Here is a 60,948-nt window from a genome sequence, read left to right as displayed (position 1 = left end):
GAATATGTCTGGACAAAGGGCGTGAATAACTGTAAATTATCTAAATGCGCGTTAATATCCTTGTTTCGTTGACGTTTTTTAAAATATCAATTTACCGAAACCTCCAGATCTATTGCTCTATATTACTTTTTAACGACCTTTTCATTTATCGACCTTACATGTAATCGTTTTTATTACAAAACTTGTTTCTAAGTTGGTATTTTTCAAACTGTGTCAATTAAATGGAATCATCGGGATTTTTATTTTAAAAAGGTCATCGTGTTCGGAATAACGAACACTTCTGTTCGGAATTACGAACATATGTTCGGAATTAGAAACAGTTGGATGTCCGCATGCTTTGTAAATAATTTCTTTTTGGTTGGACCATTATATAATTCTTTATTGGACTAAAGTATATCATATGCACATATCTAGTTGATTATTGTCTCCCTTTGATTGAAAGTGATCGTAATTCCGAACATCATTATAAGTGGCTTAAGTGTTCGGAAATAGGTACACCCGCTCTTCCAAGAAAATAAACGCATTCCGCTTCGCATAGTGAGTCATCGTGATTACGCTGTCTTTTTCCTGGAGGTGTCCGATATAACCCAGGTTTACTCTTATATGTAAAACAAACCTTAAAGTTAAAACAGTAAATGTGCTGTGTCTTTATGTCCGACATTAATGCGTTAAAGCCATCAACAGGATCACATGACCCGCACGTAAATGGTCTTTTCCATTATTAGTAAACACGGTTACACGGTGAAGATGCATATCGGTAGCCTCTCTGTGAAATGCTGCCTCTCTGTTCATTCTTGGCTTAAAACCCGTAAACACATTTGTGCATACATAGAGGTGGTCCATGAGTTGAAGCGTATATCCAGCTACAGGTTCACAGTATTCAGCAGGTCCAAACACTTACCACAAACTCTATCGAAGATGGAATGATGGCGAGGTTGGTGGAACAATCGTGCATACATACAACGAAAGCGAAAGTAGGCATTTTTTACGTAAAATTGAAGAAAATTATTTCATAGCTGACATATTAGGGAAAAGCTATGTTAAAAAGTCATCAAAGTGGCATTTATGCACGATTGCAGAGAGGCAGCCAAGAATGAACAGAGAGGCAGCATTTTGACGGAGAGGCCACCGATATGCATCTACACCGTGGGTTACGTTATATCCTAAAAGAATTGATTTCGGATAATTACCATTCTCCTAGCAGAGTTGTTGTTCGTGCCTCAAATGAACCGCAGTGTAAAAGTGGATAATTACGTGAAACTAAATCGATAAAATCATATATTGGTTGGATAAGCGATATAATTTTTATGTTGTTTTTACGTAGACCCATATGGTTTATACAAACGTTCATGATACGTCGACTATCTCCGGAATCCACCGTAAGATAGGATTTAAACAATAAATCGTCTGCTGATCCAGAGTGTCGGTCTGAAGTGTACATTTCGCTTGTTGTGAAACGAAAATAACGGGACGATTGAACTTTACCGGTACGCAACACTTAACATCAAACAGCGTACCCTAACCCTTAACACCTAACACATAACAACTAACGCAACATCTTATAGTCCTTTTTATCCTATATATTTCCTTAGTATCGGGGCTACCGCCCCCAAACCCCCGCTTTGTCAATAGTGGTAAACAACTGCGTACCGGTAAAGTTCAATCTAGCCAAAATAACGATGAGTCATCATATTGCAGGTTACATAAGTATGAAAAGTCTTCGGTGACCCTCGCTAAAATACATATAATTATGTAATAACTAATGGGAATTTTATTTTTCGCGGACTTTCACTTTCCGCGAAAAACCAATACCAGTAAAGAGTACGGAATCAACATTTTCGCGGAACTTAACAATTTTTCCGTCGGAACAATTGGCCATTTCCGTCGGAACAATTGGCCAACTGTTCCGGATTTCAAAACAAACATCCGAGGCTATTAAAGAAGTACAAATTGTTCACATAAAAACGAGAGCTTGGATGATATATGGTTAGTTGCAGAGCACATTTGTTCGCAAGTGAGGTCAGACCATTATAACGCCGCAGGTAAGATAAATAGCTTTTTTATGTCCCCCACCACTATAGTGGGGGACATATTGTTTTTGTCCTGTCTGTTGGTCTGTCTGTCTGTTGGTTTGGTCAAACTTTAACATTTGCCATAACTTTTGCATTATTGAAGATAGCAACTTCATATTTGGCATGCATGTGTATCTCATGGAGCTGCACATTTTGAGTGGTGGAAGGTCAATGTCATCCTTCAAGGTCAAAGGTCAAAAAATAAAGTCAAAGCGGCGCAGAAGGGGACAAAGTGTTTCTGACAAACACATTTCTTGTTATAAATGTCGAAATTTCCTTTAACATTTGTATCTTGATTTATTGAGTATTACGAGTTGAATAACGTTGTATGATATTGCTATGTTTGTCAAATTAATTTACCCTCGTATTGTTAGTTCGCTTTAAATGGTAAAGGATATGAGCCGAGGAGAAGGGGTTTAATTCATGTGAGTAAAATGTGTTCCAAGATTGGCTTGTGGAGTCCGCACAGAATAATAAGGGACGGCACCATCTGCTTGAATGTTTTTTTTTCTTTTAATGGAGTCTCTTCTTAGCGAAAATCCAGTGTAATCGGAAAGTGTTATCCATGATTAGCATGGGATGCTGGGACTACATCATACGAATATGCATTAGACCCATTTCCCCCAGAGCGAGGCTCATATGTTACATAAAAGAAATGAAACAAATAGTCTAGACCATTCTGGTTTAAATGACGCAATATTTACGTAAGATCTAGTCAATTCAAATCAACATTATTTGTTTTGACTACGTTGTTGAAGTGTTAACTTAAATTTGAACGGTTAGTTTGGACTTGCATTCGTATATCGATCAGTTTCTGGTACTTAATTTATCTGTTAGAAGGGATCTTTTCACGGTTTGGTAAATTGACAAAATTAAAAAAAAGTTGTTTCAGATTCGCAAATTTTCGTTTTAGTTATGATGTTTGTGAGGAAACAGTATTACTGAACGTTTACCATAGTCCAATATAGCCATTATATGTATCTTTTGACGATTTGAAAACCTAAAAATTATAAAGCGTTGTAACGCGAAACGATTGAATAATTTGGAGAGTTCGGTTGTTGTCGTTTAAATTTACGAAACTACGAAGAATGCTTATATAAGGTATAAAATACTTAAATTGCGTTTACCCGGCGGAATAGCCGAGAGGGCTAATGCGTTTTTACTTCAGACTAACTCCAGGACTTCGGGGGTCACTGGTTCGAGTCCTGGTACCGGCTACTTTTTTTCCTTTTTAATTTTATTCTTGAATTTTACTGGAGCTTTCAAGATCCAATGTTTACATTTATCAATATAAAGCATTTAATGACAAACTTCAAAATATGCCAAAATAAGTGAAAAGGCCCCTTTAAGATGTTTCATTTATGTGTCATTCATAATTGTCTGATTTTATAATTGTCTGATTTAATCATTATTTAATACTTAAAACAATAAAGATACGCCGTCATGTGTCCTTACTAAGAAAACCGTCGATTTATATGTCGAACTTTACATTGACAACAAGTGGTATACGACTACGTCACTTCCGTTCTTAACAAAAACGTCGACTCACGAAGTTCGAAAATTCGGCATAGTTATCGGCTGTATACGCGCTGAATACGTTGGTTTAATCGTTTAATGGCATGGATATGCATGAACACATTACAATGTCACAAAAAATGGTATATTTAATGTTTTTTAAAACCTCGACCGTTGAACTTTAAAGTCGTTGGGCCCATAGGCAGTAGCCTACTCTGCCTAATGGGTAATCCGGGAATTGATACGGATGTCTACCTTGTAATCAGGAAGTCCCTGGTTCGATAATCAGCTGGACGGCGATATCAGGACTGGATAGTGTTTCTCTAAACCAAAATTTTCAATACAATAAAGCTTACATAAATATGGTAAAACGTATGAACTCTTTTTCTCAATTCAACATATCACAATAAATAGGCGGTATAGACGCGGATCGAAACGTCGCACGTCCCAACCCCACCCCCGAAAAATATAGATAAAATAAATATGGCAAAAGTATACAAAAATGCCTCTATTTCTTTCAAATGTTAACCAAATTTAATCTTTTTTTCTGAATTAAGAATTCAGAACGTCATTGTAGGGTGAAATATATACTCTTTTAGCCGAATTTCGGTTCCAAATGAGCCAAAAAAATCACTGTATTTATTTGTTTAATATGAGGGGGTGTAAGTGAGACGCTCTTACGTATTGAGTTCAGTTGGTTCAGTTGGTTTGTTTTTGAACGGTGAGTAATTGATTAATTATGCGCACCTGTAATGAAATTCGAATGCTGACAAATTAGTATGTGTTATTAAAATGAAGTTGATCACGATGGAAGATATTCATATAGTGAATTTACGACATCCCATTTAGAACGGGCAATGATGTTCTATTAATATGCATATCTATATATATATATATTAGAAGAAACACGATTTAAATATCTGCGTCAATAGCTGCAGCTATACTTTAAGTTGAAAGATAGGGGTTTTATAATATATTTTATTGCGTGTTACCAATGCCCCATGGTTGAATGATTCAAGCAAGGTACTTTTACGCCTTTGGCACCTGGCTCTTTGTCTAGCCTACCTATATGACACACCTGGCTCTATGACTAGCCTACCTATATGACACACCTGGCTCTATGACTAGCCTACCTATATGACACACATGGCTCTACGACTAGCCTACCTAAATGGCACACCTGGCTCTACGACTAGCCTACCTATATGACACACCTGGCTCTACGACTAGCCTACCTATATGACACACCTGGCTCTACGACTAGCCTACCTATATGACACACCTGGCTCTATGACTAGCCTACCTAAATGGCACACCTGGCTCTACGACTAGCCTACCTATATGACACACCTGGCTCTATGACTGACCTACCTATATGACACACCTGGCTCTATGACTAGCCTACCTATATGACACACCTGGCTCTACGACTAGCCTACCTAAATGACACTACTGGCTCTACGACTAGCCTACCTAAATGACACTACTGGCTCTACGACTAGCCTACCTATATGACACACCTGGCTCTATGACTAGCCTACCTATATGACACACCTGGCTCTATGACTAGCCTACCTATATGGCACACCTGGCTCACGACTAGCATACCTATATGACACACCTGGCTCTATGACTAGCCTACCTATATGACACACCTGGCTCTATGACTAGCCTACCTATATGGCACACCTGGCTCACGATTAGCCTACCTATATGACACACCTGGCTCTATGACTAGCCTACCTATATGACACACCTGGCTCTACGACTAGCCTACCTATATGAACACCTGGCTCTATGACTAGCCTACCTAAATGGCACACCTGGCTCTACGACTAGCCTACCTATATGACACACCTGGCTCTACGACTAGCCTACCTATATGACACACCTGGCTCTACGACTAGCCTACCTATATGACACACCTGGCTCTATGACTAGCCTACCTAAATGGCACACCTGGCTCTACGACTAGCCTACCTATATGACACACCTGGCTCTATGACTGACCTACCTATATGACACACCTGGCTCTATGACTAGCCTACCTATATGACACACCTGGCTCTACGACTAGCCTACCTAAATGACACTACTGGCTCTACGACTAGCCTACCTATATGACACACCTGGCTCTATGACTAGCCTACCTATATGACACACCTGGCTCTATGACTAGCCTACCTATATGGCACACCTGGCTCACGACTAGCATACCTATATGACACACCTGGCTCTATGACTAGCCTACCTATATGACACACCTGGCTCTATGACTAGCCTACCTATATGACACACCTGGCTCTACGACTAGCCTACCTAAATGACACTACTGGCTCTACGACTAGCCTACCTATATGACACACCTGGCTCTATGACTAGCCTACCTATATGACACACCTGGCTCTATGACTAGCCTACCTATATGGCACACCTGGCTCACGATTAGCCTACCTATATGACACACCTGGCTCTATGACTAGCCTACCTATATGACACACCTGGCTCTACGACTAGCCTACCTAAATGACACTACTTGCTCTACGACTAGCCTACCTATATGACACACCTGGCTCTATGACTGACCTACCTATATGACACACCTGGCTCTATGACTAGCCTACCTATATGACACACCTGGCTCTACGACTAGCCTACCTAAATGACACTACTGGCTCTACGACTAGCCTACCTATATGACACACCTGGCTCTATGACTAGCCTACCTATATGACACACCTGGCTCTATGACTAGCCTACCTATATGGCACACCTGGCTCTATGACTAGCCTACCTATATGGCACACCTGGCTCTATGACTAGCCTACCTATATGACACACCTGGGTCTATGACTAGCCTACCTATATGACACACCTGGCTCTACGAATAGCCTACCTATATGACACACCTGGCTCTACGACTAGCCTACCTATATGACACACCTGGCTCTATGACTAGCCTACCTATATGATACACCTGGCTCTATGAATAGCCTGTCTACTAGTATATGACACACCTGGCTCTATGACTAGCCTACCTAAATGACACACCTGGCTCTACGACTAGCTTACCTATATGGCACACCTGCATCTATGACTAGCCTACCTATATTACACACCTGGCTCTTTGACTTGCCTACCTATATAAAACACCTTGCTCTATGACTAGCCTACCTATATAACACACCTGACTCTATGACTAACCCACCTATATGACACATCTGGCTCTTAGACTAGCCTATCTATATGACACACCTGGCTTTACGACTAGCCCACCTATATGACACACCTGGCTCTACGACTAGCCTACCTATATGACACACCTGACTCTATGACTAGCCTACCTAGTTGACACACCTGGCTCTATGACTAGCCTACCTATATGACACACCTGGCTCTACGACTAGCTTACCTATTTGACACACCTGGCTCTATGACTAGCCTACCTATGTAATACACCTGGCTCTATGACTAGCCTACCTATATGACACACCTGGCTCTACGACTAGCCTACCTATATGACACACCTGACTCTATGACTAGCCTACCTATTTGACACACCTGGCTCTATTACAAGCCTACTTATATGGCACACCTGACTCTATGACTAGCCTTCCTATATGACACACCTGACTCTATGACTAGCCTACCTATTTGACACACCTGACTCCATGACAAGCCTACCTATTTGACACACCTGGCTCTATTACTAGCCTACCTATATGACACACCTGACTCTATGACTAGCCTAACTATTTGACACACCTGGCTCTACGACTAGCCTACCTATATAACACACCTGGCTCTATGACAAGCCTACCTATATGGCACATCTGGCTCTACGACTAGCCTACCTTTATGGCACACCTGGCTCTATGACTAGCATACATATATGACACACCTGGCTCTATGACTAGCCTACCTATATGACACACCTGGCTCTATGACTAGCATACATATATGACACACCTGGCTCTATGACTAGCCTACCTATATGACACACCTGGCTCTATGACTAGCCTACCTATATGACACACCTGGCTCTATGACTAGCCTACCTATATGACACACCTAGCTCTATGACTAGCCTACCTATATGAAACACCTCTAAGACTTTCCCACCTGTATGACGAACCTGGCTCTATGACTAGCCTACATATATGGCACACCTGGCTCTACGACTAGCCTACCTATATGGCACACCTGGCTCTACGACTAGCCTGCCTATATGACACACCTGGCTCTACGACTAGCCTACCTATATGGCACATCTGGCTCTACGACTAGCCTACCTTTATGACACATCTGGCTCGATGACTGACCTACCTATATGGCACACCTGGCTCTATGACTAGCCCACCTATATGGCACACCTGGCTCTATGAATAGCCTACCTATATGACACACCTCGCTCTATTACGAGCCTACCTGTATGACACACCTCGCTCTATTACTAGCCTACCTAAATGACACACCTGGCTCTATGACAAGCCTACCTATATGACACACCTGACTCTATGACTAGCCTACCTAAATTGCACTCCTTACTATATGGCTAGCATATAGCCTACCTATATAACACACCTGGCTCTATGACTAGCCTACCTATATGGCACACCTGGCTCTATTGCAAACTTAGCTCGATGGCACACCTGGCTCTATGGCAAACCTTTCACAACTGATAATTTTCTTTCCATAGTTGTATCACCTTATTCTTGTTTTAGAGGTCAATCTGTAACGAATATGAATTTCCTGAAAACAGTAGGAAGAAGCCTCGGATTGGGACTGAGCGAGAAACCATCCTACACGGTGGTGGAATCAAAAGATGTACGTATGTATGCCGTCCAAACTATTGGACATATAAATTCCGAAGTTCATAGCTAAAACACATACATGTAAAGCTTATTTCTGCAGTTATAGATGACTCATATCAAATGAAATTCTCGTAAAATGTAAGTCAAACTTATACTCGCAACAAACTTCAGCACTTTGAATCGAAGGGGAAGAAATGTCCTCGTTCTTTATCTGTAAAACCCCAATAACAACGATTTGTATATCTAATGCCATGGTTGTTTCTAATTTTCGTATAGGCAATTGAATTAATCATTATAAATCGCATTATGGACAGTAGAAATCCTACTAATAGGGCTCTTATCGACATTCATATTGTGGATAATACATGTATATAGAAATTAAATTGTTTGAACAACGTGGGCATTCGACGATTATTGACTGGTTGCCAGGGTTACGAGGAGCGGAAGTATGCGGCCGCCAAGTGGGTGAGCACCACGGTGGAGGGTATGTCCGTGAATGGCGCGGGAAACACAGGCTTTTGGCGGTTATTCAACTACATCGCGGGGGCAAACGAGCTGGGTGAGAATAAACAGTCGATTTCCTTGTGAAAAAGATGGGTTGATTTCGAATGTTTCACTGGAGGGGGGGGGGGGGGGCTTAACGGAAGCTTACGGGTAAACACAAAATTGAAATTTATGTAAAATTTGACCAGTAGGGATTGCACGGAAAACAATTCTCGCTAACAAGGGCTGTGGTTTAAACATGGATCGGATTGAACATAGAGGCATTAAACCGCTGAACTGCCATTTTGTTTTATTCTAACAACACAAGATATTATCTTTAAACATACTAAAATCGCACTTAACTTGTTCAGGGCATGCAAAGAATTTCGTGTACTTTATCCTTACGCATAATGATTCTATGAAAGTGCGGTTGATAAGTTCAATGGGTTTCATCATTTAAAATGCCTCATACTTGATTCATGACAAGTCTTTTGCGTAATATGTACAATACAATTTTATCCAGTGCGATGGTATTATTTCCAGTGCTGTTTTGTTAACTTCTCAATAGAAAGACGAGTTTGTAAGTTACACAAACTCATTAAAAATATGTATTTTTACATGTTTATTTGTATTATTATTCAGGAACCAAGGTAGATATGACGGCGCCCGTTGCAACCCGCGTAGTCCCGGGGGCCGGGCCTAATTGCGAGAGCACGTTCACCGTGTCATTTTACGTTCCGCCGAAACACCAGGAGTCACCGCCGGCACCCACGGGCAACGATGTGTTCATCGAATCCTTCCCGGAAATGACGGTTTACGCCAGCAGTTTCGGAGGTTTCGCTGACGACGAGAAGTGGATCGAACATGCACGGGTTTTGTCCGAAAAGCTGAAGCATAACAATATTCACCAAGAGTTTTATTTCACCGCTAGGTACGACAGCCCCTTTAAGTTGTTTAACCGACTGAACGAGGTCTGGTTCGTGAAAAAGGATTAATGAGTCATGGCGGACCAAGAAGTAAAATAAGGCGAAACGGAAGTATATCGCAAAAACATGTGTCACATCGAGATATTTCTCGGGCGGGAGAAGCATTGTTTGAGTAAAATACGTCGTAAGCTGTCTTGGACCGAAGACTCAAATATTGATTTCAAATACCGTTACTTGGATATTAAAGATGTTCTATTATTCAGTATATCACTTTGTGCATCACAAAAAGGTCACACTTCATAAAACCTACTGTTAAATTTGACTTTTCCGCGAATACGCTTGACTTGTTAATATACTGTTGATACATATTGATTATTTCTTCCTTAAACTTTGCTTTGTGGTACATACAATTTTGACATATGCATTGAACAAATGCAATGATGTATGGTTAATATTGTTGTTATATCTGGATAAATTAAATATGTATTCATTCTAATTTCTCTTGTATATGCATTTTCTTCGCTACGTCAAGCAAATTTTACAAAATTATTTTTACCACTCTTGAGGCAACAATTATGTTTTAATTTTGATAAAAATTTGGTGATAATGTTCATTTTGGCAATACATCCCCGGAAGGCTGCATTCTAAAGTGGATCATATGTATAAAACTATGTCACAAGGAAAACTGTTAGAAAAACCGTGAAGTCAATCTAGTGTCAAGCTGGATGACTCGAGCTTGATGAAACTTGGTCAGATTGTAGTCAGGCCAACCGTGAAGTCAATCTAGTGTCAAGCAGGATGACTCGAGCTTGATGAAACTTGGTCAGATTGTAGTCAGGCCAACCGTGAAGTCAATCTAGTGTCAAGCAGGATGACTCGAGCTTTATGAAACTTGGTCAGATTGTTGTCAGGCCAACCGTGAAGTCAATCTAGTGTCAAGCAGGATGACTCGAGCCTGATGAAACTTGGTCAGATTGTAATCAGGCTAACCGTGAAGTCAATCTAGTGTCAAGCTTGATGACTCGAGCTTGATGAAACTTGGTCAGATTGTATTCAGGCCAACCGTGAAGTCAATCTAGTGTCAAGCTTGATGACTCGAGCTTGATGAAACTTGGTAAGATTGTTGTCAGGCCAACCTTGAAGTCAATCTAGTGTCAAGCAGGATGACTCGAGCTTGATGAAACTTGGTCAGATTGTAGTCAGGCCAACCGTGAAGTCAATCTAGTGTCAAGCAGGATGACTCGAGCTTGATGAAACTTGGTCAGATTGTTGTCAGGCCAACCGTGAAGTCAATCTAGTGTCAAGCTTGATGACTCGAGCTTGATGAAACTTGGTCAGATTGTTGTCAGGCCAACCGTGAAGTCAATCTAGTGTCACGCAGGATGACTCGAGTTTGATGAAACTTGGTCAGATTGTTGTCAGGCCAACCGTGAAGTCAATCTAGTGTCACGCAGGATGACTCGAGCTTGATGAAACTTGGTCAGATTGTTATCAGGCCAACCGTGAAGTCAATCGAGTGTCAAGCTTGATGACTCAAGCTTGATGAAACTTGGTCAGATTGTTGTCAGGCCAATATCTATGCTAGTCCTGGAGTACCGGGTAGATTCGTTTAAAAGCTAGGTCACCAGGTCATATATTTAATATGATTTAATCTTGATGAAACTTGGTCAGCATTTTTATCCAGATATTATGAATACCATGTTTGAATCTGGGTTAAGTTTGATTATCGTGTCAGGTCTGCGGTTTTTAGTGTCCTTGAACTGTTCAGGGCCACCATGGGCCTCTTGTACTTATTCCAGAACGCACGAATATTTCGTTCTGCTGTCAGATCATCATTTTAGCAGAATAATACTGGATGAGTATAGATAATGAATACTGCGTTGCTAAAATAGCATCAACGTCTAAAACCGTTCTAAGAGTTGGATAGAAATTGCTATACAAAAACAAAATAGTCGAAAAAACACGCTCTTAAGAAGTTCATGTTCATGACGGTAGTAAATGTATCGTCTTTAAACAAAATCATTATTTTCACCCAAGCACGCGGGCGCGCTGGACGTCTACTTGACACGCCGTATCTTCATCTCTGATTTCTTGAGCACGTAAATCTGCCAGTCCTTGAAGGAGCCATAGACAATGCCCTGCTCTCCGGGCACGCCCCACTTGCCGTTCAGGTTGCTCTTGAAGCAGGCCGAGTACCAGTAGCCGCCATGATGTTTCTCGGCGCACTTAACGCTGTCAGTGCCGTCGTTGTCCTGGTCGGCCGTGGAGAACTTGTGGCCGTCGTGGTCGAACTTGAGCGAGTCTCCTGAAAAGAAAGACGCCATCAATCACATCAACGCCCTTTTTCAATCAATGTACCGTAAACAGCAAAAATACAATTATTTGAATTACATGAACACTGAATGTGCGAAGTTAGTAATTACGCAAGTGATTTAGCTACTAGTATTCAAATAGCGTTGTAAGGCAGATTTGTTTCCTTAAACATTGCATTTTGTCGGAGATTGACCTTATCATCCGTACTATTAAAACGTTAATTGTTTCTTTATCCGTGAGGGTATACTGCTCGTACAGGGCATCTTAAGTGCATAAGTAGTAATTACTGGTATGCAGGGGATCGAACTTTATGCCTACTACTTACATTACTCATACTGAAATATTGTCTTCACAAAACGTTACAACGACGCCGAAACAGCTGCAGATGTGTCAAGTATAGGTCGAAGCTTCAGGTAAAATAGAAAAATTTCGTATTGCTTTTACCGAACCTTTCCCCCAGTCCAGTTATTTTACCTTACCTTACCCGCGGTTTCGTTGTTTCACCGAACTTTACCCGCGATCCCGTTGTTTTACTAAAACCTTACCCGCGTTCCGTTGTTTTACCGAACCTTACCCGCGGTCCCGTTGTAGCCGTCCACGTGCAGGGTGTATTTGCTGGCACTGTCGCCCACGGAGAACGAGCTGTAGTGGGCGAACTTAGAGACGCCCTTGAAGTCCTCTAGTTCCACTCGCAACTCGTAGTGTCCCTGCCGCGTGAGGGCGCTGATATGGCGGTTGCCTAGGAGAAGATGACGTCAGTAGTATGGCGAATTGTGAACGATATGATATTTGTCACAATGGTGGGAATTAGATCTGCCGCGTGAGGGCGCTCATGTTACGGTTGCCTGACGAATTATGGCATTATTCAGTCTGAATAGCTTCAATAAGGAAAGTTTTGCTTAATAGAGTCTTTTTATTTAAGATTATAATCAACAATAAGTATCTAGCACTACAAGGCTGCCTCAGTAAGTTTTTCGATGTGAGTGTTCATAATATTGAAGATCAGTTGAGTGCTCCTTATATCGCAAGTAACACCTTAGTTAAAGCCAGTCAGGAAGCATACCTAGATAGAATTCTCCAGTGAGGTTACCGAAGCCCTGTTCATACTCAGCATATGATTTGTAGAAGTCCTGTGATCCGTCCTGACGCCGCTGGATCACCTGAAAAACGTATTGGACACACGTTAATCGATTCTATGAGATAACTGAATTATTTTCCGAACTAAACGACACGCATATGTAAGTGTATGACAATTCATTACGTGATCAAGTGTAAACGGCATATCTTGTACACGAGTATATAATCTATGAACTCTTCAGAGTCTTATAATTGCAATGCACGCGTATGTCAAGGAAATATAAACATAACAAAGCATTCCCTAGTTTGCATCTGAATTTTTTAAATGGCTAGAATTACCATCAAAGCATTTAATCGTTCCGTAAAAATACAGAATAAAGTTTCATCAGCGATCAATGCGTTACCAGCCAGCCACCACCGTCAGTCGTCATGTCGCAGTAAACCGGAAGTTTCGACTCTCCGTTCGGCTTCACCACATAGACGCCCGAGGTGCTGTTTCCTTGCTCCTTCACATCCACGCAGTCAATGGGATCCGCGGGACCTGCAATGCATGGCGCAAATAAAAAGTATCGCTGTTCATTCGAGATTCAGGGTAACTCTTAACGAGCGATTTTTGGTATAGTTGTCTCAACTATAAAAAAACAGGGAAATTTAATTACAGTACATCGTTTGAATAAACAAGAGACCATGATTGCCCTAAAGAGCATAATGTGGACCATTGTTCGCAAACTTTACCTGGGGACTTTGTTTACTTGACCGAGATTATATGTTTTATAACGATTTTGTCATAAATATGGCTTCGGTAGTGCCAATATGTTTTATCTAAGATTCGATGACCTAGCTTTCGGACACACTCGAGTCAAATTCGATCTTGGTCTATATATTGTTAAAATAAAAATTCTGACAAAGTTTTATAAAGATTGAGCCATTAATGCATGAGGTTTTCAGAGAAGCAAAAATTTGTCCTAAGATATAACCTGGTGACCTAGTTGTTTAAAGCAGAAGATACAAACAAGTATTTGGCCGATAAAATCTCAATATAACAATTCTGACGAATTTCATCAAGATAAATTGGCCTTTAGAGTGGTAACGAGCTGAAGATTGATAAATTTGATATCACACGACATACGACGACTTACGCCGGGCATAGACTGACAATTGCTCAACCTGAATACTTCTTGCTCAGGCGGATTAAAAAGGGACGGTATATTATGTATTGGCATGCGAAAACGTTTCGAGTTACTAGTACTATAAAAATATTAAATTACATGTATGGCAACGAATTTTATGTTACAAACACCAAGGATTTTGAAATTATATTTATTGTGTACTTCGTTGGGCTGATTATATGTGTGTGTGTTGTAACGATATCTTTGAATCATGTTCCATAAAGAACACTTAATGGAGTAAAATGAGACCCAGTACGCTTGTATTGTTATAGGCCCATGTCTATTTAACCCATTTATGCCTAGCGTCTAGAAAGAAGGCCTTGGCAAATAGCGTAGACCTAGATGAGACGCCGCATAATTGCTTAAAGGAATTTCTGTAAGACCTATTTTAAATATAGAAATAAATATACTAGACATCCATAATTTTAGAAATAAATTGATCCAATTAAGAAGGATGGAATAGTCCACTAGGCATAAATGGGCTAACAAATATGTGGAGCAGCTCAGACTCGTACCTTGTATGGCTGTTGCGCCTCCTATCACTCTGCAGACGTCACTGATACTCATGGTCTGTTGGGTTAGCAACGTGCTGTGAATGGCGGCAACCTAGCAAAGAGCCGATGGTTGCATAAAAATATATGAGTCTCGCTCAGGGAAAATGGAGCTTAATGCATGTTCATTAAGTGTCATCCCAGATTAGCCTTTTCAGTTCAAACAGACTTATCAAGGACTACACTCCGCTGTTATGACATTTTTTGTTTAATACAAATATCTTCGAAGCAAAAATCCCTTTTAGGCGGAAAATGTAGTCCAAAATAGGCCTGTGCGGACTGCAAATGTAAATATGTGGCGACACGCACGTAGATCTGTACGGATCCCAGGTCGGACAACAAAAAGCCTATACAGATTGCACTCTATGAACTCGAATATTATTCTAAATTTGACACTGTTTATTGTGTGCCCCCTTTCAACGCTACAGATTAAATGCACAGCTAAATTCATGTATAAACATTTAAATAGTTACGATAAAATAATTACTACTGAAAAATGGTAAATAGAAGTAATGATTTAGTTTACATGTTACAAGTACCATTGTTCCGTTTATAACTACATTCTCGTGCAATAATTATTCAACCAAATACATAACAAAGCATCGTTTGGGATCATGACTATAAGCACTGACCTGGTTCTGTAACCCTAGCAACATATTCTTCAGTTCGTCCACGGAAGAGGCCTGTGTAGTCTGGGCTGCCATCGGCCGCAGCAGAAGACCAACAAAACACAGCAGTACGGTCCGCATGTCGTAATGAAAAACACAACCTTAGAAATAAAAAAAAATATGTAAAAAAAACTTGGATGTTTTGTTTTTTTCGCTTATTTTTTTGAAAATTTATTCTTCGACTCAATTGCTCCGTATATGTGTAAATGTGAAGAGAGTTTATGGTCTTTATCGGTATCTGTCACAGAAAGGTTCGTTCATTCTTTTGTTTCTATGGACCGGTGCGATATTTAACCCACAGGGTGACAAGATAACCACCTTCAAATGTGCTGGTGGTCCATTTATGTCAGTTCACAGACCTGACGAGATTAAATGCAGACGTGAAATTGTTTGTTTTAGCATGGAACAGTGTGTGATTACATTTTTATCACGAATATTAACACTCAACTTTGTATATTGTGACAAGATAATCAACGAAAGTTCACCAGCCTTTTTATGATATAATATACACACTCAACAATCGGAAACATAAAATGCAACTTGTTCAGTCATCGTTTATACACTTCAAGTCGGTGGAATCTCTGCTCACGTTTATATACAGTAGTCACGTGTTGGCCCCTTAAAGCTATCCCATACTCACACTTGTAATATCCCAACGCCTGAACGCATTTACGTACTATTTTAAAATAGTTATGTTATCCATTCTTGCTAGACACTGTGCAGTTGTAAGACATACCAAGAAAAATGTACTAATTCGTGGAGTGCCTTTTATCAAGAATACAGAGTTTATTGTGTTCTATCTTGTGAGGACACAAGTTGCTCACGGAACACATACGCACAGCATTTGTATCAGAGTCAAGTAATGCACACCTTTATACGTGACACTAATGTCTAATTGCCTTCCTGTGCATAAAAATCCATGCTAGTAAAATCTTAATTATGAATGTTCGAAGTAAAAATGGTGCATTTCTCCAACAAATAAATGTGTGTTCAATACACGTCCCGATGGTTACAATACACAATTATCCACATGTATATGTCTAACGGAATGCCACAATCAATGAAAATAATGCCACAATTAATGAAAAAGAATGGTATTGCATATTTGAGTTACCTTTTTTAATAACTAATGATGTAAAGGTTCAGTGGTTCCAATACAGAATAATATAGATGATACTTTGGACAAATAGTCTTTTGAATAAAAGGAAAATTACTGATGATCCATTATGTTCTTTTTGCAAACGAAGAGGAAAATTGAGAACACTTATTCTGGCAATTGCATCTATCTAAAGGAATTATAAATGAAAAGTTACCTGGACAATCTTTTCCTTACATTTATAAGAAAAAAAATCCTATATTTAACAAAATCTGCTATAGATAAATAATGTTATTTTGTTTATAAAGCTATACTTAATAAACTTATAAATGCATTCCAAGCATAGCAGATGCCAAGAAATACATCAAGTACGAATATGATAACTTCTATCAATTTCAAACATTTAATGTCATTATCTCACAAACTTGGAATTTAAACTTATGATTGGTGTTTGGTTTGGTGTTGTTTTAAGAACCTTTTACAAATATTATTCATAGCGTACCGTTACTTAAATGCAATAAAACGCATTACCTTTGTGTCATAAAATTAATCATACATACCTTCTATAGTTGCTCTATTTTTCTAGAATTTTCTTTGCCTTTTACATCTGTCATTACAATTTATACATCATCGATTGTTTATATGCATTGAAAAATGTCTACATAGTTACATTATTTATCGTATTATATAAACCTTTGCTTGACGTTTTTCACATTCATCTTTGTCGTGGGCATCAGGGAAGAACAATACACACAAAACAAATTGTGTTTCACATGTTGCTAAATATTTTAATAACACACTTGCAATTTTATGCAGAATCAGCTGCCAGATAACACTCAGAAAGAGGCTTGTGAATTATTTCATTTTGTATCGAAGTTTTCATTTTTTTCTCGGCAGGGGGCGACTTCTTACAGAGTACGCAATTAAATACTGGAAATGGCACTTAAAGCGGGTATATACGATTTAGTCAAATATTTATGAATTTATATAAACTGTGTAAAAAACTTATTATATATATATTTCAATATAAATTAACATAAAAGTTAAGAAGAACATGTGTCAAAAAATGCGAAATAAGCCAGATATTTAATTCTGAAATTGAAAACGGCTGTACAGCCGAATTCGCCAGCATGTATACCATACATGTACGATGTGCATCTAAACTTAGTTTAACGGTTTATTTGAAATTCTGCAACGGTATCTATTCATACGACACACGAACACTATCTCCGATCCTAATACAAAGACGAATGCTTCGGTTATTGTAGGAAAATATGTACGTCACTATCGGCTCGGGGCACTAATTTGTCTTTGCTGCATTTTATGAAATTCGGCTTTAATGTATAATTTTTCTTGCCTATTTTGTGTTATTGTAACATATTTTATCAATATATTACAATTAAACACATATAAAAAATCGTATATACCCGCTTTAATAAAAGTACAAAAAGCAATAGTTTCAATTTGTCTGAAGATGTTAGGAACAAATTAATATTCAAAGAATCGTTGTTGACCACTCATTGAGAGAGAAGGTACACAATAAATACTGGACATGGCATCAATCGTTTCAAGAGAGTGAGAGGAGAGAACAAATAGGGTGAACAAGTTTAAGTTATTATTTCTGAATTTAGTAGATATTATCAACTAACATAAGAATTAAAATCTGCACATTTAAAAACAAGAAATCCAGGTAATATGCAGAGGTAATATTTAAGGTTACTGGTATGTCGTGCTTGAAGAAGAAACGTCATCTTGTATTTCAACTGTTGACACGAGGAAATACCAACAAAAACACGTTGTTGCATATTTATTTCAGTTATTCAAATAACTAACAGATCAAAAAGTGCCATTTTATATCAACATATATAAAAAGTACATCTAACTCTGTTTTCAGAAAAGACATGTTTTTTAAATAAACCATGATTCTAAGTCTCAAACAATCTGTTCCCACTCATAAAATCAATTACAAATTATAATAAACACAATTCTATATACATACAGTTATACTGTAACATAACACATTTACAAGAACATTCAGCATAAAAACACATGCAATGTCAGTGTAACACTCCACAAACTCTGAGGGCATTAGACTTCATACTAGATGGACAGCTGTGATACTTTTTTGTTTTGTCCTCAACTTTAAAAGAGGTGTCTAAAATGTCAAGTTATCAGTCAAAACTAAAAAGGGTGCCTTACAAATCATTATTAGAAAATTAAACATAGTGCTGGTGTTAACAACATTACAAGCCTATTAAGATAACTCAAAATTAACTCATTGAAGTTCCTTTTCAACAAGACAAAACTAATAATTTCCTTTAATCCTTCAACAAACTCCTATTGTCCCTCACAGACCAGATCAGCTCTTGCTATTGGTCCATCACGAATCATACAGGGTTAGGTCTTGACACCTATTTTACCTTTGACAGAGCAGAAAAGTATTTCATGCTCCCTATACACTATAGCCATTGTTCTTGGTATTGATGACATCTGCTGTTCTTGAATACAGTAGGTGATATCTTCGGCACAAGGTTTGTTGAACCATCACATCACGGTCCTTCGTAACAGCAATTCTAACATGTCAATGTATCAAGACCAGAAAGTAACAAATCCTACAGTGATAGATGTGTGTTCATTCCAGTTCGCTGTATCTTGCAAAAAGTGTTTTCTTCAGTGCAGACTTGTAGTTATCAGTGTCCTCAATCTGCACCTTGGCCCCTCGCATCCCTAGTCCAGCACTCTGACTCCTTCTTTCAGCCTGAATGTCAGAATTAACTTATTAAACTAAATGGAACCTTGCTCTGGTCAAACGGACTTAATGCATGTGTGTAGTGTTGTTCTTGATTAGAGCTGTAACGATTCACCCATCGTTCGATTCGATTTCGATACCAAATGGTCCGATTCGATTATTTTCGATTCCATTCAAATTAAACTATTTGCTGCTTATTTTGCAAACTGTTTCATGTTTGGTTTGTCAAGGGCATGAATTAATATATTTGGTATTTGTTATTAACTACCTGTTGAGTTATTCTTAAATAACACCAAACGCACAATGTATCGTATGTGTTTAACAGAAAAAACAACAAAAAACCCATGTAAGTATATAAACAACTTCCAGTTGACTTCTTAACAGAATGCACCCAATTTAGTAAAACACACCATGTATTGAGGGAAAAAATGAGATCAAAACATCACATGGGTATAATTAAGTAACAGTAACTTTCTGTTATCAAAATGTAGGTTATTCAAATCACATCTGAAATATCAACCAAGCGTTTTCTCTTTAAATGTTGCTTCAAATTTGTAGTGCTTCCAGATTTAGGGTAACTTACGTCGATAAAACACATCAGAACCTTCGCCAAATCCGAAATGATCCCATACTTTTAATTTTGACGGTGCGTCTTTCAGCATGGTTGAAGAAGTAATTTTACCGGCTGATGTAAAGCTCAGCATGATATTCATTCATTTATTGGATGCCATATTGGCTATTGACAAGACGTATTACAAATGGCAAGAAAGTTTAGACGACGGATTTGAAAAGTAAGGTTTAAAATGCGGATCAATTGGGATTGCAGTGAATCGAATCTAAATTTGCTGTATTGGTATCGAAAACGAATCGGCAGCGTTGAACCGTTTTTTTTAACATTCAACCGAATCGTTACAGCTAAATTCTTGATTAACCTAAGAAGTTCACACAGACTTGGACATTTTCATTGAAAGGAAGTTTGTTTTTAAGCAAAAAATCCAGTTTAGGCAAAGCGTCGTTCCTGATTAGCCTATGTGGACTGTACAGGCTTATCTGGAATGTCACTTAACCCACATGCATTAAGCAAAGTTCTTCCTGAACAAGTCTCTTTATAGACATATAAGAAAACAATTGTTATTACATGTATTATATTGTGGTTATCTCAGCCATCTGTCCGTCCGTCCGTCCTGGCCACTATCTCCTCCTACACTATAAGCACTAGAACCTTGAAACTTACACACATGGTAGCTATGAGCATATGTGCGACCTTGCAGTATTTGGAATTTTGATCTGACCTCTGGGTCAAAAGTTATGGGGGTTGGGGTGGGGCCAGGTCAGAGATTTTCACTCATTTTTTAATGTTATTTTACATTAACTTCTTCATTTCTTCACCCATTTACTTCAAATTGATACTGAACATCTCTTATGACACAATACGGTCAATCTCAACTATGTATGGCCCCATTACCAACCCTGGGGCGCCCCCGCCCACATAGACAACGCCCACCCAAAATTGCCTTTTACTATAACTTCTAAATTTCTACACTGATTTACTTCAAAGTGATACTGAACATTTCTTATGACAAAACAGTCAATCTCAATTATGCATGGCCCCATAACCAACCCTGGGGCGCACTTGCCCACATAAAAACCACGCCCTCCCAAAATTGCCTTTTACTATAAATTCTTCATTTCTACACCGACTTACTTCAAATTGATACTGAACATATCTTATGACAAAACGGTCAATCTCAACTATGCATGGTCCCATTATCAACCCTGGGGTGCCCCCTGGGTCAAACATGCGGCGTGGGGATACGCGTCGGCCTCTGCCGCGCCATTTCCAGTTTACTTAGATTTGACCATCATTTTTGGTTAAAGCATTATTTCATTAAACATTAAGAACCATACGCTGTAATATTGATACAAAACATTCGCTGATTCATAAACTTCTAATTGAAACAAACTTTAATTTGAAATGGTATTTTAAAAATCTGTCGAACACAATTAACTCTGCCATTTTAATTATTAATTTATCAATGCACTAATTATACACACACAACAATACAATTATATTACCTAGAAGTATTCTCAAAATTTAACTGTGGGTTTACTTAAGAATTGTGCAAGTAGCAGTACAACAGTGTCCTGATGGGGTTCATTATCAACTTAACATAAAACCTGTCACACAGAACACAAGGGCTCTACAGGATACTACATACCTCTATAGGGCTGACAATGCCCTGTCCCCCCTTGCCCAGTCCCTGGCCTGCAGACCAGCCCATCTTCTGTAGCAGCTTGTTGCCAATATTGTCCTCTGTAATACCTGCCCTCGTGGGCTGCTCCACCCTACAATGTTAATGTACACAACCTTATGAAACTTTCTCACTTCAAAAACACCAACTGCTAGATGAACAAGATAGACCGAGCCAGTAAGATCGTCCTAACATAAACCCAGTGACATGAAGTGATGCACATGTTTTTTACTCGTACTTATGATCCATTTGTATTACATTCATAGGGCCATTGAGAAAAAAACATGTACAAATGTCAAATAATTAACAGGATGATTGCTCAAAAGATAAAATTAAGACTTGATTGTTTTCCTCAAGACAACTTATTTCCTATAAAGCTTTCAGTAACCATTACACCATATATTGCTTACTTCTTATATTTTAAACTAAAGCAGAACAAGACTATTGCCAAGCAATATGGTCCCCTACCGGTGAAACTCCACCATTTCCAGCAATATTTCTAGTCTACTTGTTGCCAGAGCAACCAGAATTCTTGACTTAGGAACAAAATGAAATAACGTGCATAATCTCCATTTTGCCATCTATCCATGTTTCAAGTTTCAAAAAGAAATATGAAAAGGCTAATCTGGGATTGGAATTACACCCATGCATTAAGCCCAGTTTGTTTTAGTAGGAGGCTCATATCATAGTAATTGATAACAATGGCGTACGGTTCAGCGGGTGGTGGTGGTCGTTTCTTAGCGGGTGGGGCCTGGGATCCTATCTTCTCTCGTCTCTCCTTTGCCCTGTCCCTATACTGCATACCCGAGGTGCCTCCTGGGGACGACTGGCCACGACTTTGACGGAGCTTCTCAAGATTTTGCTGAAAAACAAATGAAAATTATATATCTGTTTTATTGTGTACATGTGCTTGATGTCAGTATTCTACCATTGAACATAATTGAACCTTCTTTTTTTGCATTAACCTAGATTAAGCCTGTTGTGATATATATAATATACTTTAAATCATTACTGTACCACAAAATGTATATGGATCAAATAAATACAAATGTGAACATCAATTGTTTTTTAACACTAGTTACTTATACATTGACTGCAACAGACCTATTCTTACTTTTGTGTGTTGTGACGAAATATTATGTGCATTTACATGTTCATGTCCTAGCAATTAGTTAAATTGATTGGTTTTCACCACTCAACCAGCATTTTCAATGCATTTCCTAACGGCATATAGACTCAATAAAAAATCACATCTTCTACAAGTCCTTGGCCCATACCTTGTTCATGCATATTCAAAGACAAAATTCCTATATTCTGTTGATCTTTTCCCCATACCTTATGCAGGTCTGACATCTGTGAGTGCCTCATGAGCAGGTCGGTGCTGTGGAACTGTCTCTTACACAGCAGACAGGCCATCTTGTTGGTGTCCAGCAGTTTGGTCTCATCCAGGGCCCCTGACCCCCCGTCCTCCTCTTCCTCGTCGTCTGAGTCCCCTCCATACGAGGCCACCAGGCCCAGACGGGACTTCTCACCTGCCTTCATCGACTCACTGCCTCCCTGGGGGTACGAAATGGACAAGACTCTTCAATATTGATTGGCCAAAAGGTTTATCAATATTCATATTCATTATAAAATATTTGACAATATACAATCAGTATTTAAAGCCAATTTTAACAATAAAATACTCTAAATTGGTCAATACAAATTTTAGATTGTTATCAAGTATGACTATTAATGTATGACTTATATAATGTTACTCTAACCAACTATATACTCAACAAGTCAAATGAAACAAGTTCTAACACCTTAGATTTTAACAAGAACACCGCATAACGGGTGCCAGCTCTGCTGCTAAAGCTTGTCAGAAAAAATATTTTTTTTTTAGAGGTCACAGTGACCTTTACCTTTGACCTAGTGACCCCAAATGGGTGTGGCGTAGTAGAACTCATCAAGGTGCATCTACATAAGAAGTTTCAAAGTTGTAGGTGGAAGCACTTTGATTTTAGAGGCAATGTAAAGGTTTTTGTTAAAGTTTTATATTAGAGGTCACAGTGACCTTGACCTTTGACCTAGTGACCCAAAAATGGATGTGGCATGTAGAACTCATCACAGTGATTTTTTTTGTTTTTATTTGTTACAGCCGGTGCCATTTGAATTGGGAAAATTAGCGCGATAAACTGTGAAATTGGGAAATATAACGCAATAAACCATGATATTGGGAAAAATTAAGCATTAAAATATTATTATAAGTAACATAATTAATATTGTTTTTAAGAGCATGTTCAAAGGGTTTTCTAGCCATTTTGGGAAAAGGAGTCTAATCAAACTGGGATTTTTTTTAAATCAATAAAAGTGGCAAATTTGGGAATTATTTATGACAAAAAAGACTAAATTAAAGTGTATATTTTGTAGGATGTTTAAAAAAATAAAGTTGAGATCTAGAGTTGAGAAATCATAATTAAGTAATAAGAGACTTAAAAAAAAAAAAAAATTTTTTTGGGGGGGGGGGGGGGGGGGGGGGGGGGGAAATTGGGCTTTTTTTGGGAAATTTTGGTCAGATTTTTGGGAAAAAAACATGGAAATTTGCGATTGGGAAGCAGCTGAAAATCGGTGGTAATTTTTGGCAAAAAAAAATCACTGCATCAAGGTGCAACTACATATAAAGTTTCAAAGTTGTAGGTGGAAGAACTTTGATTTTAGAGCCTATGTTAAAGTTTGATATTAGAGGTCACAGTGACCTTGACCTTTGACCTAGTGACCCAAAAATGGGTGTGGCATGTAGAACTCATCAAGGTGCATCTACATATGAAGTTTCAAAGTTGTAGGTGGAAGCACTTTGATTTTAGAGCCAATGTTAAGGTTTTAGCAGGACGCCTACGGCGGACAAGCTGGCTATGACAATAGCTCGGGTTTTCTCCGAAAACAGCCTCGCTACAAATATTAAACCCATACCACTCAGATACACATTTTGACCCATTCCAAGTCCGTTTTCTTAAAAGATTCAAATTTTAAGGCTCAAGTTCCAACCCTAAGCTATTGATCAGCAGCAAAAGCACAACACCTGAACTGTTCTGGTTTTATGCTGGTTGCCATTTTTATTTTGGTTAAACAATACTGACATGGAAAGGCAATACAAAAGTTTCAGAAAAACCACCCAGCAACTGTCCAATACTTACAATTGGGGGAGGAGGAGGCATGAGTTTCTTGTCCTCAGGGAAACTTTGTTTCTGTAAACATGAAAATTATTAAAGTTTTTTTTTTAACTTGCTACAAACAAGAAAGACAAAATAATTTTAGACCTTAACATGTACAGGCATCGTAAAATGCAAGACAACATAAAATATCTTTTTTCTTTTTCTTACAGGGACATTTTTGTCTCTAACATCAATACAAATTTAGTAGATTGGAAGAATAAACCACCAAAAGAAAATAGGGTGATTAATGGATTCCTATTTTTAAAACACAGTGCTTATTTATTTTCATTCCCAGTATCAATTTACTTGTGTTTGTATGTTCGCTTTCGCTTTCACTTACTTGAACTTATGTCATGAATACCACTGTCAATTTACATGTGTTTGTATACTCACTTTCACTTACAGACATAGTCCTCCTTAAGCCATTTTTACATAAATCAAGTAAATAGTATTTGTTACAATCCAATTAGTTTCATTCATTGCCCGTCAGTGCACTTACAGCTTTTTCCAGGATGGCAAAGCCTGCGTCAGCTGCCGCAGACTCCTTTCTGCCCATGAGATTCTGCATGTTGATCTTCCTGGAGCCGTCCTTCAATGCCTCCTTCTGGGCGTTCATGGACTTGGCCCACTTCTCCATGTCCTATAGAACAGGGGTCAGAATCTCTCATCCAGGGACAATATCAGCCTCATTATAAGAACATTTGGCTTCATGCATGTACTTTAAGTATTGTCCCTCATAAGCCTGTGCAGTCCCAAAACAACAAGATATGTGTTTGTCAGAAACACAATGTCCCCTGCACCGCTTTGAAGCTATATATTTGACCTTTGACCTTTCACCACACAAAATGTGCAGCTCCATGAGATACACATGGATGCCAAATATCAAGTTGCTATCTTCAATATTGCAAAAGTTATTGCAAAAGGTTAAAGTTGGAGCAAACAAACAAACAATCCAACCAACCAACAGACAGGGCAAAAGCAATATGTCACTATAGTGGTGGGGGACACAAATATCCAGTTTATGTGGATGACGTTGCCCTGATTCATTAAGCCCAGTTTTTCCAGAGCAATGCACATATTCACATACCACTTTTGGGAACAACAAACTCTTTAGGGCAAAATAATGTTTACATCTAGTTATTTATGCTTTCATATTTTGTACTTAAGCCAAATATTAACTGAAATACTGATATGTGTATACAGTCCAACCCCTCTTAAGCAGCCAGTCAAGGGAAACGGCCAAATTGGCTGCTTAAGCGGGGTGGACTCTTAAGAGGGGGTTGGGTCATAGGGAGTCTGGAGTTAATGAGTGCATGCCCAACTGTTCAATTTTTGTACAAACAAAATAGTAAATATGTGTACATGTACTGAACATTGTATAGACTTAAAATATTGTTATTTCTTCCTTTCTAAAATCAGCTATAAAACAACATTTTCATTCAAAAAAATATTCTATTCATCTTTCTAATCATCATCAATATCATCATCATCAGAATCAAGTCAATGAAAAAGAATCATTCTCATGATTCATTGTTTACAAAATGCGCGTTGTATGGCCCCAATGCACTTAAGATAGGAACAGTTGTGAATCAGTTATGCGTGAATAACTCCCGTGTAACTATCAATCGATATTTAATTGGTTTGTTGCAGTTTTATGGCTTTGTAATACCTACCGCACGAATTGGTCCCGACAGTGATATCCTCCACGATAAAATTGTGGCCAGTTACTTAAGAGACTGATAATAACAACCGGGTGTAATCCTCCTGGTAATCGTGCTTTTCATGCATATTTTAAAAACATTTTTTCGCCGCGTAAAGGGTTTTATCACAATCAATATTGAAATCATTGTAAATATAAAACAAATATAAATGTTTTGTTTAATTCCCAAATGAGAATAAAAATTTGTAATCCAAAACACTCTCCCAATTGTTTTATGATAACGAGACGTTTACAAATTCCAGCATCAACAAGATGTGTTTGTGAAACACTATGTCCCCGTATATGACGTTTGACCTTGACCACTCAAAATGTGCAGCTCCATAGGATACACATGCATGTCAAATATAAAATTGCTAGCTTCAATATTGCAGAAGTGACATTACATGAGCAATTTTGACCAATATATTTTACCTTGAAGGATGACCTTGACCTTTCACCACTCAAAATGTGCAGCACCATGAGATACACATGCATGGCAAATATAAAGTTGCTATCTTCAATATTGCAAAAGTACTCATCAAATGAGCGATTTTGGCCACATATATTTGACCTCTGACCTTAATGGATGACCTTGACCTTTCACCACTCAAAATGTGCAGCTCCATGAGATACACATGCATGCCAAATATCAAGTTGCTATCTTCAATATTGCAAAAGTACTCATCAAATGAGCGATTTTGGCCACATATATTTGACCTCTGACCTTGAAGGATGACCTTGACCTTTCACCACTCAAAATGTGCAGCTCCATGAGATACACATGCATGCCAAATATCAAGTTGCTATCTTTAATATTGAAATATTGCAAAAGTGTACATTAAATGAGCGATTTTGACCCATATATTTGACCTTTGACCTTGAAGGATGACCTTGATCTTGACCTATCACCACTCAAAATGTGCAGCTTCATGAGATACATATGCATGCCAAATATCAAGTTGCTATCTTCAATATTGCAAAAGTTATTGCAAATGTTAATGTCAGCGCAAACCAACAGACCAACCAACCAACAGACCAACCAACCAACAGACAGGGCAAAAACCAATATGTCCCCCACTACTATAGTGGGGGACATAAGAATGTCCTCATGTATTTCCTTTGTCCCGACAAAAGCGCGCGAAAATTATGCACCAATGTACAATGTCATGCCATACCCATGGAAAGCGTGCGTGTATTGATTTTTGGATAAAAACTTTGTAGCACAGAGAACATGTAGATCAGTTGATTTTGGTTAAAGGTTCTGTTGTTCTTTTTAACTTTTAATTAGCCGATAATTGTCATAAATGTGTGCTTGAAATAGAATGATTCAACAGCTACAAATAATAAATTATAAATTAAGAATCTCTTATCTAGTAATAAAAGGTGATATTCGCACGTGCGGAAACAAAAAGATCAAACGGTCGCATATTGCTTTTAACCCGATAATAGCCGCTAATAAATTGCAATTCGAAATTGTCTGTCAAAATGTTTATCACACATCATGCATCAGTACTACAGAGCCTAAACCGCAGACTGGAAGTATGTATCGATTTTTTCGCCGTTGCATCTGTGTTATTTTGCCAATGTTCATGACTGACTTACTCGCATGTGACCACTCATATGGGGGAAATTTAACATTTGGGATGCAAAATTGCTGGCCGCTGGCCGGAAAAACGGGGTTACCGCTTAAGAGGGGTGCATTATATAATGTTTATCGACTGTCGCGGCACAGACTGGCCGCCTACACGGGGCAACCAGCTATGAGGGGCGACCGAAAGTAGGGGTTGGACTGTATGTACAGATCTTCCTTCCTATGCTGATAACAGCTATGGGACATTTTCAAATGTTTCTGTACAAAGCACTTGATAAAAAGCATTTTGTAAAACATCAATTGTGGTTAAGACCTTGCGAAAACTAATGTACCTTAAGAAAAGCAACTAATGCAGTCTAAAGACCGACCTTCTGTCAACAAGCTAATAATCCAAATTTAATTTTCACTGCCTTCTTCAAAAGGAGCCTTAATAATAAAACAAATATTTCCATCATAGTGAGCAAAACTAACACAAGCTCTACATGGAAAATATTTGACCAGGCTTTAATTCTTGGCATAATACATAACAACTTTTTTCATTATCTTGTTCCAGGCATTTATAACAAAACAGCAAAAAAGCTTATTTGCCGACTAGCCCAGTGGCTGACCTTTGCTATTTTCTTGGCGACCTTGACCTTCTCCTTCTCTTTTTTTCCCTCCTTCTTGCCACCCTCGCCAGGCTTGCCATCGCCTGTGTCCTGTCCGTCTGTGGGGGCTGGCAGGTAGGTGGCTTGCTCAGCATCCCAGTACATGAACTGCTGGCTAATACTGTTGTAGTAATACTGAAACAACAACAGGGGCAGCCCATTGGTTTTTGGGTTAAATTTTAGTGCGTTTTTAAGCCCCATTCCCAATGCCAAAAAGTATAATATTCCCTTACATTCCCAAAAGAAGGTGTCCGAAAACCAATAGATACATAATAAATAATTTTAAAATGCAAAATGTAATAAATTACCCTATGAAGCTCTATGGGTTGAACCTTAGTAAATATAATATTAAACACTAATTCTGAAGTATTTTTTATTTAAAACAAGATGTGTTTGTGAAACACTATGTCCCCAATATATTTGACCTTTGACCTTGAAGGATGACCTTGACTTTTCACCACTCAAAATGTGCAGCTCCATGAGATACACATGCAGTTTGTTTTTTTGTTTTTTACCTTTGACCTTGATGGATAACATTGACCTTAACCTTTCACCACTCAAAATGTGCAGCTCCATGAGATAAACATGCATGTCTTTTTTCTTTTTTTTTTACCTTTTACCTTGAAGGATGACCTTGACCTTTTACCACTCAAAATGTGCAGCTCCATGAGAAAAAAAACACCGGACAGACAGATGGACACACGGACAGACAAAGCGGCAACTATATTGGGGGAGCATAAAAATGAGCGATTTGGCCACATATATTTGACCTCTGACCTTGAAGGATGACATTGACCTTTCACCACTCAAAATGTGCGGCTCCATGAGATACACATGCATGCCAAATATCAAGTTGCTATATTCAATATTGCAAAAGTATTCATAAATGAGCGATTTTGACTACATATATTTGACCTCTTACCTTTAAGGATGACCTTGACCTTTCACCACTCAAAATGTGCAGCTGCATGAGATACACATTCATGCCAAATATCTAGTTGCTATCTTGAATATTGAAAAAGTTATTGCAAATGTTTAAGTTGGAGCAAACAGACCAACAGACAAACGTACAGATCAACAGACAGGGCAAAAACAATATGTCTCCCACTATAGTGGGTGGGGGACATAAAAAGACCAATTTCCAAATAAAAGTAAAAACAATACAATATTTCCCAATACCCATGGGGCCCCAGCGCCATTCCCAAAATGGTGATTTTAAAAACAAAACTACTTCATCAATCATTCATCCAATGCAGTGCTTGCAGTCAGTCGGGGTTTCACCATGTACACAGGGGGCTACACACATTTCACACAAAATAAAAAAACATACCAAAGCAACTTTAACATTTACTCGCTGTTTTCAACTTGATATTTTTATTTAAAAACAAAGGGCACATCACAAACTTAGACCCTGACAAAAGGCAATGAGAATTGTAATCCTAACAATTGTGTTCAGCATGACAGAGATTTCCCATTCAACTTAACTTCAAAGTAACTCAAAAGTACCGTCATATTCCATTTATGCACAAACCAATTACATTATTCTTCCCTAATCTTCCCCATTCAGGCTAATAAAACATTAAAAAAAAACAATAACTTTCTGACCACAATATGTTCAAACATAACTTCAACACGAGCCTACCTGTGAGTTTGCATCATAGTAGAGCCCTGTGACAGGGTCATAGTAGTAACCAGACGACTCGTCAAACTGGTACAGGGATACATCAGGGGTGGCTGAAAACAGAGGCAGAAACTAAAGAAGTGCAAAAGGAAACTCATTTACAGGAGAGATTACACTGAAATACTCTGCCAATATTTGACTCGATCTCACACAAAAACTTGTTGTTTCTACTGCCATATGGCAAAATATATCATGTTCATTCTCTAAATTTGCCCAAAGAAAAAATTCAACAGGTCATGGTACAATAATTAATAACTACACAATAAAAGCAGTTCCCGACAACAGCAGCCCTTATTCTTTTACTTTTAACAACAAAACACTTTGAAAACAACTTTCATCTAAACCCACGGAACACTAGGAGAGCTATACTCACGATATTTCACGCCTTCACTGCCCTCTGACCCTGGAAGCGGGTACTGGTCCCCAGTCTTCTGCTTCCAGGCCTGAGCTTGATGGGCCAGCCTCTCCTCTGAGGACATCTCAGCTATCTTCTGTTGCTGTTGTACCTGCCGTGAACCAGAACACACACTCTCCGACATGAAAACATTTCTCAGATGATCAGCTTGTTGATGCTTAATTTAAAGTAATAGTATTCTATCCATGTTCACTTTTGCATTTATTTGACTAAGTGAAATCTGTTGATGTACTTACAGAACAGTGTTACAAGGGCAAACAGAAGGAATGGAAACGCACATCCATCCATAGTACAAAGTATTCTAGTATTTTGTAAATCATAAAATCCAAGTAATAACAAGCAAAATCGTTGACTTGATATCCCCCGCCAATATGCTTCTGGACACAAAAGTGTTATATTTTGACACTCGGCTAAAAAAGCATTTTTTTAAGATACAAAGGGCCATAACTCTGTTATTAACAGATGGTGTATAATGCCATTTGGCCTGCATCATCCTCTTATCCATATATATATATACTCATACCAAGTTTCAATGAAATCCGCCAAAGTTCTTCCAAGATATGGCTCCGGACACAAAAGTGCCGGACGAACGGACAGAAAGACGGATGGATGGAAGGACGGACGGACAACGCCAAAACAATATCCCTCCACCTATGGCGGGGGATAATAAAAATACTGAACTTGCTGTTTCATTATAATTAATGATGGATAGAAACTTTATAAATACTAAAAACTTTGCCCCATGTACTTAAACTGTCCTAGGCATGAGTCAAGAAGACTTGAGAGTCTTAAAGAAGCTGACATTGTGCATTGAATTGCAGACCTAACAATGTTTATCCAGCATACAGTATGTCTGTGACGTGTGAGCTGCATACCTGTTTCTGATAGTGTTTTGCAGCCTGTGCCTGCTGTATGGCTGCCTGTGCAACTGCTGCTGCTGTATTGGTAGTGTCTGAAGGTAACACATCAATAGATCACACTGATTCCAGGAGCAAAGACTTAACATGCACACAACCAGGCAGTATTAATTCATCGCAGTAGTATAAAAGGTATTTATAAGTATTGACTTATTATCATTATGGACTTAATTGACTTTTCACAACTACAAAACTAAAAACATTAACTCAATATAATTGTTTAACTACAAAACTTAGCAACATGTTTTTTTTAAATTAAATACACCCTTCCGAAATCCTAATGCTCTTTACCAGGTTTAGCCCCAGAGACTGCAGGCGGGACGCTAGCTGCTGTGGCATCCTCCCCTGCATAGTAAGTGGAGTAGTCATAGCCCGACTGATCGTAGCCCGAGTAGTCATATCCCTGGTAGTACTCCCCAGCCTCCTGCTCCCAGCTCTAGCAGGAAAACGTAGCACACATTCAGTTATTAGAGCTGTGGGTCTGTGAACACTGGGCTTTATGCATGTGCTTTAACTGTCCTCCAAATTAAGTATGTGCAGTCCACAAGTTAATTAGGGACAACACTTTCTGATTTAAGTCATTTTTCATTCAAAGGAAGTCTCTTCTAAGCGAAAATTCCATTTAGGCTGACCATGTGTTCCCTGATTTATCTCTGCCAGCAGCACAAGCTTATGCTGATATGGGGCAACAATTTAGCCCAGTTTTCCCATAACAAGGCTATTTGAGTCTTACACTAATTTCTAGGGATGGCAAAATTATTCGAATAATCGAATATTCGATTGAATGGTCAGCATTCGAATAATAAAAATGATATTCGCATATTCGCATTTTTTTTCCAAACGTAATTTCACCAATATTTAATGAACTGCGAACCGCTTACTAAAAAGCAACCGAAATCACTTGGGAGTAACATGTTTGAAGTGACATTCTTCGTGTCAAACTGATAACGCGGCTCGTATCAGTGTTGATTGCGCAATGCAATTTACACGCTCTGAGAAAGGCCCCGACTGTTGTTTGCCAATGGGGTGCCAATTCACGGTTTCAATTGACTGGCGAATAATAATTAAGTTTTGTGATCACAGTATGTACAGCCATTAAAATGTGTGAATTACTCAAAAGTAACAGATGATATAAATTAAACAATCATCAAGGAATCATAATTCAAATCTGAAAATGCCACCAGCCCCTTCTGCAGTATGGAATACTTTACACGGTCTGTGGATAAGAAGACCGCAACGTGTAATGTGTGTAAACTTAGTTTTACATATGCGCGGTCTGCTACAAATCTGTGGAATCATTAAAAAATAAAATTCTATGACACGATGTTTTTCATTCTATTTGTGCCCGATCACAGTATCGGTCATAGTATTAGTCGACAGTAAGGGTATCACGTTTAAACGATGGCGTTTCGTGTTTTGCTCAAACACGTTTACAAAAACAATAAACGTTTAAACGACAGCCAATGTTAACAGAATTCATTTAATTCATTACATTACGATGTTGCAAAACTCATTAAAAGCTGCTGAAAAAGACTCGTTTTTGTATCACGTGCGCCAGATGGCCCTTATTCACAGTACCGTAGACATAACAATATACCTGTACGACCTAGACGTCTTGAATATTTAACCCGCATCGGCACGAAGTGCTCGGGAAAAGTTTCCCGCTATTTCTTGCATGATCATGCCCCTAATCGTCTTGAACATTCAACGCGCGTCGGCATGAAGTGCATGAGGAAAATTTCCCGCAGTTTATTCATCGGCATTCATTTTTAATTTAATGAACAGATACTCGTTTTAATGTACATCTTGTTAAGTAAAACTTTAAAAACAATTAACACCGGTGCACTCTTATTGAAGAAATGTGGGTTAAATATTAATTCATCTTTGTTACAAAATATAACGGCATGTAAGTAGAAAACGCGTAACCCAATGGTTAGAAAACGACGAGAACAGTTGGTTTTAATATGACGTCATTGTGCAACTGGGATATGAACTAAATATAACTTCCGGAAATAATCACTACTTTCAGTTTGGAAATGTGATGGCACTGATGCTTTTAAAACGGACGTATGGATACCGTTTGAACGGTATCGTTTCGTTTATTTCATTTCGTTTAAACGTTTAGAAAAATCTGTAAACGTGATACCCTTAGTCGACAGCGATACAATTATTCGATAGCAACGTTAATAAACAGCCGCGTATTTAGCAAACGGATATAACTTACAAACCAATGGAAATTATTACATAACAAGGTTAAATCAATCCAGCCGTTTTATGCGAATATTCGATTGAATGAATTTGCGAACATTCCAATACCGATATTGGTATTCGATGCCATCCCTACTAATTTCATAAAGTAGTTTTTTAATAACTGATATACTTCCTTGTTTAGGATAATTTTGTGGAATTGATCACAACAGTTAATGAAAAGAAAGTTATTTCCAAAAACAAATTATACAGTGTAGTTGTACTTTTCAAATGAAATCGACCAAATCAAACAAATAAGCAGCATTGTGGTGAAACCTGGCTTAATAAGTGTGCGTAAAGTGTCATCCAAAATTAAGTTAATCTGTGACGCTACTTTCTGCAGTTGCATTAAGCCCATTTGTCCATAGACCAGTTCAATTCTAGGACTTCCTCTGTAACAAATCTTATTAAAATCAGTCATTAACATTATATTTATATTAATGATCATACACAAAACTATACACAAACGGCAAACAGTATATATTTTATTTGATCTTATTGCTACCTTTTTTACAACCTGGCATTTTCAATTACTAATACAATCAAACTACCATGAAGGAAAAAGGATAAATCATCCATACCTGTTGTAAAGCTGCTATTGTGGCAATCCTGAAAAGTGTAAATGGTATGGCAAATGCATATTATGTTCACAAGATTATTTTTTTTAGATCAGTTCAACTTCATGTTTGACAACAATCTTATTTGAAAATGGTTATATTTACTTGTGAGTCTTGTTAACACTAAACAATTTAATGCACTCAAAGCAATGTAAAAATCACCAATGAAAAAACACACATGTTGACAAAAAAGGGTGTTTTGACAATGGATACTATTAAACATGACAAACAAAATTTAGCAATTCACTCAGTGTGCTTACAAGAACATCTTTAGTTTTATTTCTATTAGAAAGTTGAGCTGAGTGCTCCTAAAATTACTACTATTAGCATCTCGTTGTGGGAATACTGAGTTTTATGCATGTGTGGGAAGTGTTGTCACTTTTTAGCCTGTGCATTATCAGGGATGACACTTTCCATTTTAACAGGATGTTTCTATAGAAAACTTAAGAGACTTAAATTAAACAAAGAATTCCATAAAGACGGAAAGTGTTGTCCCTGATTAGCGTAAAGAACAGGTTTATCTGGAAAGATACTTTACGCACATTAATGAAACTCCGTTTTTACAGAACAAGGCTCATTATTTCCTTCATCACAACTTACGATGTTGTGAAGGTGTTCTTAGCAAAAGTCACAAGCACTTGTTTGCCGTCCACTTCCAGCTGTGGAATCATGTTCTTCAATGTCTCCAGAACCATCACAGACTCTGCCACTGACAGAAGTTCTATAAAGGCAAAGCCCTTTGAGATCTGTGTGCTAGGGTCCCTCACAACCTGCCAACAGACCAGTATGCATTAAGTGGTGGAAGAAGAAAAGAAGATGTCATTCTTAATCAACCAAGAGTTTCTGTTATAAGCCATAATTTACAACAGTTTATCTTAATATATGCATCATTTAACCAAGTTGTAACATAAACTTTTAAAGCTTTTTGCTTTATTTCTTTTTTTTGGGTGGGTGGGGGGGATAAAATGATTACATGATGACATTGCAGAAATCATAAAAGATCATGAAATAGGTAAACTGCAAAACAACATCAGCAGCTTTGTTCTACACTACAATTTAACACAGTTCAATACATCCCAACCCCTGCCTGTTGTGTGATTGGCCCAGCTATACCTGTATATTTTTGCATGTGATCTGGATGTGTGGGTTGAGTGCTGTAAGCAGGCTCTCCTCACTGGTCAGGGCATCCAGGCCTCGAAACAGCAGGGCTGTAAGAGGCGCACAAAGGGTTACCACGCGTTATCATGATAACATGACATAAATGAAAATGGTATATAGCAGTTAAATCAATGGTAACCAGCTCTCTAAAGTCACAACACAATATGGCTATCATAACTAACATCATTTATAAACTTGTATGAAAGGAATAGTTCAAGACATATTTGGCCATGATTATCATTTTTCTAAGCAGCTGTCTATTTAATGTTTGAATGTGCAGATTTCTATAACTCTTAGCAGGGTGTATCACAAGTAATACAGCCACTTACTGTTACAAGGGTTTGTTCCAACATGATCATACCCATCCAACTGCTGTTTATCTGATTCTGCAAAAGAGAAAGTCCAAGTACAATTTGGTCTTTCATATAGTGAATGCCAAACCTTGTCAGGTCATAAATCATCTCTTCCAAACTCTCATCTTGATCATAACCGCCCCCCTCTCCCCCAAAAAAATATTTAAAGAAAAAATGACCAGAAAAAGAGGTCAAGCGCACATCTCTTCTTAGTATAAACAAGTTGTAAGTCAAGACGAAAAACCTCCCATCAACCATAAGCAAAACCCTTCCCTAGCTTTCTATGACTATGGGACTTGTGATCAGGTTGTTCCTAAAAGATGATGCTCAGGAAATCTGTTATATATGAAGATGTTACCATTTTTTGATGCAGTAGAGAAGTATAATTTTAAGAAATATGTTGGTCTAATACTGGTACATTTAAAATTTCAAAATTTTAGACCGGCAAAAAGTTTGTGTAATAAAAGGAATCAAACCAGTTCTTTCACTTTGGGACATCCAATCTAATGTGTTTTTGTTAATAAAATGGATACATCCATGAGTAATTTATTTTGTAACATGAATATCAATTGAAATATGTATGAAAATGTAGAGTGTAATTACTGACATCCTATGGGATCTGCATTAGGGCTCATATTTCTTGACAATTAAAGACCGACTTCGGATTTTTGACAATTAGAAAAAACAGCTCATTTCACGTATAACAAAAAACACTTTGTCATCCCAGTTGATATCATTTATCTTACCATATCTGGACATATGACACTTGAAACAGTAATCTCGCCTCTTGAAATTATGAACACCGCACTGTAAGGTACAAACATTTACACAATAAATCTTGATTTTGTATTGAGACCATCAACCTACATAATGCCTTCATTCCGAAATGAACCAAATTTTTGCACTTAGCACTTTAAGAAGCTGTTATTACTTGTGAATTATTTAAAAGACAATGTGTACATCACTTTTTATTTTAACTTTGAACTTATTGCATATAACTTTTTTTTTAATCAGCACCCTCTTAAATTTGATGGTCAATATCAAGGGACCAATTTTCAGAAGACAAACTAACATCTAACATGACAACAGGGCACAAACCTTAACACAAGTCCAGTCCATTCTGAAGTTCTGCTGTTTATCTTTGGTGTCCTTTGGCGTGCTGTAGTTCATCATACAGGTGTACTGGTTCTGCAGCACCAGTTTACCCTGCAATCAACAACAGCGTGTCACTCAAGAGTGTCCAAGTAATCATTGCCAATGAAAACTGTGAAGAAATACCACCAAGAGGCTACCAGGTTGATTGATTGTTCAAAATGCAGTATATAATATAATGATACAAGCATTCAATAATAGTCAGTGTGTCATTTCCCTCCCACATGTGCCCAATACACACAGGACCTGACAAAATCCAAGAGAAAACAAAATCAAGCATTGAAATTACAACCTTTTTCAGATGCCACAGAATTACAAGAAAATTCACTACAGCAATGACTGAACTGAATTTTCTAATTTCTAACAAAAAAACACCTTTAACCAAAAGTAAGTTTAGGTTCATTTATCTTTCTATCCTTTCCCGTGGGTATGTGTCTGGTGCACAAATGAATAGTAAAAACATGTAACTCTTAGGCGATAAATAAATGCAACATAAGAGTCAACATGTTGACTTTCACTTAAAATACCATCCAATTTTTTCTCCCAAACCTGACCCGAACTGTCTTTGGCTTTGACAACAATGTCACACACTTTCATATGTTTACTGTACCGTAGTTCTCAGGACATTAACATTATGTGTGAGTATGGTTTGATGTGAAAACCTGATTGCTATCCATCCAGCGTAGGGCATCGTCTCTATTATGAAACTCGACGAATGCAAAGCCTCTGGATGCACCTGTACATAATATCAATGGGTCATATTAAACAACATGGTTCACGAGTGACAAACAGCAATGACAGAAACACAGTCGCGCAAGCTCGCAATTTAACAAAACAAATTTCAAAGCACATCTTCTGTGTATTGACCTCTTCTGTCATTGCGTACTAAACCTATGTACCTCACTGACTGTTTTGCTATACTCTTACTTACCTAGAACCATGTGGAATTGTGTGCATGTCATGGCATGTTCATTCAAGCAAATCAACAATTATTTTTATGATAAATAAAAATACCTGCTTGAAAGACAAATTTATAAGGTAAGGATTTAAATTCTGGTCGAATTATGAACCAATCTTTTAAACACATAGTACCTGTTTGACTTATGCTTACTAAGCCTTACTTGGGAACGTATTAAAATAACACAAACATGTTCCAATACTTACACAATTTAACAAGACTTTTGCCACGCTCCACCATTATCAGATTTTTAAAAATATTTGTTGCCATAGCAACCAGAATTGTTGACGTAGGAACAAAATGAAATGATGTGCATAATGTCCATATTGCCATCTATTCATGTTTCAAGTTTCATGAAAAAAATATGAAGAACTTTTAAAGTTAACCCAGGATCCAGAAAAGTGTGACTGACAGACTCACAGAGGCACACAGCGCAAACTATAAGTCCCCTCAGGTGAAACCGGTAGGGGACAAAAATGGTGTTTATACCTATTTGTACACGTAGCTTATGTATGTTAACATTGATCATTTCAACAGAATAAAACATTGTAGAAAATAAATTATTTTAGTCGCAGGAAGAACGCTTATTCACCACTGATTTCTTAACAATGAAAATATTTGCTTTCTGGTATCGTGTACATTATGTAACGCAAAACATTAAAACCACGAACACATGAAAATGTCTCTTTGAATATAATGCCAAATATAAACCCAAATGTCAATAAATTGCAAATGGATATTTCAGTGAGGTACGTTTATATCCTAACCCATGCATGTCTGAAAACTTCTGTCAAACCAAAATGATGTGTCAGGGCAATGATCACACACACACACGATTTCTTCGGTGGTCAGAACAGAATACACACCTGAACTTTTCCTCATCAGTCTTACATCTCTGATGGGTGCACCAAACATCTGCAGTTCTGCCTTGATCTGAAATAACAAGACACTTTTGGATGAAACAGAGTAATGGTTAAAACATGTCATGAATCACTTGAATTTCAAGAATGTTACTGAGAAATATTTTTGAAAAGAAAATGATTAAAACTGAATTTTACCATGAAAGCTATTATTAATTACTAAAGCTTAAATTAAAACAAACCTTGTGTAACAATCATAAATTTTTTCAAACACTTAATTATGTAAGAAAATGATTCCAATTACAGAAAAATAAAGAAGTTATGCTTCCCAGAAAGAGCTCAGTAATAATTGCAGTAGAAATCAGATGTTAAGAAGCCGCCACTTTATTTAATAGGCTTAACAAAATTTGGACAAGTCAAATATACAAAAGAATGATATTTAGTTGGGCTTGAAGAATCTTCCCATGATTTCTATGATTAAATAAGATAAATTGCAAACAGCAGTTCAAACTGCATTAATTACTTATATTACTGCTCCAAACCAAGTAAATGAATACAATAATCTGAGCAGGCCCAGTTCAAAATTTACCAGAGCAAGCATTCTATCTAGAGATAGTATTCTATCACCAAATTACGAATTTATGCTAGCGATTAAGATACAAGTTTTTATAGAATATTCTTCTAAACAAAAATCAAGTCTAGGAGGAACATGTCTTTCAAGATGCATTAAGCCTATGCATAAAACCTGTTTTTTATCAGAGAGGAGCAAATATTTTAATGTGTGAACTGGCTACACAAGACTGAATGTAGATTCTTACATCCTGCACATCAATAAGTTCAGGGAGGCCTCTCAGCATGATGGTGTTGGTCGGACTGTCAGTGAGCCACTTCTCCCCTGCACGATCATCCCTCATTTCACGGTACTCTCTGTCTCTCTGCAACGCACCAGTACAATAGTTATCAACTTTAAATCTACTTGGTTATTTCTTTATCTGTCCTCGACACACAGCAACTTGACAATAATTTTATTTTCTATTTCAAACGCAGAAGGACAATGACAGGGAATAATCTAGAATTTACTATTTATGGGTCCCTGAACTCGCAGACTTTAGACCAATAAGTCCCAGGCCAAAATAAATGAGTCCACCTTGAAAAAGAATGGGTCCCAAATTTTGATAGATACCAAGTAGTGAAGAAAATGAGTCTAAATCACACTAGCTCAAATACTATATTTTGCAATAAACTTTTATTAATCTCAAAAACATGTTGAAACCAAAAAAGCAAATTCAGGGTCATCACTATCTTGTTTGCCTTCACATAGGCTATAAAATTATCTGTTACATGAATGTAACCTGTTACAACATTTCAACTTGATTCAAATCGATGATAATATTATTGTTAACGTCCGAATTGCGAGCCGTTGGCCTACCATTATTAAAGTTTAGAGTTGTTTGTTTTGGATTTAGCTTCAACAACTTATTTCGGAGGCATTTTTTCTGTATTATTTATGACTAAGTTACAAAAAGTTAAAGCAGGTTTTCATCCAGGGACTCTAGAAAATATCATAACACACTCTATTTAAATGGTCGATTCTAATTGGTTTGTATTATACAGCAGCGGCTTGACTAGAGCCAATCAAAAGACTTGTTGCAGTCTTCAAGCCTCATTTGGTTAAACTCAGCGTTCATCGCTACACTTTAGACTCATACCCAAGATGGTTCGTACCTATCGTGATTCGCATATGCTTTAACGGATTCGTTTGAGCAATGCGTCTGAGTAGACGCACATATTTCAAAAACTATGCGTCTATTTCGATATTTGTGCGTCATAGACGTGGGACGCACATGTAGATTATTCCCTGCAATGAATATTTTTCTATCTATTCAATATGTGAACGCTAAACTACAGAAAGGTTGAAAATAGTTCTTTCTATCTGAAACACACAAGTTGAACACAATTACAACATCCTTCAAGTAGTCAAAAGTAGCCACAGATGTCTGAAATACAAAGAGGCATTAGTCAATTGTTGTTTATAATGCCATATGCCAGTGGTTTGAAAATATATAAATTAGCCATGCTTTGTGGAAACCCGGCTTATTACACGTGCATTAAATGATAGCCCAAATTAGACGGTAGGTACAGGCTAATCTGGAACGATACTTTGCAAAGAAGCATAAAGCCCAGTTTTCAATGACTGCTGCTCAAATATGTTTGAATGTCACACCGCCGACAGTGTCTGACATGTGAATCTTACATCGTGTCTTTCATGATCTCTGTCTCTGCTCACTCTGTCACGAGACCTCTCTCTTTCATAACCACCACTACCGTGTCTCAAATCTCTCCGACGGCTGGAGCGATTCCTCCTCTGAAGTCTGAAAAAAATGTTGATAATTGATACAAACTCATTCACTATGATGGAAAAATCTACATGCAATAAAAATCAAGAAATAAGCAAACAAATAACACAACAAAACAGGATTGTTTTTAAAGATAATTTGTGAGATAATAGTTCGAGCAAATAATCATACCAAGATGATATTGGGGAACAAAACATATCCAAAATACATGTTATTTTCATGGAGAAAAACCCTCTTAAAGGCTCTATAAAGGTGAAGATCTGTAATTATTTACCGATTTTTAAATATTTTTTTCATATTTTCATTATAAAGGTTATCAAAAAACAATATATATATATATGCTATTGGACATTACCATAAAAAATGAGCAATACAACTAGTTTTGAGCTCAAAATAAAGCGTCCTCCAAGTAAATTGTGTTTACAAACAATCAGTTTATTTACATCGCTGTTTACTCGGAAAAGAGAAAGTGGAAGTGATTCAGGTCACCAAAAATATAACTATGATTTTTAACGTTTTCCGATATCACCCACAAAGAAGGTCTCTTCTAAATGGTTAAAACGTTTGTAGTGATCTAATAAGTTACTTTCTGATGGTTAAAAGTTGTTTAAAATAGAATTAAAATTGAATTTTCTTTCGGCTATTTTTAGCATATGCCACCGCTCTGAGGCTACACATCACGTTAGTTGCAAAAATGTAAACATTTCTTCCAATTATGAAACGGGTTTATCTTCCATAAATATTGAAAACGTTGTACCTGAGCTGTTTTATTAGCAGTTTTAATGCAAGAGTAACTGAAATCCGGTAAAAATCAGAGCAGTTGATATGCATAATAATTGGATTTGTCACCTTTACAGGGGTTCTGAAATATGCTGTCCGAGTTGTCCGAGTCGTCAATTTCCCCTTCCGGACAAGCAGTTTTTGAAAGCTGACTTGTCCGGGGACAAGTAAAATTTCCGTGGTAATTTTTATTCGAGAACGAAACTACTCTATTTTCCGAAAATCAAAAACGAAAGTTTATATAAATAGCTTATGATTAATCTGCGGACTGGCACACTTTTTCAACTGGAGGTAGGTTATTTTCCAATAATAATTATTTAATGTAGTAAACCAGTCTTGGAGTATATATAGCAACAGCCAATCACGCATAAGAAAACAAGTTTAATAGAGAAACTAGCACACATGTGTATAGCAACAGCCAATCACGCATTAGATAACACTTTTCGTACATTGCAAATGGCCGCATACATGTTCTAACGACCTGCATTCGATTTTTATATAATAAAACCACTTCAACGCCAAGCCATGACGCTAATCAGACCAATGATAAAATCAGTTCGGCGTCGGAAAAGAAGAGAAAAGCCAAGTATGAATATGATAAACATACGACGCCAAGCGGAAACAAGAATTTGTTGAGGTTTGGCTAATTGATATTCCTTGGCTTGAAAATGTTGCCGATGTGTGTAAATGTTAACTTTGGAAGGAGTTTCCTTTATTAGTGGATAATATTTATTAATTATATACTTATAATTAACGGAGATTATTTTATTTCAAGTGAATTGTCTAGTCATGTTGAGATTATTAAATATCCAAGATGGTATCATGTGTGACTTAAACGTGATCTTATTTTATGCACATCTTGCTTGTATTTTTTGTTCATGTGAATTTTCTAGTTAACTGTTTAAAATTTAAAATAGAAGTTAACAAAAGTGTATGCTTGTATTATTTGCTTAATAAGTAATGACCTTTTCCTATATCTATCTTAAAAGTACGGACAAGTACTTCTTTGGTACGGAAAGTGAATTTGTGGGTCCAACTTGTCCGTGGACAAGTAGACTTAAAATATTTCAGAACCCCTGCTTTATAGAGCCTTTAAACAAAATGCAGTGCATGCCTGTACCTGTCTCTCTCTTCCTGTGTGCCATTTCTGTCTCCATGGCTTTCATATGACCCATAACTGTCCTCAGAACCATATTGATCCTGCTCAGTGTATTCATTGCCATAGGCGCCCTCAGTGAAGTCAGACTGGTTGCTGTAGTCATAGTCACCAACTGAGCTTCCACCACCCCTTGAATATGGGTCCTGGTAGTTGCCATAATCTGACTGCTCATAAGGGTTTGGATAATCCATATCCATCATTCTGAAATATCATAAAGAAGAAAATTGTAGTAAAAGTCACATCATCTTTAAATAGCAAAGCAAATTTGTTATATATTCCTAGGTTTGTCTGCATCAGGGCTCGACATTAACTGTAGTCCGACTGTCTGGGACAAATTGTTAGTCCGGACAAGTAAATAAGGAATTTGCTAGTCCGACAGGACAAGTGGGCGTTATAATGTAAATACTTAAATGCCTTTAAATACGTTATTTACGTGGAGGTACCTCAAAACTTTTTCGATTTTATTTTGTTTACGTTTGAACGACAAAGCGCCAGATATTCCAATATTTCCATGTGATACTACACCGTACTGTTCACAAGGGAAGCAACCCTTATTATTTTTCTTTGCCAATATAACAAGAATATTCTCCCTTGTATATATACATCACTTTGAACATTTTCTGCTTTATGGTGGCAAAACACAAGTTTTTGTCAGGCATTAAGGCTTTGTATAATGTTTAAAAATCAATATCTTGAGTTTTCCTGTATTCTTGTCAGTTCTTTTTGTATTGAAATTGCCTACAATTATGTTAACATGTATTTTGAACGATTAAAGTCTTTATGATTTGAGCATTTTGTATTATTTCATTATTTTGCAAAGTACTGAGCAGAATAAGATATAATGGTCAGGACAAGTTGCGTTTTGTTCAGGACAAGTGAAATTTTGGTCTACTTGTCTGACCGGACAAGAGGCTTCACAATGTCGAGCCCTGCTGCATGCAAATGACGAAATCATAATTTGTTTAAATTATCCAGTTTGAGGAAGAGGAGGAAGAATATTCTGATGATGAAGAACGACGTCTATTTCTGTTTCTGATCGGACTGGTGCCCGGTTCCATGGACCAGTGACCGGACCGGTCCCCGGTGGACTTGACCGGTCCCCGTGACAGATGACCAGACCGGTCCCCAGTGCCATGGACTGGTCAGGGGTTTCGCTGTCCATCGCCATTGTCTCTGCTTTTTTCTTTTGTAATTATGACTGCTTGACGTCAGCAAGGGGCCCCGTGTGTTATCGGTAACAATCAATGGTAATATAAACAATAGAGATATTTATTATGCAACTGTCATAACAACAGCACTATAACACATCCCCATCAATAAACCGGGGTATTACTGTGAAACAGATAGTTGACAACACCATATTGATTGCTATTTTCACAACACAAAAATATATTGACACATTTTTTCGGAAATGGCTGATTTTGGACACTGATTTTTTTAGTGCGTATTTTTAATTGGATTTTCAATTTTTACCGATAAATTATAACCAAACTAGGGAGTGCATATCATGCACGAGGGCAAATTATATTCGTGGATTTACGGTAACTGTTTAACAATTTGAAGTGACAATAGATGCTTTATTTTTTGATGTTTTATATTTCTTTTACCCTTTCAAATGATGTACATTGGTGCGATTCGATGTTAAAATAATAAATTTTGAAACATTTATGCAGCATACTGTTTAATACATTGATGTTAAAATTATTATATTATTTTGGTTATCTGTGTTGTTTATCAAGTTGAAAAAATGTTATTTATATACAAATAAAGCTTATTAAGACAAGGTATGACTTATGAAGGCACTTGTTTTTTATGTAATAACATACTTTTTAAAGTGATAATATAGTCAATGACATTAATGTAGTAAAGTTTCTTTAAATGATTGTTCTTATTAATAAGGTTGGAAAAAGCGACAGCTTTCGCGCCGCGAAAAAGTGGCGACAACTTTTTTTGGGCCAGTGAAACCCATGACTGGTGACAGCTGAACCAACCAAACTCTATCAAACAAACAAATGCCCAAGATATCTAAGTATGCAGCATATTTGAACAGAAATGTTTATTTTGAGGCAGAAGAGTGAATATATAATAAAACAAGGTTGACGGATGAATAGAATCGAAACAATGGGTATTGGACTCAGGGAATAATCTAGAATTTACTATGGGTCCCTGAACTCGCAGATTTTAGACCAATACCGTAAATCTACGAATATAATACGCACTTTTTTACCTGCCGATTTTTTCTTCAAGTAGGGGGTGCGTATAATATACGAGTTTAGAGCAGAACAAAATTTTTCCTGTGCAAATTTTCAACTTACCGTATTTTACCATGTATAGCGCGCTCCCATGTATAACGCGCATGCGATTTTTTAAAGCAAAAATGGAGAAAAAAAAAGAATTCAAGATCAAAAACCTGAAAATTGGGCCGAAAATGGCCGCCATTCTTATATTGCGCAATCATTTAATCTGAGTTTTTCGGGTGCTTAATGTTTTGTTTTAAAGTAGGGAGCGTTTATACGATCAGGAGCATGGGTTGCAAAGCACTATATTTTCGACAATTTTTAAGATTATTCTCTCGAGAACACCGTATATGTCCTTATTGTCGCGCACTGCGCGTGTTTTTTCAAGACCCCTGCGCGTTAAATTCGAACCACTATTACCTATTCCTCACATTTGAACAGTGTAACATTTTCATTACCTGCCGCTCACAACATCGTATGACATAGTCTTCTGCAGACCCGCAACATCGCAATGTCCAATTTTACGCAAATCGTCCGTGGATCCCATTTTATTTTTCATCGACTTAAATATTTCCCCATTAAGAGATGCTCCCGATTTAATCCAGTTTGACCCGGTATTTCGCGCCGTCACTGCGTCTAGTTGATCGGTATTTATAGTGAGTCAAACAATACACCCGAACGCTCAATTCCATACAGTTGGTGTTATCGGCGTAAAGCCATTAGACAAATATCATTTGTTTGTCTCTATTGAAAGAAACTAAAATGAGTCTATATCTCTATTGTTGGTTTGTAACCTACGTAGTATACTCGCACGGTAGCATATTTATGCAGAGATCGGAAAATCATTGATAAATGTATTCGTCGTTTCAATGCTTAGGGCCGAGAAATTTCGGCAAATCGGAACTCAACTAACGTATAACACTTGCTCAATTAACCGTTTAACTCCACCTCCGTTCTCTGCAAAAAGGTTCGAAGGCGGAGCTTTGCACGTGCTATTATTTAATTGGACATTTGCCATTGAGGAACAAACACACGATTGGTTCGGCATGTTGATTGCTAGACAAAGGAAGCCAATTTTGTCGGCGAGAAACTTGTCGCTTTATTGCTTCAGACAGGAAGCGGCTTTCCTTTGATGACGTCAAACTGTCAATTCACATACAGTGCAAATTTTCGGAATTGCTAACATTAAAATTTGGATTAAATTATCAAAATAAAGCAAAAGCGAAGTTGAGAAATATGATTGAAATAATTAGCGTCAGTTCAAATAAGACGTTTTGCGTTGTAAATCAACGAGTTTTCAACAAAAACTTAAACAAACAATACCGCGACGACGCGGGGATTGATATACCTCGATTTTTTTAATGAACAATCAATAAAGAAGTGTGAAAACACCAACAAAGACATTTTTCATCTTTTAATTTTTGTCAAAACTGTTACTTCCCCGTTAATTCCTACCCTTTCCCGCTTTTTGTTGTTTCGACAACGGCCCTTTCAGTCTATAACATTATAGGGTGTAGTTTTCTGCAATAAAAAAATGGCGGCAATTGTGAAGATTTACGATTACGAAATGGATTTTTTGCAATTTAGCAACCAGGAAAGCGTTGTGTCAATGTATTACGCGCACTGAATTTTTATTTTAAAATTTGAAGGTAAAAAACTGCGCGCTATGCATGGTAAAATACGGTAATCGCTGTTATTCGCTTCGCGGCAGCCATTTTGAATTACACTGTTACATCAAAGGGGGGCAACTGTGCTTATGGAAATTGTCCTGGCTACACCGTTTATTACTATACATGCTAACCAACTATCGGTATATTAGATTTATAATAATAATAGTTATTATTTTATTATTATAACTATAATTGTTCTGAATATTGTCAAATGGAATTAAATGTTATAATAAACAGCGTTTCTGTTGTTTCTTTTGCAATTATGACTGCTTGACCCAGGTGTCAGCAGGTGGCCCGTGTACGTGTTATCGGTAAAGTACGTGCATCTTACACTGCCAAGGAAAAGCTAGCTGCTATTTCCTATGCAGAGGCACATGGCAACAGAGCAGCCGGACGTGAGTTTGGCTGTAATGAAGCCTGTGTTCGTCTGTGGCGCAAGCAAAAACCCAGTCTGCTTCGCCAGAAAAAAAACCAACGGGCTGAGCGAGGGCAGTCAGCCAAGTTCCCTCAACTAGAATTGAGGCTTCTTGATTTTGTCAACGACCGGCGTCGACAAGGGATATCCGTGTCAACCATGGAACTGGGCTTCGAAGCCAGAAAACTCGCCAAAGGGATGGAAGGGACGGAAACATTCAAGGCCTCACGCATGTGGGTGTGGAGATTCATGCAGCGCCACAGCCTTTCAGTACGACGGCGCACCCACATAGGACAGAAGCTGCCAGAAGATTATGAAGACAAACTGATTGAATTTCAGCGTTACATCATCCGACAACGAAAGCTGCTTAACTTCCCATTGAGCCAGATTGGCAATGCCGATCAAACGCCACTGACGTTTGATTTACCAACAAATACTAGTGTATCAGCAAAAGGGCAGAAGTCGGTCTCGATAACAACAACGGGTAACGAAAAAAAACGCTTCACCGTTATGCTGGCCTGTACAGCTGACGGGGGCAAGTTACCGCCCTATGTCGTTTTCAAACGCAAGACCATGCCCAAAGGCCTCAAGTGGCCGAAGGGCGTAGAAGTGCGGGTACATGCGAAAGGATGGATGGACACCAACCTTGTCCATGACTGGATTAAGACTGTGTGGGGCCGTCGTCCAGGTGGTTTCTCTCGGCGTTCCCTACTTGTACTCGATGCCTTCAGGGCACATAAGTCAGATGATGTAAAGACGTCACTATTGTCCGAATACAAGACACATCTGGCCGTCATACCCGGAGGGATGACCTGCATGCTGCAGCCACTAGACGTCGGCGTCAACAAACCCATGAAACAAATGCTGCAGTTGAAGTGGAATGAGTGGTACTGCAGCGGTCCACAGTCATACACTGCCGGGGGGCGACGAAGAAAGCCGGAACTGGAGGAGATCTGCCAGTGGATAGTTGACTGCTGGCAGCAACTAGATCCTGCAATCATCCAGCGTGCTTTTAAGAAGTGCTGCATCAGCAACAGTCTTGATGGCACAGAGGACGTACTTTTCGAGGATCACGTTGCCACCAGATCCCCAGTTTCGGACCTCGCCGCAGATGAAGAGAACGATCCAACCGGAGAGGAGAATTACTACACGGATGTTGATCCGCCGCAAGGCATGTCATCGGAAGAAATTGCCCGCTTTTTCGAAAGCGACGATGACGAGAGCGATTTCGAGGGATTCGATGAAAGTGACCTCTGATCGACTCGTCACTCGAAACAACAAAACAGCCCTTTTCAGGGCACCCATTTATCTAAGAAAGAATGGTCTTAAAATTGTCAAATTTTTATCAAATCAACCATAAATTATATTTGCGTAAATAAAACAATCAACGGTAATATAAACCGCAACGATATCTATTGATATGACACATGAACACTTATATGGTACCATTTTAGTGTTTGTGTGTCGTATGAATATATACTCGCGGGAAATAAAAATGGAATTAATTGTGTTACAAGTAAAGAATTTTGTATCTGCAAAAATGTATGACTGTAATCATATCAAATCATCCATAAATTATATTTGCGTAAATAAATCAATCAGCGGTAATATAAACAATAGACATAGATATTAATTATGCAATTACCACGACAACGGCCCGATAACACATCACGATCAATATGCCGAGGTATAACTGTGGGACAGATTGTCGATTGCTATTTCCACAACACAAAAATATATCGAAACATGTTTTCGGAAATGACAGCGTAATGGTCGATTTCGGACACGATTTTTTTGTGCGTATTATATTCGGATTTTCAATTTTTACCCATGAATTTGGACCAAAATCGGGGGTGCGTATTGTACACGATGGCGTATTATATTCGTGGATTTACGGTAAGTCCCAGGCCAAAATTAATGAGTCCACCTTAAAAAAGAATGGGTCCCAAATTTTGAAAGATACCAAGTAGTGAAGAAAATGAGTCTAAATCACACTAGCTCAAATACTATATTTTGCAATAAACTTTTATTAATCTCAAAAACAAGGTCGCCGTGGTGTAATGGATATGGTGTCCGCCTAGCGACTGGGAGGTCACGGGTTCGATCCCCGCTGTGGGAGCGTTCTTTCGATTTCCCATGTAGACACCAAGTACTGGTTCTAGGCCCAGGAAACGGACTCGAGAGCATTTCAAATAAGTAGGAATTACTTTCTATGCAATCGAGCTAAAATAAATAGGTTTACACTAAACTAATCTCAAAAACATGTTGAAACCAAGAAAGCAAACTCAGGGTCATCACTATCTTGTTTGCCTTCACATAGGCTATAAAATTATCTGTTACATGAATGTAACCTGTTACAACATTTCAACTTGATTCAAATCGATGATAATATTATTGTTAACATCCGAATTGCGAGCTTGATAATATTATTGTAAATGTCTGAATTGCGAGCCGTTAGCCTACCATTATTAAAGTTTAGAGTTGTTTGTTTTGGATTTAGCTTCAACACCTTATTTCGGAGGCATTTTATCTGTATTATGTATGACTAAGTTACAAAAAGTTAAAGCAGGTTTTTATCCAGGGTCTCTAGAAAATATCATAACACACTCTATTTAAATGGCCGATTCTAATTGGTTTGTACAAGCCTCATTTGGTTACACTCAGAGTTCATCGCTACACTTTAGACTCATACCCAGGGATTTCAAGAAATTTTAAAAACCAGGAGTCAATGATCCCTGGACTGAAATTTTGAGGAGTCAAATTGAAAAATGCTGGGGTCAATTTTGAAGCGCGTTAATTGTGTTTTTGTCTGTATTATTCAATTTTTTAGATAAAAATATGCTCTAAGAGTAACATACCGTATTTTACCACGTATAGCGCGCAGTTTTTTACCTTCAAATTTCAAAATAAAAATTCAGTGCGCGTAATACATTGACACAACACTTTCCTGGTTGCTAAATTGCGAAAAATCCATTTCGAAATCGTTAATCTTCACAATTGCCGCCATTTTTTTTACTATTGCAGAAAAACTACACCCTACAATGTTATAGACTGAAGGGGCCGTTGTCGAAACAACAAATAGCGGGAAGGGTAGGTATGAACGGCAAAAATTAAAAATTAAAAGATGAAAAAATTGTCTTTGTTGGTGTTTTCACACTTCTTCATTGATCGCATTTTTAGGGGCTGTTTCGACATAAAATGAATGCAGATAAAGGTAGGTGCGAAGGAGTTGTGTTTCGCAGGATAAGGTAGGTGTGAACGGGGTCTTTGCACTTCGTAATTGACATTTTCATCTAGCAATGTACGAACTAACTTGTTGAGTAATTTGAGACGCTAATTGGCATTTGAGACCTTAATTGACACTTGAGAACGTGAAAATATGCATTGGCACCGCATTGTGTATAAATATTGAGCGTTCAACAGTGCAGTTTCAAACGTTCAATTGCTATTGCTTATACGACATCACAGAAAGAATATTTGAAATTGTCAGCCCCAACTTTATCTTGAAATTGTCAGCCCCGTTATATCTTGAAATTGTCAATCAAGATATTTACAAGATACATCTTGTAAATTGCCCCTGAACATCCTTGTTCAAAATGGGTCGTGTACGTCAATCGTACACAGTAAGAGAGAAACTTGATGTAATCAAGTACGCCGAAGCTCACGGCAATCGGGCAGCTGGCCGCGAGTTTAATGTCGGCGAGTCCTCTGTGCGAGAATGGCGTAGGGACAAGGCCAGCCTGATGAAACTGCCGCGAACGAAGCTGGCGAAGCGGGGGTCCGCTGCACACTACCCGGAAATCGAGAAGCAGCTGCTCTCCTGGGTAGAAAAGCGACGCGACAGGGGCATAGCCGTATCAACTGTTGAGCTGCGAATGGAGGGTCGACGACTGGCCGGTCTCCTTGAAGCCAAAGATTTCAAAGGGTCAGCTCGTTGGGTTTATGCTTTCCTAAATAGACATAACCTGTCCATTCGAAGACGGACCCACATTGCTCAGAAGCTGCCAAGCGACTATGAAGAAAAGTTGCTTGAATTCCAGAGATTCGTCATCAAACAAAGAGTCAAATATGAGTTTGATCTCTCGCAGATTGGAAACGCCGATCAGACGCCTCTGACATTCGACATGCCAGCCAACACCACCATTGCGACGAAAGGTGGCACAACCGTATCTATAAACACAACGGGGAACGAAAAGAACAGGTTCACCGTCATGCTGGCATGTACAGCAGATGGTGGAAAGCTCCCCCCGTTTGTTGTTTTTAAGAGAAAAACACTGCCAAAGGGCGTCAAGTTTCCGGCCGGGATAGTAGTCAGAACGCAGGCAAAGGGATGGATGGATGACCACCTGGTCAATGATTGGGTTAAGACCGTCTGGGGTAGACGACCAGGTGGTTTTTCGAAACGCAGCCTTCTTGTTCTCGATGCCTTCCGGTGCCATCGCTCCCCGGCTTTGCTGCGCCTCCTTAAAGAGGAATACATGACCACCCTGACGATCATCCCTGGTGGCTTGACCAGCGTCCTGCAGCCTCTTGATGTGTCGATTAACAAACCGATGAAGGTCTTGCTGCAGAGACGCTGGAACCAGTGGTACAGCGAGGGTGACCACTCCTTCACTGCTACGGGGCGCATGAGGAAACCAGAATTAGAGGACATATGCCAGTGGATCGTTGATGCTTGGCACGAACTTGACCCCAACATCATTGTCAAGGCATTTAAGAAATGCTGCATCTCAAACAATCTCGACGGGACCGAGGACGACGCTATCTGGGAAGACCTGGCAAAGAAGACTTCAGACACCCCTGCGGAAGAGGACGAGGACACCACAGAAGACTATTACGAGGCAACGCCAACCGGGATGACCGACGATGACATGAGGAAGTTTTTCGACAGCGACAACGACACCGATGATGAAGATTTCGAAGGTTTTGACGCATCAGACATCGACGGACGACCACTATAGACAACGCCTAGCCCATCACGATGACAACGGCCCTTTTTAGGGCCACCATATTCTCGAGAGAATAATCTTTAAAATTGTCGAAAATATAGTGCTATGCAACCCATGCTCCATATCGTTTAAACGCTCCCTTCTTTAAAACACAAAATTAAGCTCCCGAAAAACTCCGATTAAATGACTGCAGGTCATAATACACCAAATAGTTTCCCTATATAATTCAATGTAAAAGCGACAACTTTGAGCGAAAATAAATTCAACATTTTGCACATAGAGACCCCCATAACCATACCTTTTCTTAAAGGCCATTCTAAGCGGAATCGATTTATGCAATAAAAAAGATATGTCATGTACAATGCAAGAAAGAACTTGACACAAATCAAAATCGACTGTTTTTGCAACTTTTTTTTTCGGCCGTTTCCTAGTGGAATGTAACCTTTTCTAGTGCAATGGTTTACTATAGTCTTCAAGTGTATCATATTTCAGGGATTCAGTAGTGAACACCTATTCATGCCCTACCATTATCTCCGCAAGATAACACCTGAATAATGGTAAAAAGTGTAAAACATGCCTTCCTGTCAACTATGATATTTTTTTAGAGAGTACAGCCCTACATGAAGCGATCATTTAGTGTATTGTAACCTATAAGACAACGTTTACTGTTAACATCGCGAAAAATAAGCACTTCTCGATACTTATAAACCTATTTTCTATGTGCATGCCAATTTTCAGACCGATCTTTCACGTAGAAATGCTTGAAAATGCATTTTATTATAACGCCTGATAAGCCATGTGGCTTTCGCGTTCGGAGCTTTGATTTATTACGGGCGTTCAGGCGTAAAACGATTACCCTAAATAATTACAATCGGTCAAAATACTGGAATATTGTTACAAGCTATGTAGAAAAAGAAGTAAACAACTATTAAAACGTGTTCATGAGCTCTTTCAGCACAAATTGTTGCGATTTGAGATGCTCAAGACGAGTTTTTGTACAATGTTTTTCTTATTTTCCTCTGAAAACGTATTTTTTTCTTAAAATCTCACGATGCTCCTTAAATTCGTGAAACAAACGCATTTATTCCGTGAAATTTGCCAACACGCATCATATCTCACTAAAAAAATGATGATTTTCTGTAAATACAGCTTCTTTGTGACTAGGCCTGGTTTTGCGTTTAGGTCATAATACACCAAATAGTTTCCCTATATAATTCAATGTAAAAGCGACAACTTTGAGCGAAAATAAATTCAACATTTTGCACATAGAGACCCCCATAACCATACCTTTTCTTAAAGGCCATTCTAAGCGGAATCGATTTATGCAATAAAAAAGATATGTCATGTACAATGCAAGAAAGAACTTGACACAAATCAAAATCGACTGTTTTTGCAACTTTTTTTTTCGGCCGTTTCTTAGTGGAATGTAACCTTTTCTAGTGCAATGGTTTACTATAGTCTTCAAGTGTATCATATTTCAGGGATTCAGTAGTGAACACCTATTCATGCCCTACCATTATCTCCGCAAGATAACACCTGAATAATGGTAAAAAGTGTAAAACATGCCTTCCTGTCAACTATGATATTTTTTTAGAGAGTACAGCCCTACATGAAGCGATCATTTAGTGTATTGTAACCTGCACAATATAAAAATGGCGGCCATTTTCGGCCCGATTTTCAGGCTTTTTGGTCTTGAATTCTTTTTTTTCCCCATTTTGGCTTTAAAAAATCGCATGCGCGTTATACATGGTAGCGCGCTATACGTGGTAAAATACGGTAATATCTTAAAAAGTTATATTGCTTTATTAAATAACAATACCATGATAAAAAACACAACATATTTTAATGAATTGGTACATTAAAATCTACTTCCTTTTAAAACATTTAAGTCTTTTAACACATTTAAGTAATTTAAGATATGTACCGGTAGCACCTTTTCATCACATATTTATCGTCATTATATTATCATCATCCCTATGATAGCTTTTCTAACAAAACACTATCAAAATGCATGGAACATCTAGTATATCTATTACTGTTTATCCGAATACTACACATGTCCGAAATATGTTAGTATACAAAATGAACTGTGATTCCAGTTTATATAAGATGGATGTTACTCGTAATTATCGGTGGAAACTGACAAAACTCGCTGGACTTACTAGTGGATCTACGTAATTAATAGACCTTTGATCAATTTTGTTTTTTCTTTAATTACTTTTGCCTACTTACTTTAACGTGCTGTCTGCAAGTCTGCAAAAAACTCTGCAATTATCGGATGGTCAATCAATTATCACGTAATTGCTGCTGCTAATTACCAAGTTAGTGCGCACGCACTATTTAGAAGGTGACATGTGTATTGAAGGAGATGAGATAAGATAAACAACGCCCGGGGTATTCCCTCATAGACCGAGTTTCAAATACTGAAACATTAATTTCAATTAGGAGAACAGTGGGATTTATTACCATGAAACTCGAGATGTTTACTTACTGACGCACGGGTCAAATTTTCAATATGTCAAAATGACGCACGGCAGAAAAAAGGGTTGCATAAAAAACGAGTCATTTTTAATTTGCTGGCGTCAAAACGCAGTATTCTGCGTCTATTGAAATCCCTGTCATGGTTCGTACTTATCGTGATTCACGTATGCGTTAACGGATTCGTTTCAGCAATGCGTCTGAGTGGACGCACATATTTCACAACTATGCGTCAATTTCGATATTTGTGCGTCATAGACGCGGGAGGCACATGTAGATTATTCCCTGATTGGACTGTCTGAAACCAAAATTTGGTCCAAATCGAGCTGTTGGTGAATCATTGCAGCTCTAACGGTGACACAACACAATTAGGAGTTCAAGGGGGTTAATGATAAAGAAGTGGAAACATATATGATTTTCCTTAATACTATATAAAACATGTAAAATAATAGTTATTGTTTTAAACGAACCTCTTATTTTTCATATTTTCTACAAAACGATAATGGTCGCCTTTGAAAACTAAAACGAGGCTGCAATGGGGAATACATTAAAACTGACTTACGAACATAAATATACAGAACACAAAACGAATTATCAATAACAACATTCTGTGTGATATTTCTGATGAAAAAATGCCAAAAATTTCATTTACTTTTGTCTTATACGGTGGAATCTGCCGATTCTTTTTTATGTCGGTTGATCTTAATCTTTTAACAGGAAGTTTAAGAATTATGGGTGTTATTTTTTGGAGGTTAGTTACCACTAATTCCTTTACAAAAACTGCCAACTCTCTGTCATTTTTTTCTTTAATAAAAATACTCTATTTCAGATTATGCAAGCCTGATATAAATGAAACGATGAATAATGATCTTTCAAAAAAGTCAAATAAAAAGACACGTCATGAGTTACTAGAAAAAGCATAAACCACATAAACATCCCCAAAAAATCATCTTTCGAATTATTCTCCAATTAAATAAACCAATATGTTGCAGACACACAAATACTATATGAAGAGACCACAAAATACTTGTTTGCAAGACATAAACCGCTATTATAAAAGAAGAGAACAGGAACTTTTTGAAATTGGGAACTACTTCAGAATTGATCACGGAGGGACGCACGATAGTTTAGTGGATCGAAACCATCAAATCATCATATAAATAATCGATTATTATTATAGGCTATAAAGACCCACACAATATAAAGTTCAATAACTTTTTTCGTGTCTTTTTTATATCAAAAATAAAATTCAATTATTAAACAACAATTAAACGTTTTGGGAATGGATGAGTGAATTTCAACACAATATAATGTAATATTAATTTTGAATTGAATAAAGCATACCATCATCTGAAGTAAGAAATATAGCATAATAAGCCACAGTGACATCAGAAGCATTGCTGTCAACTGAACTTTACAAACATATTTAGGCGTGACTGGTCATTGTCGGCACGGGTACAACTTGCATGTTCCCTGGGTACTCTTAAATTAAGTAAATGTACCCGGGGTGCGGAAAATATACTAAATAATACCTGGGAATTCTAATGCTGAATTGGTCGTTGTCGGCTATATTTTCAAAATTAATTATGTTCATATTTATGTCAATATTCTGTAAAAAAGCCTCTTTATTATCGAAACTCCTGCTTAACAAAGCATTTTGAGGAAGTCTTTTTAAAAAAGAGAAATTTGTTTCGTATTGCGTAGCGCTCTTTACGACATCGAATTTTAGGCGGAATAAAACTCGGGTACAGTTTTATTTGGCCGGGTACGTGTTAGTATATTTTCCGTACCGGGGTACATTTAAGTACACTAAGAGTACCCGGGGAACATGCAAGTAGTACCCGAGCCGACAATTGCCAGTTGAGCGTTTATCTTTGTAAAGTTCAGTTGACAGACATGCTTTTGTGGTCGTTGTACAAAAGTTAAAAAAAGGGTTTTAATTTTTTTTAAAGTGCATAACTCCGGTATTGCAGAACATGTACCAAAATATAGAGGTGCGCGAGTTTCGTATGTTTGCAAAGTTTCATATCTCTAGTATCAATATGTAACAGTACATGCGACATCAGACAATTTTTTCATTTTTGGTAAGAATTGGCCATAATTCAATACAAAATAATTAAACCTGAAAACTCTATATTATCCCTAATTCATTTGCAGGTATGTAGTTGTGGCCCTATACACGCATCGGATCTTCAAATAGTTAAGCATTACCACAATAACCAATAGATATACATGTATGTCAATTATTTCTTAAATTTACAAATCCGAACCTTACCACAAACTTATTTACTCGCAGCACAATATAGCACAACTACATGTTTTTAGTGACATTGCTTTTTTTCTAAACCTATTTATTTAAGCTCGATTGCATAACAAGCCTAAGCTTATATGAAACGCTCTCGATGTCCGTATTTCCTTGGTGTCTATGGGGAAGATCTAAAGAACGCTCCCATAGTGGGGATCGAACCCATGACCTCCCGATCGCTAGGCGGACACCATATTCACTACACCACGGCGCCATTGTAGTGTTTTCACGGTTAGCTCTTTGTGGGGTTCGTCAACAACTACAGCAATTAATTGTAAGGACACTAAATATAATACTCACGTTGGCATTGACTGGAATGCTCGTCAGAATGGCACCAATTGTCCTCGTCGTCTTCGAGGGAACTTGTCGGCTCGTCTCGTCGGCTCGTCGGTTGCACATCACAGAATGGAACTTATACCTTCTGGGAATGGCCCTTCAGAGAAATACGTATTATTGACACGGTCACAGAATGGCACATATACCTTCTGGGAATGGCCCTCCAGAGAAAAATGTGTTCACACACAGCCACAGGCTAACATAAGCAATCACAGGCTCACAATTACTCCTAGCAATACTCAGCTAGGAAACCACGTCCACTCGCATCAATCACCCGTGCACAGTTATTGCCAGTTCCCAGTTTTAATAGCTCGTTTGTCATTTGGCTGCCTCGAAATTAATACGGGTTTCAACTATGACATTGTGAACTGCTTCATTGTCCACTAACTAATAATCAGTCGTTTTTTTCATGCGATTTATTTCTGATGTCGGTGTTTCTGTTTTTTGTATTACATTACTTTTGATTTTGTCTTTCACATATTTACTGTACATGTGTATATTTTAATGTCGAGATTTTTAAACCACTGCCATCAAACTATCTTTTTGATTGAGATACAACAGAAACTACAGGAGGACACATATAATTTTGTCTTATTCTTCTTCCAATAATTTATATATCCCTCTCTGGGAAACATCGGACAATATACTAGTTAAAGTCCCCGTTCGCGGAATAGATAGTTGTTTTGCATATAAATCGTACAGCGAGAAATAAACTTTACATAAATTCATTGAAATACGTTTTTATCGAGGATGACATCGAAAACCTGGTCAAAATGGGCGAAAATCATTGCAACGTAGCGAGTTATGCAAAATATATCTATATTTGGCTTTTGCTAAACATTATTAGCATATGGAAGATAAATACATAGATTTAGCAAAAACGTAGCGTTGCAACTCAGTTTCCGTCTGCAACAGATGTATTTGCTTTTGTTCTTACATTCACTTCAATAAATTCGCCCGTATCCGCAATTTTGTTTGTTTAGGGTTTGAATTAACGTGTCGAATTATGAATATTTATTACATGTAGATCGTTTTTGTACTTTACCGTACTCGACCCCAACATAAAAATCGCTATATTGTTTGTTTTCAACCGATTTCAACCGGATTTTAGTGATGTATCCTCAATAAAAACACGTTTTTTTACGATTCTGTCCATATATATATATATATATATATATATATATATATATATATATATATATATATATATATATATATATATATATATATATATATATATATATATATATATATATATATATATATATATATATATATATATAGATATGACCGGGTACTTTAAAGTGAATGTAGTGTGCGCAAGCATTTACAGGGACGTTAACATAAAAATATACATTGTACAGGGGTCTAACTACATGTGTACGCACACAATGTCACGATGCCACTCTTAAGTCTACGCAAGTTTTGCTGAAAGTTGACTCCACGGTCTGATGTCATTGGGTGGCGTAATTAAACAAGTGTAATGTCTACATCACCATTGATATTACTGTAAAGCATCCGTATCTCATATGTTAATAATCTGGCTGGTGCTATTTCATGTGTAGTAAGCGCCCATAACCAATTTTGGAACAAGACGCTCAATTTACTTGAGTTAGAAAATGCTGTTGGCAGTTCTATGGTCCTAAGCAGACGTTGAATATTCACTCACGGGTAAAGTATCACTATGCTTTGATGTTCTGTGGGCAGCATTTTACGCTCCTATGCTGGAATGCCATACGTTTGATTGCTTGTATAGCTGTAACTGTTCTGAGAGTGCTCAATGGCAGTTTTTGTCGAGGAATCTGCCACGCTTGACCATAAGTTAAAACATCATTTTGAAAAAAAAAATCAAATTGTAACGAAAAATCAACTTCTCTGAAAAGAAAATCGCCTTTGGACAGCCATAACTTCACCAATTGTGCAGCGATTTTCATTAACTCGGTCTTATTCAACGCAGAAATGAATTTACTGTCTGGAAATGTACATATCTTGTCAATATTTTTACCAATGCTTGGTCAAATTTTAAGAAATGACACGATACATAACTCGTGTGACATACTAGTCATCGAATACCGTTGTTCATAGAAAATTTAGTGTTACAAAACTGCAGGGTGACGAAACATCAAGAATTGCTTTAAATAGACGCCAAAAACGGACCACAAGTGAATCGCAAATGGTGTACAGATCCCTGTAAAAATCACACTGTTACTCACTTTGTACAAGTGTAAATTATGTTAAATAGATTTTCATTAAAAAGAATTTGTTTAAACGCAAATAACCAGGATATTAAATGAATCATGTTAAGGAAATACAAACTTAACCTGTTAAGCCGGCCACGTATTAACCGGCCTCATAATCGTCAACCAAACACTACTGGATGTGACGTGTTCGGGTTTGTGTCTACTGGGAACATAATTAGCTAACTCGTTCTTTGCATTTACATTCAAATATAAACATCAAAATGCATATGCTGAGGAGAGATAAGAAAGAAGAGGAAGAGGGTATTTTTTTATTAATAAATGAGTTTAATCTTGAAATTGAAATGTGTCAACCACAATACATTATTCGGATGCCATTTTTCGGATAAATCTCTTGAACACAATATTAGCATAATCTACCTACAATTTTTACTTGAAATGTATTTATCTTTGTTCAGGTGGTGGAAATCCGTTTCATAACCTTGACAAAACAAGTGTGCTTCAAGAGGTAAATATGTTGTTATGGCTCAGTTATAGATCTGTCACAATTCTGTAATTTAAGCCTGTATTCATTACCATCTCAGCCCTTTCAAGTCCAGGGCTTTCCACAGGCCATTTAACAATCCCTCGCTGGGGCGCTTGAATTTCAAAATCAGAGTCGTTGGGGTGCTTGAAAATTTCCGATAAGTGTATTTTGCAGTAAAAGAAAGTGGAGATTGTCAACAAAATCAAGGTTTCTCTATCAGTGTATCAATATTCCCTGTTTTAAAAGGAAGCGAGACAATTCACCCCCAAGACAATTCACCCCCAGTCTTGTAAATGTTTCATCCAATAATCGATAGCTAGAAGACTGATGATGGCAACCGGCCGTAATCCTCGTGGACACAGCG

The 60,948-nt window shown here is 37.8% G+C and overlaps 4 protein-coding genes across 6 annotated transcripts in view; 2 read left to right on the top strand and 2 right to left on the bottom strand.

The window, feature by feature from the left end:
* Positions 1 to 8,315: 8,315 nt before the first annotated feature.
* Positions 8,316 to 10,047, top strand: LOC127881087 (heme-binding protein 2-like). The gene is made up of 3 exons (XM_052428715.1): positions 8,316 to 8,414; positions 8,831 to 8,960; positions 9,527 to 10,047. Exons 1-3 carry the CDS (start codon positions 8,331 to 8,333, stop codon positions 9,877 to 9,879), a joined length of 567 nt encoding a protein of 188 aa, XP_052284675.1. The 5' UTR covers positions 8,316 to 8,330; the 3' UTR covers positions 9,880 to 10,047.
* Positions 10,048 to 11,759: 1,712 nt separating this feature from the next.
* LOC127832375 (fibrinogen C domain-containing protein 1-A-like) lies at positions 11,760 to 15,797 on the bottom strand. The gene is made up of 6 exons (XM_052357814.1): positions 15,553 to 15,797; positions 14,885 to 14,975; positions 13,605 to 13,741; positions 13,187 to 13,283; positions 12,698 to 12,862; positions 11,760 to 12,115 (listed from the first exon to the last, which is right to left on the bottom strand). Exons 1-6 carry the CDS (start codon positions 15,667 to 15,669, stop codon positions 11,868 to 11,870), a joined length of 855 nt encoding a protein of 284 aa, XP_052213774.1. The 5' UTR covers positions 15,670 to 15,797; the 3' UTR covers positions 11,760 to 11,867.
* A 2,681-nt stretch (positions 15,798 to 18,478) lies between these two features.
* LOC127832372 (RNA-binding protein 5-like) lies at positions 18,479 to 55,975 on the bottom strand. Of its 2 annotated transcripts, none has more exons than XM_052357809.1 (23): positions 55,872 to 55,975; positions 43,432 to 43,671; positions 41,429 to 41,546; positions 39,993 to 40,109; positions 39,181 to 39,247; positions 38,019 to 38,092; positions 37,303 to 37,410; positions 36,951 to 37,011; positions 36,181 to 36,237; positions 35,807 to 35,901; positions 35,294 to 35,463; positions 34,658 to 34,685; positions 32,121 to 32,265; positions 31,788 to 31,864; positions 30,871 to 31,003; positions 30,459 to 30,550; positions 28,778 to 28,951; positions 25,379 to 25,519; positions 24,862 to 24,912; positions 23,021 to 23,242; positions 22,396 to 22,547; positions 21,653 to 21,779; positions 18,479 to 19,442 (listed from the first exon to the last, which is right to left on the bottom strand). In XM_052357809.1, exons 2-23 carry the CDS (start codon positions 43,668 to 43,670, stop codon positions 19,317 to 19,319), a joined length of 2,574 nt encoding a protein of 857 aa, XP_052213769.1. In that variant the 5' UTR covers position 43,671; positions 55,872 to 55,975; the 3' UTR covers positions 18,479 to 19,316. The 2 variants fall into 2 exon arrangements, with proteins under 2 accessions (XP_052213769.1, XP_052213768.1); XM_052357808.1 differs by lacking the exon at positions 55,872 to 55,975 and adding an exon at positions 55,690 to 55,718.
* Positions 55,976 to 60,194: 4,219 nt separating this feature from the next.
* The window catches only part of LOC127832371 (coatomer subunit gamma-2-like), a 21,835-nt gene continuing 21,081 nt past the window's right edge, over positions 60,195 to 60,948 (top strand). For both annotated transcript variants that reach the window (XM_052357807.1, XM_052357806.1), the window contains exons 1-2: positions 60,195 to 60,361; positions 60,517 to 60,566. In XM_052357807.1, the coding sequence (XP_052213767.1) occupies positions 60,322 to 60,361; positions 60,517 to 60,566 (90 nt within the window). In that variant the 5' untranslated portion in view covers positions 60,195 to 60,321. The remainder of the gene's footprint in view (positions 60,362 to 60,516; positions 60,567 to 60,948) is intronic.

Source organism: Dreissena polymorpha, chromosome 5 (assembly GCF_020536995.1).
Source record: "Dreissena polymorpha isolate Duluth1 chromosome 5, UMN_Dpol_1.0, whole genome shotgun sequence".
Classification (NCBI taxonomy): domain Eukaryota; kingdom Metazoa; phylum Mollusca; class Bivalvia; order Myida; family Dreissenidae; genus Dreissena; species Dreissena polymorpha.
Note: the sequence above shows the minus strand (reverse complement) of the source record. Positions and strands in the feature narration are given on the sequence as shown.

Coding starts and splice junctions, on each gene's coding strand:
- LOC127881087 (XM_052428715.1), top strand. CDS start 8,331: ATGAATTTCCTGAAAACAGTAGGAAGAAGCCTCGGATTGGGACTGAGC. Junction 8,415..8,830: donor CGGTGGTGGAATCAAAAGAT/GTACGTATGTAT, acceptor ACTGGTTGCCAG/GGTTACGAGGAGCGGAAGTA. Junction 8,961..9,526: donor CGCGGGGGCAAACGAGCTGG/GTGAGAATAAAC, acceptor ATTATTATTCAG/GAACCAAGGTAGATATGACG.
- LOC127832375 (XM_052357814.1), bottom strand. CDS start 15,669: ATGCGGACCGTACTGCTGTGTTTTGTTGGTCTTCTGCTGCGGCCGATG. Junction 14,976..15,552: donor TGCTAGGGTTACAGAACCAG/GTCAGTGCTTAT, acceptor GCTCTTTGCTAG/GTTGCCGCCATTCACAGCAC. Junction 12,116..12,697: donor CGGCTACAACGGGACCGCGG/GTAAGGTTCGGT, acceptor CTTTCTTTTCAG/GAGACTCGCTCAAGTTCGAC.
- LOC127832372 (XM_052357808.1), bottom strand. Junction 28,952..30,458: donor ACTATGATGCAAACTCACAG/GTAGGCTCGTGT, acceptor TTGTTGTTTCAG/TATTACTACAACAGTATTAG. Junction 23,243..24,861: donor TGCCTCCTCCTCCCCCAATT/GTAAGTATTGGA, acceptor TCGTACCCCCAG/GGAGGCAGTGAGTCGATGAA.